This window comes from Ixodes scapularis, unplaced genomic scaffold (assembly GCF_016920785.2).
Source record: "Ixodes scapularis isolate PalLabHiFi unplaced genomic scaffold, ASM1692078v2 PGA_scaffold2__306_contigs__length_199485367, whole genome shotgun sequence".
Lineage (NCBI taxonomy): Eukaryota > Metazoa > Arthropoda > Arachnida > Ixodida > Ixodidae > Ixodes > Ixodes scapularis.
In genome coordinates this window covers 89,828,988-89,901,076 of record NW_024609857.1, presented here as the reverse complement: position 1 = coordinate 89,901,076, position 72,089 = coordinate 89,828,988, and the positions used below count along the sequence as shown (strand labels likewise).

The 72,089-nt window shown below is 45.4% G+C and overlaps 1 protein-coding gene across 1 annotated transcript; it reads right to left on the bottom strand.

The window, feature by feature from the left end:
* Positions 1–11,565: 11,565 nt before the first annotated feature.
* On the bottom strand, positions 11,566–66,045 carry LOC121836547. Its single transcript, XM_042291474.1, has 2 exons — positions 64,027–66,045; positions 11,566–12,144 (listed from the first exon to the last, which is right to left on the bottom strand). The coding sequence occupies exons 1-2, from the start codon at positions 66,043–66,045 to the stop codon at positions 11,566–11,568; spliced, it is 2,598 nt and encodes an 865-aa protein (XP_042147408.1).
* Positions 66,046–72,089: the final 6,044 nt, after the last annotated feature.

Genomic DNA, 72,089 nt, shown 5'->3' with positions numbered 1-72,089 from the left:
TGTGTTCGGACTTGCACTCCGAGAACTCGGAGGGGAGCGCTGCACGGGCATGCGGGTACCCCGCACCTCCACCAAATGTCACGGGTGGTGACCAATAAACTAGAAATGAACAGGAAGAAAAAAACGTTTAATGTGGCGAACTTGTGCCAAAACAAAAAGAGAATAGAAAATAATAACAAAGCGTCGCGAGCGTCGAGGTCGGCGAGACAGCAGAGTCGAGCGCTGGGGCGAAACTGACTCGACAAGGTCGCGGGCGGCCTCTTATCTAGAGTGAGTCACTGTCTCCAAGATTCGGCGGAGAAGGTTCGAGCGTAGCGCGCTCGGGGCGAGAATGAACAAGCACTTTCTAGAACAACAAAAACAAGGATGAACGATAGTTATGGCCGCAGCAAGAATGAACGAGAACTTTCTACAAGTCCGTGACCCTGCGCGCGGCAATATTATGTTATGGACATACTGGGCCCGTATGCAAACATGTCGCCCTATATGTGAACTGGTCGCAAACAGAAGCACCCACCAAATACAGGTAGACCTGTTATGCGGGTCCACCCGTTATGCAGGTTTCCCCTTGATGCAGGTCCACCCGTAAAATTCCTGATCCAAAAAAAGGTGAGCTGGCAACCCCCGGTCTGACCCTTCGTATTTTGAGGCTCGGCATTGAAATAAAATCATGGTACCCTTTCTGAAGAGAGCATGCAAAAGGAACCTTTAGGTTAATATGAATCAAATTTGCAGTAGATACTGACAGTTTCAAGGCAGAATACAGTGCAAAGATTTATCTGTATAGATGAATTGTAAAATAAAGTATAGTCAATTTCAACTGGAACGCGTTGACATGGTTTAGGAAAACTATCTTTAGAAAAATAATGTAATAATCAACATTTTATTTGCTAGTAATGCGGCAAAACACAAGGAGATTGCAACTGTGAAAAAGAAAATTCAGAAAAGTAATTTATTTTATGCTAATATTGCGCTGAAGATCACATACATTTTTTGTCTTTTATGTTGTCAACAATATCTTAATATATTTTGTAATCCCGTTACCAAAAAATTGTTTTCTTAAAGTGAAATTTATGCCAAAAAGTGGCATGGATGAAAATGCGTTCAAGGTGCTGGAACCTCTACCTTTCCTTTAGCATAGGTGAACCAAAAATAATTTATAAAAAAACAAATTATCCAGTGTAAAAAAAAAGCTTTATCTGACTACTCTTTAGATGGTGGTGGATGTAAATATAGTGTTCTTCACAACCGACAATTATGAAGATTTTTTTTTTCGGGGCAGCGTTTCTTTTTAAAAACTTGTTTCTGGACATCAGGTACTATCGCGGCCGGTATGAGCCGAAGCGCCACGTGTGGCCCTTGGCGCTATAAGCGCCGCCTGGGCACATTGCTCCGTAAACACTAACGGAGCACTGACGCAGAGACAGATCTCCAGCTGCGATCGTGACGCTCGTGCCACAGCGCACTTCCGGCTGTCTGGTAGCCAGACGGCGGGTGCGCTGTTGAGCGCGAAGGCGACAAGGTCAGACTTGTCATTCTCCACAAATATGAAACAAGATCTTCCTGTAAGCCACTTATCGCAAACTGAATGTTCCAAAAATCGAGGCTCTCCACAGAAGTACCACAGAGCTCGTTTTGATTAAATTTTACAAACGGTTTTATGCATAACTCTTGCCATTCAAAAGAACCAAAGATCGGGCTGTGGAACTCAGGGCTACTGGTTTCCCTGGATACCCACACCTGTCTGTTGCCATATGGGATGAGCACTATACCGGCAGGCCGTGCGTCACTGCTGTGGAATGCCTGTCAAAACATTCCCAAGCTAAATTTCTCATTTACAATGCAGTGGCAGAAATTCCGGTTTTGGGGGCCTGTTGGTGAACGCTCCAGAAAGGCTTAATCGTGCAGCTGTTTGCGGAAGAAAGTTGAATTCACTCAAGTAAAAAAACAAGTTGGTTAATAACAATTTAGTTTGTCCTTTCATTTGCAAAGAGGCAGAGGCAAATTATTTACAAATGTTGCCTTCACAAGTGTCTATGGTCACTGGGTTGCAAGGCGCACCCGTTGTGATGGGGATTGAAACGGCGTAACGAGAGCAGGAGTAACTCTGTCTCGACCCCAGCTTGCGGAAGTGTTTGCTTAGTGATACGTGAAACAGAATTATAATAGTACCAAGCACAAACTGTCATGCCCTTTCAGCTTATATTCGCTATTTTAGTAGCCGATATTTCTCTGCAATCACGGCCTATTTTGTCTCGGTGGAGAAAATTGTTAAGCGCAGCTCTATACAAAGCTACGTATTTGACGATAGCCAAAGCTATCTTCAGTAAACAGAGGTCAAGAAAGACTAATTAAATTTCTGCATGTTGACAACAAGCATGACGAAGTTGGAAGCAACAGAAAATTATATAACTGAGTTAATAAGGATTGTTGTGAATGTGCAAACATTACCTTATCCCTTAATAATTAGAGCGATTCCTTGTAGGTGCTCTGTGCAGATGTCCGTGATTGGGACATTCTTCCGGTAGGCCCGTCGTTATCATAATGAATGGTGTCTTTCTTTACATCGAAGCAACTTTTTTTGCAGGTACTTCATTTTGTATTTCTTGAATAAAGAGACCAAGCTCTCAAATGGGTCAACATGAAGTCATACTGATGGCTGCAAATAAATGGCAGAATTTGGCGTGATGGGAACAAAGAAAAACAACTTACTGCACACAGCTGCAAGCTGGTCAGGACTCAGTGCCCTCTCCGGAGCTGATACCTTCAGCCGTCTGCAAGGTTGCCCCGTCACGAATCGGTGCTGCAGGTTTACAGCGCCGAAAAGCGCCTTTGTCGCCTCTTTGCTGAAGATTGAGTCCTGAGCCGCATTAAAAAACCAAGATTTTATGCTGCAAATCTGTTTTGCGGCAGTTGGACCATGATATATTAGCAAGCAAAAGTTCCAATACTAAATACCTAGTGACAAAAAAAACGGTATGGATTTTCGCATGGTAACATTCAAACTGGATAATCAAACCAGGAATCTTACCGTAATCTAGGCATACCATGGAGGCTTGTCAAAATTAAAGATCGTTTCGTTATTAGCCTAGTGATTATTTTCTGGATACTTAATTGTAGACTCTGAGTGACATGAAAAAACTGCACTTTCTTAACCAGCTGCAATCATATTGTGTACACGGCCCAAAAATATCAAATGCATTATGGGCAGGCCTTCATTTTCGGATACGCCCGATATTGTCGCGAATGACAAATGATGAGGCGTCAAATAACTGGGAGACTAAACGTTTAATGGGGCGAACTTGTGCCCAAAACAACATAGAAGAAGGTGAGCGTCGGAAGCGTTCATGTGGGCGAAACAGCAGGATCGAACGCTGGGGCGAGACTAACTCGGGCTAAAAATTGGCTTGCTCTGTATGTCACGCCTCGACGGGTGATCGGTACGTCTCTTAGGTGTAGATGAGAAATTTAGCCAGTGCAGTACAACCGCTAACCTGGGATTTTCAACGTGCATCACGCCGTAGTGATTGCACGAACGCGTGCCTGTACGAAACTCATCCTGAAGGAAACGGGCTGGGGCTGTGGTGACCGATCCCAGGAGGTTCCCAGCGCAAGCTTTCGCTCCACGCTCCGAGCTGAGACGGGACACGCAGAGCCCCTGATATAGACGCGTGGGCTTCTGAAACAATCGGTGTGGAAAGTTTGGCGTGTAGAACATTCTAACCTCAAATAATCAACACGGTTCTCGAATTTACCAGAACGCGACATTTCATAAACTGCAAAAAGGTGTATCCGGTATTTTCCCGTGGGAGGCAAGCACGGTAACCGTTAGGCCACGGGAGCAGTGCAAATTAGGCCAGCTGCACGCGCGGCAATATTTCCCAATTTTCCGAACCCGAATGGGTTTTATGGAACCCAGGTTAATCCCAACTTTTTTCTGAAAGCCCGCCTACCTAAGAGGTGAGAACCAGTTAAGCGTATGAAGATTAGGCGACATTACGGATAAATATCTAAAGTACCTCCATGGTCACACGAAAACAAAAACACAAAAAACAAGGAACCTAATTATGGTCATATTTACCGATATTTAGGCATCTGTATTTTTTTTTATTTCTTTTTCCTTTCCCACCTTTTTAGTGGTTCAGGAGACTCCGGAAACAAAGACTATATTTTAATTCGACAAGGCGCAGGATACATGGATATGTACGATGGGACTGCGTGACGGTAAACGCCCGCAGCTGGTAACATTAACTTACCTGGCTTCCCAATTGACCACAGCCATGAAACATTTCCTTCTGAGCGCAAAATAATAAGTATGATTGTGAATTCAAAGTCAAAAGTCTTTATAAAAGTGTTTTATTGAGGTTAGAGAGCGATACAGTAAACAAATAGAGTTCGAAAACTATGCAAAACACGAGAACATCACCTAGTTAAAGCGCTTTCCCGAGGAGTGTCGCGACTGTCCCACCATTTGAGGGGCCGTATTGTGTAAGGAAATATATTTTCTTTTGCTTCGATTTATCATTTTATTTCGCTCATAACTTTAAAAAGTTTTAATAATGTTTAAAGAAAGAAAACAAGGTGTCTTCTTCTTACCATGTTGTCAGAGGTAAGCCTCGGCGCATGTTTGAGACCAGTAAAAAAATATTGGATTTTTGTAAAGGGAGACGAACCGAAATGTTTACTTTCCAAAAAGGCCGTAGGACCGTTCATTAGGAGGCTGCAGACACCAAAACACCACTTTTACAACATTATTCTGAACGGATGGTTGTATCTTTTAGAAAAAGAAATGCAACAGAGCGAAGCAGGCAGGCCGTCTGCCGTCACGTGGCATAGCTACTCCGAAGCTTGACTGCGGGCAGAGGAGAAGGCCGAGAAGCCCGGTAACGGGACGTCTGCTTCGTTTAATCGCGTTTTTCTTTTGTCAAAACTACAGATATTCGTTCGACATATTGTTATAAAAGTGATGTCTTGGGGTTTGTAGCTTCCAGTTGAACCTCCCACTTCCTTTTTAGCCGAAATTCAAATTTCGGTTAAGTACCCCTTTAAGCATACTACATAATGTGCTATTTTGTTACGGGGCACACAGTGCTACCCCTTTTACCAAAATCACTCTCTTGGCGGCTCCAAGAAGGTAAACATGTCAGCCAATAGACAGAGCCTAGAGAGTTCAAAATCAGCTGGAGTCATCAGGATTTTAAAAAGTGCGATTTTTTCAGCAGCGCCTGTTACGAAGACTGAGGTGTACACTCAGCTATTATGACTGAAGATTATGTTTAAACCGTTTGATAACATTTTAATCACTAAAACTAAACTTCCTAGTTGAAGAAAATAAAAACTGCAACCCTACTGAAAAAACAATCGAAATTCAAACGGGTGGCGAACTGGTCAACCCGTGTGAATCAAACGGGTGGCAAGCTTGTCCACTCATTTGGATCAACCGTGATTGTGGGATATGGGTGCCCGTTTGAGACGGTATCCGTTTGAAACGGCACCCGTTTGAAACGGTACCCTTTTGATGCTGTACCTCTTTGATACAGGAGCCCGTTCGACCTGGCGCGTGACCACACATTCGTAGGCGTCCTTCTGATATTCAGGCAAAATATTCGACGCCCCAATTACCGTCTAGAAGGTATGATATTTTAAACGTATTTGAGACGTCCCGAACAAGACAAACCTATTTATAACACGAAGAAAACCCGCATTAAAAAATATACTCGCTCAGGTGTTCGCAAATAGGAAGGAAAACAGACACAAAAATTATTTTAAATTTTTCTAGAAATTTATTTTATACAGCCCATTCCGTCGACAGGTACAAGCATTCTAGCCATCTGTGAAATGTGAAGAGGTACTACTGAGCTTTTGTACAATTGAGAAGATTGCAAAGTAGAATTGCTGGGAAATTATTCTCTCGGATGCCGGGACTATAGACACTGCCGCAATCTATAAATAATCTGGAATAGTACCCGTACAAAAACGGTAAATCCTTACCACAGGTAGGTTGCAATGCACTTAAAAATAGCGAACTTGAAAGATGTAATCCGAGATATATGTCGACACGGGCACTGCAAAACAACCACGCCTAATAAAAACAAAAAAAAAAAAAAAACATTTGGCACCTGTATGAAAGTAAACGGGTTCATGTCGGTAACAGTTTAGCCATACCGGTCTCCAGTTTGTCAAATTGGTTGCCCGTATGGCTCAAAAGGGTACACCGTATGAGCCATAACGGTCACCTATTTGGGCAAACAGGTCACTCCTTTCCAAACGGGTCAATCGTCTGGGCAAATGGGCCACTTGTTTGGGTAAAGTTGTCGCACGATTGCTAAAACCGGTGACCATGTTGCACAGGTGGGTGACCGGTGATCGGAAAACTGCACCGGTTTAATCAAACGGCTCTCCGGAGCCTTTTTGATGCTGAACGGACAGATCGGTGGCATGCACACGCCTATTTCAGACGTGGCAGCCTGCTTCCGGAAAGTCGGGAGCGCCGGTTCATCGATTTACAATCGCATTTATATATTGATTGCGCTGATGTTCGCTTATACTGCAACTGCAATAAGCTTTTTTTTTTCTTTTTTTCCTACGTAAACGTGCACTTGGCGAGCCGATATTTTTGAAAGAGCTTTAAAACTTCGGCGTTCTTTGTTGCCTCAATTTACTTATTCAGCTCGAATCTTTCTCGCAAAAGACGCGGCCGCGTGAAAGAATATATCTAGACTCCGTTTCACCTCAATTCAAGACTCAGCAAAGGTAGCGCGCGAACACGTGGCTGCAAGAACATCGAGCATTGGGAGAGCAGGCCCACCGTTGCAGCCGTCAAATGAGGAGCTTGCGCTGGGTGCCTTTTTCGCTCGGGCACAAGCCAAGCTTCTGGCCGGATCCATTTTCAGCGTTCGAGCGTGGTGAAATGCGCGCGATTTGCCTGCTTTCACCACGATGCAAACGTGTCGTGGTGGAATGCCTTAGGAGAAAGTGAGGGGGTGTCTCGGTGTCATGCACCTGGACCTCGCCCCCTCCCTCATCTCTGGTCAGCTCTGTCATGTTACTCGAGGGAGAGGAGGGCACGCTACACGCCGATAAGCATCCCCTCCGAGATCCGGAAGCGCCCGCGCTAGCAGCCGCTTTTTTCTGTGTCTGCTTGTTGTCCATTGCAGTTCGTGTTTGTTTGTCCTGCCTGCTTCGATCTTTCGCCTTTCCCTTTTGACAACGTATTGGATGTGCACCGACGCTATAAGTGTTCGAAAAGTCCTACGCGTATATCGGCAACAAGTGATTCTTCAAAGAAGTCAGGAATTCTTCCGGTTTGGTTGAGTTCGGCAAATGACAGCTTGTGCGCCGCATCGTGTTGAAACTTCAAGGAGCGTTCTCGTTTTTGTGTTCTTTTGGTTGTCCTGCTTTGACCGTGCCGACATACAGTGGCGTACCAACTTGTTATTGAGTGGGGGGCAAACCAGTCCCTCCCTTCCCTCGCCCCCCTCCCCCCGGACCGGGGTGCTGCACTTGGTTTTTATGAAGTGAAGTCAAACATTTACACTGTACGTACGTTTGCATGGATGCGACTAGCAGCACATCGGATCCAGGTAACGTATCGAAACGTTCTATGCAGACTTGTACCGTACGCATTACAAGTAATCAAATTACCTGTAATCGATCACTTTTTAGAGTAATTTTGCAATCAGTTGATTACTTTTATTAGGCAGTAATCACGAGAGTAATCTGATTACTTTTTGAAGTAATAAAATTACTTGTAACCGTTACAATTTGTCCATAAACCCCCCCCCCCCCCCCCGGCACACGCCTTTTTTTCTAAAATGACAAAAATAAAATTTGCTCTTTTTTTTTTTTCGTACGGAAAAAGGAAAGATTTTTGCGGAGCTGTAGGAAACGAGGTCGATCTCTTTCTATGTAAAGTTTCTGAGGAATATCCGTTTTTTTTTTTTCTTGTTTTTTTTCGAGCTGGGACTGGGAGTGGGAAGCCCAGGGAAGCCACAGTGCGCGACAAAGGCCATTCAGGGCGAAGTTTGAGGAAGCAGAATGTAGCTTTGTGAGTCTTTCGTTCAAACTAGCCCCCTCACGCGCACACACACAGAAATAAAAGAATAAAAATCCTGCTTAGGGTACCTACTCGCAGCCCGTAGGAGAACCACAACCGAAGAACGCCTAAAGCGGATGCAAAATGTAACAAAGGCATGAAATATTTCCCCTACGTGGTCTTTGTGACAAGCAATGTTTCGAGTTGAGAAGTGGTCGGGGCGATCTCTTCCGCTAATGGATACTACACATGATCCGTTTCAAATCCTGGACCTGCTGCTCTTTTGTATAACATGCGAGCTCATCCACATGTGAATAATAAAATGAGCGATGCAAACTTTCAGCGACAACCCTTGCTTATGCTTAACAGGTCTAGAACCCCCTCCGCTCCCCCCCCCCCCCCCCCCCCCACACACACAGACTGGCGAACGCCCAAATCATTAAACGTCTTCAAACGAATTCTATGCTTGTGTCCGCATTGTGAAGGCGCAACGACCACGAAGAGGGAGCCAGTTTTTCTTCTTGAATACTTGTGCAAATGTGAAATATAGGTTGGAAGTAGTTTATTGTTATGAGCGCTAAAGATGTGTCTTCACACAATATTAGTAATCGAAAAAGTAACGATTACTTCTTTGAGTAATGTCCAATTACTTTTGCCGTCGAGTAATCAAGTAGTCTAATCGAATACGTTTTAGCCAAGGCTTTCACTAACAAGGAGATGGAGACATTCCTTGCACTGATAAGTGAAATGAGTGTTAGCTCATTACTGGACTCGCGTCGGCAGCGCAAGGAACCCTGCTTATCACATGGCCATTCTATTTCTCTTAATAATTAGTTCCAACATCCGCGAGTGCTGAGAAAGCGTCACAAGAAATCGTCTTAAAGGAAAAATAATTGTCTTAAACAATAAAAAAAAAACGAGAAAGAAAAAAATAATGTGACAGGCATCTGTGCCTGAAGCTACAGATGAAGTCGCGATTTTAACAAATTGACGAATGCTGCACCGGACGTAACGTAGTGGTAATTCACGATATTTTTTGTGTGTACGTCATGTATCGGCCGTAAAACATAACATTCAATAAACTGGACTAGGGTGGTGATTTGGGCCAGTTGGTAACAGTTAGGCATGATGAAAAATGGCCTCAGAGAAACAGGGACGAAGAACGGGTAAAGACCTCACCCGTTCTTCGTACTTGTTTATCTGAGGCTGTTTTTCATCATGTTTAACATTCATTAAGGTTGCGTAAGCTAAACAGGACGTCACTTTAGCTTTTATTCCCATCGGACGTTACTCTCATTTTCATTTCGAGTTCTCGCCGGATGTAACTTGAAACATTGGGGTGAAGTTACGTCGGATGTTACTTTAATTTCTATTTTCGGGTGGTTTCATTTGAAATCGAACGCGCTTCTCGGGGTGCGTCTTTCGATTTTTTTTGTTTAAATATATGTAATTGCCTCATTTCCGAAAAGAACAAAGTCGCTTTTAAACATTTTTTAAAACATATTTCGCTTCACAAAATATTATTGAGTGGAGCAGGGTGAAAATCTCTTTTTTACTTCGTGATTTTTCTACCCACTTCTGTACGCAGGAACGAATACGGGAAGCATACAAAACTTACAGTAATCTTTGGTGATTTTGTATGTTATTTGGACTCTTTTTTTAGTATAAAGGAAAATACTTTTGTATTTTTGTTTACTGACGTAAAAAATGCCAAACATCGTCTATTTGACAATCCAGTGACATCTTCAGAGCCTTGTAACCCATGAGTTATTATATTTGTCACTTATTAAATACTATGCGGGTGTAGCCCTATACATGAGCTATCAAAGGGCATAAGTGTATTTTATTTTATTTCACTGAATTTTTTATATCAAATTTGAAATATCGTCGAAAATGAACTAACTAAATTTCGAACCCACTTGATCGAAAAAGGTCATTTTTTTATTTCGTTCAATTTTTTTATTATTGCTGTCGATCATATGAAATTTCAATTGGCTTGATGCGACTTCCCCCTTTTTTTGTTGTATCTTCTTTAGAAGTGATCGAAATCGCTGTCACGTGACAATGCGGTGACAACTTCAGAGCCTTGTAACTCATGAGTTATTATATTTGTCGCTTACCAAATACTCTGCGGGCATAAGTTTAGCCTATTTTATTTTCACTGAATTTTTTATATAAAATTTGAAATATCGTCAAAAATGAAATGAATTGATATTTTGAACCCACTTTATCGAAAAAGGCCATTTATTATTTCGTTCAATTTTTTTTTTTTTTATTATTGCTGCCGATCATATGAACTTTCTTGTTGTATCTTCTCAAGAAGTGACCGAATTCGCTTCCAGGTTCTCTGAACGGCCAAACGCAGTTTCCGCAGGTCGGCTGCGCTGCAAAAACTATACTGCTTATTTTTGTGTTCAAATGCAGCGGGTAAATTCATTTCGATTGAGAACACTGGTGCTTGGCTACATTATATTTTATTAATTTTTAAAGATTGCAACTGACATTCCTTAGTCTTATATTTAGCGGTGCAGCGGATGTTCCATTATCCGATGTTTAAAGCCAGGGCACAAAGGGCGGAGAAAACGGAACGAGCTCTTCATGGTAGCCAGACCTGTTTGTGTTATACACAGGTTGTAAGGCTTGAAGCACTTCGCCACAGTACACAATTTTCGTTCGCAGGACGGCTCCTTGAGGCGGACGTCAAAGGACTTCGTTAAAAAAAGTTAAAACAATGACCAGAAGCGTTCAGCTTTTCGACTTACCGGAGAAAGAAATCGATATAGTCAGGAAGCACAAAAAAGAAGAATGGGCCTCAGTAGGTGCTCGCACAGGATTACGCTCCTCACATGTGTGGTGCACAGTTCGCGAGCCGGGCCAGGAAACTAAGGGGACATTAGCACGAGATGCACAGTCTCCGGCATTATGAAAGACCCATTCGCCAATGCTGTTTATGCAGCGGTGCCAAGCCCGCCTTGGCGGACGCGCTTTATTTTGAAGGAGAAAATATAACAAACCTTTATTAATTGCCAAACCAAAGCAATGTGTGCCTAGCCAAAGCGAATCTGCCGTAGCCACCTAAGATAAAATCGTCAAATCGCTTTTCCATATTCCCGAAGGCTTACAATCTTTGCATTAAGCTCGGTGCGACAAAGTGGAGAAACTAAAAGTCTACAGATACATTAAGTGACTGATTTCGCTGCCTTCTGTGCATGTGGGAATCGTTGCTTCTTGGCATCAGAGATATCGATAAGTCTTGAACAAAAAATTACACCATCTTCCCGAGGGGAACCATGGGGTGATGCGGAGCATCGCGGATCGTTATTAACGGTGTTATTAACGGTGTTAGTAACGTTATTAGTAACGTTGTTAATTTGCGTGTTATTACGTTGTTAACTTGCGTTGGTTACCACACATCACGTGAACGTCGTTGGAAACTCCGCGATGCTGCGCATCACCCCATGGTTCCCCTCGGGAAGATGGTGTAATTCTTTTAATTGCGTAGACGAAGGTGCAACGGTTAACGAAGGTCCTTATTGAGCAGCGTCTAATACTTGAGGTGTGCACTTTGCTTTGATGAGGATGGCTTTGTGGTCGCTGAAGTGAACATTGAGGGGATCTTGGTGCAGTGGGTGGATCTTGAAATTGGTGAAGACGTGATCAATGCATGTGCCGTGAATGGTAGTTCGCTGTTGTTTGCGGTCGTCGTATGATACGTGTTGCAGCGAGTGGTGTGATGACATGTACACAACTATGCGATGGCTCTTCATGACGTTGACATTAAAGTCACCAATGTGCATGAAAGGATGTGTGTCTGCGTATTGGTTTTGGTAGTCACCCATGGCCTCGTCGATGTACTGCTCCACGGCTGTGCGTGAGAGGTTGGGTCCGAGGTACATGGTCATGACGTTAACGCCGTAGACGCTAGTGGCACAATGCTCGCCGTTGCTACGTTGGTCAGCAGTGGGGCGCAGTTGTAGGTCCAGCGCGTTGACGGAACGTTTGTCGGAACGCTTGACGCAGATTTCCACACCGCCCGCAGGTCGACCAAACCCCTGCGTACGCGCGACCGTAGCGTAGCCCGCAATGTCAACATCCACGGCGTTCCACGTCTCCATAAAGCACACATTAAACTTTTTTACACCCCTTAGGGGTGTAAAGCACTTTTCCCAGGACGAGCACCCTTTGAGGGTGCAAACGAGCACCCCTGTGCCAAAGCACCCTATAGGGGTGTGGAGTAGCATAGGGTGCACGGTGCAATGCACCCCAATCCAAGGGTGCTGATGCTGATTTTAATGCGTGCTCGAGGATGATCCATTCTAATCGAAATAGGCTCTTGTAAAACAAAACTTGTCTTATTTGCACAGATGATCTCGTTACAGTGAGCACTTAGCCAAGCCGAACTTTGTACAGGCAGGCTGGCACCAAAAGTGGACTATTATCTAAAATTAGCTGATTAACTTTTTCAATTGCTGGTTCGACAGTTGTTGCGAATTGAAGACAATCACCTCCTAAACCAGTCAATTTTTAATAAATCTTGAAATGAGCACACAGACCGAAAAAAAGGAGAAAATATCATTTCACCAAAGGCAGCGGTATTGTAGCGGTCCAGAAAGTATTGTATCCCACAACCCGTTTTGTGTGCACAAATCTTTCTCAATCGTTTTTTCTTAGGTTAGTGCTCATTTCACGAAAAATAAGCTGGTCTAAGAAGGTGACTGCCTCCATTTTCACAATATGTTCGGGTGCCATCAAACCAGTAACTAAAAAACTAATTCATGGCTTTTAAACAATAAGGCCACTTTTAGCTGCCATCTTGCCTGTATAAAGTGTCTGCCAGGACAACTATAACTCAACTGTAAAAAGATAATTTGCATAAAACAAAAGTTTTATTTTACAAGAATCTGTTCCGATGAGAATGAATCACACCGGTATCTCAGCACTTGTCAAAGCGGATTCAGTATACCAGGTATGGCAACCAGAAAACCACGAAGTATGCAGACCAATTAAGTTAAGAAATAAGGAGATGCAAAAGTAAAGTACCAGCATAGGACCTCGTTCCAGAAACTGGATTCATAATTTGATATGTGTGCAATGCATCGGCACACATGCTACTTGAAGCAGCTGTGCACAGATGCATCGTCCGATAATGAAGGCAAGATGTGCATGGCAGAAAAGGTAATATTTCAATGTCAAGCTTAACTTGTGTGCAAACAGATGTTACAGAAAAATCTTGCGTGATTTAAGTTTTACTTCCCACAAAATTTGGAAGGAAAATAAAAAAAAATATCAGAGAATTTGTTCCATGCCTAAAGCTTCTGAATCTATTAATTGCTCGATGGTCTTAATACTCATATACTAGAATAGATCAGTGGGAGACATTCTCAAACATCATTTTAAAGAAGAAGTCTGCCACCACTCTCAATGTGTCATTAAGTGTCCAATTGTCAAACTACCAACACTGAAGTGTGATATGCGTCACATGCATAATGAGCACTTGCTTATGCAAACTATGCAATGTGAGAAAGTGTATGGTACAAACATAAACAACGAGGAGCTTAGCTTGTTCAATCCCGATACTTGGTCCTTGCATCCTGCTCTGGCTCGTCGGTCATTTGCCTTGCATATGAAGTGGTTACGAGCCGTCATACTTGGTATGCCGTAGTGCCTTTACACTTTCGCCCAAGGCATGGCGAGTGGCATCAGCTGCATACACACAGCATGTGACTGAGCTGCAAGTAAATAAAAGTTGTTATAAAATGAGAAAAAAAAACTGAAAGGAAAACTAAATAACTATTTATTGAGCTATTATGTGACCACAAAAAAAATAATGAGGGATGTCCTCCACACACATATCAAAATACAATACTTGTGGCATTCTATCAAATATCACAGCCTATATAGGCCTAGATGCTAGTAAAAATCGACAAAACATTGGGGGGTTTGAGTCAATAAAAGCCAACTAAATGAATAATCATTTATTGAACTATTATGTGAGCACAACAAAATAACCAGGTATGTCCTCCATACAAATAACCAATTATATATTTTTTTTAAATATCACACCGTAGGCTTAAGATGCTAGCAAAAAAAATCAATACAGATTACCTCAGTACATGAGAATGTTTCTTGATAAAATGACTAGAACAAAAGAACAATTTAGATGCCTTCCGGTTCGAGCGTATACTTTTTGTTCCATAGCACATGCGACTTTCATTTAAGACCCTAAAGTTGCATAAAAATCAAGCTACACTTCTTTCAGTTTAGGGCTTGAAACATTAAAACAAGTAATCCCCTTCTCCAGGGATTACATTCGTCATTCTTGTCCAGCTCGCTTGCACCTTTGCATTTTAATTGCATTATAATTAAAAGCTACCATATTTTCCAGACTAGAGTCCACAATCCTGTGTATAATGTGCAAGGGTAAATTTCGGCTAAAAAGAAAAAGCGTTTTCTTAAACAGTCCGCACTCGGTGTATAGTCCTCAGGGAAAACTTCAGGCTGGAGAACTCCACAAAAGGGATATCTGCGGATGAATGTCGGAGGGCTTTCCGTGATCCGCTCGTCAGCCAATCGCAGAGCTCCTCAAGATTAAGCTTGACCCAAGTTGGTTGCGTGCGGGCTTCCAAGCAAACACCATGTCAGATGCGAGGTATCGAAAGCCTAGGAAACAGACTGACGGTAAGAGACTGTCTCGATTACTTTATCTCAGCATAAAATATCCAAAACATGGCAATCTGGCCTAACCAGTTTCGTAATAATGAACAATCTTGAAACAAAAGTTGTAGATTCCACACCTGTAGATAGACCATACGGTGTAAAATATCAACATTTAGACATGTATAGTTTGTGCACTATAGTCTGGTAAGTATGGTACATTTATTTTAGTTTAGAGTTAGAAAGTTAAGGGTGGACACTACCCAAAAAAGTGAATTTTTTAACCACTTCTCTGTATTAAATGACATTTACAGGACTTGTTTCTATTGATGTTGAGAACGTTTGTGCCAAATTTTGTTAACCTCGTTAAAGTACAATAAGAATTGCTAACGTTCAAAGATGGAAGTGGGCGTGTCTGCGTAGGAAAACTATCGTTTTGAAATTACTTATAAATTTGTCGTTTTCATGTGTTATATTGCTTTAGAACAGTTCAAAGCAGATAGCTATGGAGCTATTTTTCTATATTATACCATCTTTCACGACAAAAATGCCACTAAACACAAATGCTGTTTTTTTTTTTAGATCTCCATTTTTTTGTCCAAAATGCTAGTTCTTGAGCATGAAAAATGACAAAAATAAAAAATTCAAGCTCATAGCTATCTTCCCCTTAAAATTTCACCCCAGAAAAACTTATAAAAATGAATCCAAGTTATGTAATAACAAAACGATAGTTTTCCTAAAGGGAAATTTATGCTAAAAAGTGGATTAGAGAAAAATGCGTTCTAAGTGCTCCAACCCGTACCTTTTCTTTAGCATCGGTTGACAGAAAACAATTTCTAAAGAATTAACTATGCAGTGTAAACTAGTGAAAAGTTCTGGGAATACTCTCTAGATGTTGGTGGATTTGAATATGACATTTTTCAATATCAACTTGGTTTTGCAGAAATTGTTTTTTCTGGGTAGTGTCCCCCCTTAAAAGTTGAATGGGTGCTGTACTGAAATTTGGCTTCACAAAACAAGGCATCAGAAGCACACAGTGGGATGCTACAAACCCCAAAACATCACTCATGCAGAAGTATCTCAACTGGATGGCCATATTTTCGAAAAAGAAGGGAAGAGGAGAATAGAGATGTCGCAAGCTTTGTTCAATCATGCTCATCTTTTCCAAAAAGTACTGCCACCCATACAAGATACCGTCCTATGAGTTATGTTTTAAGGTTTGCAGCATCCCACCTAGTGCTCCTGCCTGGTTTCGTGCTATCCAAATCTCGGTTCAGCATCCCTTTGGTACTAGAACGGTTGTTTGTTGGCCTCACTGATTTTACTCTCTTGCGACCTTGTTCAGGAATTTCGTCCCAACTGGCCTCGGAGTAGTGCTGCTGAGGCCGAAAAACAACCGTTCTAGTACAGCAACTGTGTTTGCTGCCTTTTTCGAGCACTTTATATTAAAAAGCCAGTAAGCCACCATGATGGCAGCGATGCCATCCTCTGCATTCTTCACGGACAGGAACCGCTGCCTATCGACAGCGAGGTACAAAAAGTCAGCCCCCTCGGCGTCATTGCCAGAGTACACGACGAACGACATTGCCGGGATGTCTTGCTCCTGTGTTAGCAAACAAAATCAATGCAATGTAATGCAGGAACCATGTGTAATAGTCTTTTCTAAATCCTCACAGTCAACATATTGTCACGGGTGGTGACTAATAAACAAGAAATAAACAGGAATAAATAAACGTTTAATGTGGCGAACTTGTGCCAAAAATAAAAGGGTACAAAAGAAAGATAACAACAGAGCGTCGCGGGCGTCGAAGGCGGCGAAGCAGCACGATCAAACGCTGAGGCGAGACTGACTCGACAATGTAGCGAGCGGCGTCTTATCTAGAGTGAGTCACTATCTCGAAGATTCGGCGGAGAAGGTTCGAGCGTAGCGCGCTCGGGGCGAGAATGAACACACACTTTCTAGAACAACATAAGCAGGGATAAACGACAGAAGTTATGTACGGAGCAAGAATAAACAAGAAAGTTCTAGAAGTCCGTGACCCTGCGCGCGGCATTATCCCCCCCTTTAAAAGCGCATCGTCCCGATGCAGCACAAAACAAAACAAAAAAAAAAAAAAAAAAAAAAAAAAACGACAGCAGAATCGCGAGCCGCAGTTCACAGTTCAGAGTTCAGAGTTCAGAGTTCAGAGTTCACTCGTCGACAAGAGTAAAAAGTTCTATCGTTCGTAATACGGCTTCAGCCGGACGACGTGCACCACCTCGGGTCGCGGCTGACGTCTTGCAGATGGGCGCGTTCCGTCGGGTAGAACTTCGTAGTTCAGATCGCCGAGGCGCCGGATGATCTTGTAGGGTCCGAAATAGCGTTTCAGAAGTTTTTCGCTGAGACCGCGACGACGTATTGGTGTCCAGACCCATACCCGGTCTCCGGGTTGAAAGTGGACGTCCCGGCGACGAAGGTTATACCGGCGTGCGTCGACTCGCTGTTGGTCTTGAATCTTGACTCTTGCCAGTTGACGAGCTTCCTCCGCGCGCTGGGAGATGAGTTGAGCGTCGTCGTTGACATCACCGGTTGGCACGTGAGGCAGCATGGCGTCGAGCGTCGTGGTAACCGTTCGGCCGTGTACCAGTTGGAACGGTGTCATTCCCGTGGTTTCTTGAACCGCTGTGTTGTACGCAAACGTGACGTACGGCAGCACCTCGTCCCATGTCTTGTGCTCTACGTCGACGTACATGGAAATCATGTCGGCGATGGTTTTGTTGAGTCTCTCCGTCAGCCCGTTGGTCTGCGGGTGGTACGCCGTGGTGCGACGATGGCTGGTGTGGCTGAGACGAAGGACTTCTTGCGTCAGCTGGGCCATGAAGGATGACCCGCGATCTGTAATCAGTACTTCAGGTGCGCCGTGTCGAAGGAGAATGGACTCGACGAAAAATTTGGCGACTTCCACGGCTGTTCCCGATGGCAGGGCTTTCGTCTCGGCGTATCGTGTAAGATAATCGGTGGCGACGATTATCCAGCGGTTCCCCATCGTCGACGGTGGAAAAGGACCCAGCAAATCCATTCCAATTTGCTGGAAGGGCTTGGTTGGCGGGGTAATCGGCTGGAGGAGACCTGCTGGCTTTGACGGCGGTTTCTTGCGTCGCTGGCACTCATGGCACGATCGTGTGTAGAGATGGACGGTCTTCGGAAGCTTTGGCCAGTAGTACTTGTCACGAATCCGGGCAAGGGTCCTGCTGTAGCCGAGATGTCCGGCTGTTGGGTCGTCGTGGCACGCTTGAAAAATTTCTTCTCGGAGGTTGGCGGGGACAACCAGTAGCCAAGGAGTTTCGCTGGTTCCGAAATTCTTTCTGAAGAGCACGCCTCCCCGTAGGACAAAGCTCGGTAGGTCCCGAGAAAAGACCCGTGGGACAGAGCTTCCTCGACCTTCGAGGTGGTCGATCACGGAGCTAAGTTCTGCGTCGTCGCGTTGCAGTGCCCTCATGTCGGTAGCGTTAACTGCGCCTAGAAAAAAGGAGTCGTCATCGTCGTCGGCGCCGGAGATTGGAGGTTCGACTGGAGCCCTAGACAAACAGTCAGCGTCATTATGCTTGCGGCCGGACTTATGCACAACGGTTACGTCGAATTCCTGCAGTCGAAGGCTCCAGCGGGCGAGGCGTCCGGACGGATCCTTGAGGTTTGCGAGCCAGCAGAGGGCGTGGTGGTCTGTGACCACGCGAAACGGGATCCCATACAAGTACGGGCGGAACTTGGTTATCGCCCAGACAACAGCAAGACATTCTTTGTCGGTCGTTGAATAATTTTGTTCTGCCTTAGACAGCGCCCGGCTTGCGTAAGCGATTACTCTCTCTGCCCCTTCTTGTCGCTGAACGAGTACCGCACCGAGACCGGTATTGCTGGCGTCCGTGTGGATTTCAGTCTCCGCCGACTGGTCAAAATGTCCGAGGATAGGGGGCGACTGGAGCCTTCGCTTGAGTTCGCCGAACGCTTGCTCTTGCTCCTCTCCCCACTGGAACTGCACGTCGTCTTTCGTCAGATGCGTCAGCGGTGCAGAAATTTGTGCAAAGTCACGAACGAAACGTCTGTAATAGGCGCACAGCCCAAGAAATCTTCGAACGGTCTTCTTGTCTGATGGCTTCGGGAACTCGGCGACAGCGGACGTTTTTGCGGGATCAGGGCTTACACCCTGCGCACTCACGACGTGGCCCAAGAATTTCAGCTCACCATAGGCGAACCGACACTTGGAAGGCTTGAGGGTCAGCCCAGCAGCCTTGAAGGCCTGTAGCACGGCTCGCAGTCGTCTCAGATGCTCGTCAAATTCGCTTGCGAACACCACAACATCGTCGAGGTAGACGAGACAGCTTTGCCATTTCAAGCCGGCAAGGACGGTGTCCATAACGCGCTGGAAGGTTGCCGGCGCTGTGCACAGCCCGAACGGCATTACTTTAAACTCATACAGTCCATCCGGCGTGACGAAGGCTGTCTTCTCACGATCTCGTTCGTCGACCTCAATCTGCCAGTACCCGCTCTTTAAGTCCATCGACGAAAAGTATCGGGCGTGGCGCAGCCGGTCCAGGGTGTCGTCGATCCGTGGCAGCGGGTAGACGTCCTTTTTTGTTACGGCGTTCAGTCGGCGATAGTCCACGCAGAACCGAAGAGTCCCGTCTTTCTTTTTCACCAGGACTACCGGTGAAGCCCACGGACTGCTTGAGGGCTGGACAATGTCGTCGTTGAGCATTTCTTGTACCTGCTGCTGGATGGCTTCCCTTTCTTTCACGGAGACCCTGTACGGCGGCCGATGCACAGGGAGTGCGTCGTCATCAGTAATTATCCGATGTTTCGCAACCGTCGTTTGGCGCACCTTCGACGACGCGGAGAAGCACTCACTGAACTCGGCGAGAAGGTCACGAAGTTGTCGTCGTTGTGGGGCTGGGAGGGACGGGTCGATGTCGAGCTCTGAGGACGTGATTGTCTTGTTCTGCGTCGGAGAGGCGTCTCCTGAGATCACGGCGATCGCGGCTGAGTCTTGAATTTCCTCGACGTAGCCCACGGCTGTACCCTTCGTAAGGTGCTGCGACTCTTGCCGGAAGTTGGTGACAAGGGCTACGGTACGCCCGTCCTGGAGCTCTGTTACGCCTCTTGCAATGCCAATCCCTCGTCCGAGGAGAAGTTGGACGCTTCCTTCCAGCAGTGCTACACCGCAGGTGGCTCCTTCGGTCCCGACGGGCACAAAGACACTCGACAGCGGCGGCAGGTTTACGTGGCTGACGAGGACTCGCGCTGCAGCTAACGTAGGTTTGGGATTTTCCACCGATGGCACAGGCTTCCGAAGCGTCAGCTTGTTCTCCGCAAGGTCGATGATGGCGCCGTATTCACACAGGAAGTCCATTCCGAGAATGACGTCCCTCGAGCAGTCTTGCAGAACGACGAACTTCACAGGGCATGTTTCGCCGTGAATCTCGACGCGAGCGGTGCATCTCCCGACTGGTGTAATCAGGTGTCCTCCGGCGGTTCTTATTTGTGGTCCATCCCACGGCGTCATGACTTTTCGAAGGCGGCGGGAGAGCCTCCCACTCAAGACTGAGTAGTCTGCTCCGGTGTCCACGAGTGCCGATTCGTCGAGGCTGTCGATCACAACGTTCAGGTTGTTGGACACCGATGCAGGAGCGTCGTTGTGATGCGTGGCGTCGGGAGAGTGGGAGCGCTCCGTCGTTCTTGGAGGCTCTTTACATCGGTCGTCTTCGGCAACTCCACCTCCAGGGGTTGCCGCGCCTAGTTTCCCCGGCGAGGAGCGAGGGGTGATAGGCTTTCACGTCGGGGTCGGTGCATCGGCGAAGCCGGACGTCGTGGCGATGGCGACCGGAACTCTCGGCGGGAGGCAGGCTCGGGGGACTGAGGTCGTCGAAGGTACTCGTCGATCTCCCGAGGGCGTTCACCGTAACGGGGGCGTGGGTCATTTGGGTGGAACCCCCGCAGTCCGAGTCGCCGGTATGGGCATTGGCGGTAGGTGTGGTTCGCTTCCCCGCAGTGGAAACACAAAGGACGTCGGTCGGGTGTTCGCCACACGTCGGTCTTCCGAGGTGCGCGGGGCTCTTGGCCGGCGTACTGAGCCTGGTCGTCGCGGCGGCGGTCGTGCTGCAGCGCAGGAGAACGACGTCGGGGCGGCGCAACATAGGCTGGAGGAGGAGGCGGTGGCCGTCGGGCCACTGCGGCGTAGGTCAGGGCGGGCTCTTCGGGTGGTGCTACGCTGGCAGGAGCCTCCGGTTGAATTGCCCGCTGGACTTCTTCGCGCACCACTTCGGCTATCGACAGCTCAGCCGGCTGGTTGGCAGCAGGCAGCAGTTTCCGGAGCTCCTCCCGGACGATGTCGCGGACAATTGCACGAATATTGTCAGCACGGGCGCCGCCTTCGTCGAATCGGGAAGGTGTCAGCGTCGACGCAACAGGCGTGCCGGCGAGTCGGTTGTAGTGGCTGGCTCGGATTGACAGGGCACGCTCGATGTTGGTTGCCTCGGTAACGAATTCCCCGACAGTTGTTGGTGGGTTGCGAACAAGGCCGCCGAAGATGTCACTCCTCACTCCTCTCATCAGCACGCGCAGCTTCTTCTCCTCGGTGGACTGAGGGTCGGCGCGGTTGCTCAGGCGGAGGACGTCTTCAACGAAGCTGGTGACCGTTTCGTTGGGCCCTTGGGTTCGTACTTGCAGAAGGTCTTCCGCTCGCTGTCGTCGTGTCTGGTTCGTAAATGTGTCTTTCAGGCCGGCGATGCAGGTGTCCCACGACGTAAGCGACGCCTCGTGGTTCTCGAGCCACTGCCTCGCGGTACCCTCCAAAGAGAAGTAGAGGTTTTGGAGGCGCTGCTCAGTGGTCCATCCATTATGGCGTGCTACACGTTCGTAGTGCTGCAGCCAGTCTTCTACATCCTCATAAATTTCACCGTGGAACGGCGTCGGCACACGGGGAACCACAGGCAGGAAGACGTAGGACGGTGCTGCTTGGGGGATTTCCGTCGGCTGCGCCGTGGAGTCCATTGTCGGCTTGGGTGGCTTCTTGGCGTTGTCCGGCAGTGGACCAAACTCTGGTGGTTGTCCTCGGAGACGCTGGCTTGCCCGGGGCCCTGTCTCTTCTTCAAAAGGTCGTCTTGGAGTGGGGCTTGCCGAACGGGTCCTCGGAGGGGTACGGCGAAGAGGCATAAGGTGTTACCCCGCACCTCCACCAAAAATGTCACGGGTGGTGACTAATAAACAAGAAATAAACAGGAATAAATAAACGTTTAATGTGGCGAACTTGTGCCAAAAATAAAAGGGTACAAAAGAAAGATAACAACAGAGCGTCGCGGGCGTCGAAGGCGGCGAAGCAGCACGATCAAACGCTGAGGCGAGACTGACTCGACAATGTAGCGAGCGGCGTCTTATCTAGAGTGAGTCACTATCTCGAAGATTCGGCGGAGAAGGTTCGAGCGTAGCGCGCTCGGGGCGAGAATGAACACACACTTTCTAGAACAACATAAGCAGGGATAAACGACAGAAGTTATGTACGGAGCAAGAATAAACAAGAAAGTTCTAGAAGTCCGTGACCCTGCGCGCGGCAATATCACTATCTACCAGCGAGCTGGTCCAGTGTTACTTGCTATAGTTACTTATCTATGTGTAACATGTAATGACCCCATCCCCAGCAGGCCTGATTATACTTGTGCAGAACGCAACTTACACAAGTGGCAGTAAATCATGCTTTCCCAGCACTGAAAAATATGCAAGATCATCAGCGCAACAGGGACACCTGCATTATCTCTGCGATTAGTTAAATTTCGGCAATGCTAGCCAGAAGTCTGGTTCCACATAGAGACGTAAACGTTACTTTGACTTGCTCATTGCAAAAAAGTCAAAATCAGTCAGCAGCAGCCCATATTCTACTTGTGTGATGACTTCACCTCCCATGTACATCTGGACCAAAATATTTTGCTTTAGATGGTTAGAAATCTTCGAGGAAACTACTTTTGGCCATGATATTCCCAACCATCAGTGGGCCAGGAAAGACAGCCACTGGATCTTTTGTACAGTGCTAATCACACTTGTCTATAACGCGCGAGCGAGCGGCTTTCTCCGGGGAGCGCTAGACTGGTGGCATTCGCGGAACTAAGCTAGTCACGTGGCGCAACATGGAACGGCCCGCTCGAGGGGTGTCCTGCCCACCCTATCAGCTTGATAAGCGATAAAAGTAAAGTGCTTTGTGATATATCTTTTTTTTTTTTTTTGATGACGAAATCGTTGATACGCCTTCATGCTTTAGCGTGTTTATTGTTCGAGCAATGAATGATGTTTGTAAAAAGCGTGCGAGTAGCCTTCCGCGTTCGCCGCCAGCTGATAGAGCGGGCAGGACGACACCCCTCGAGCGGGCCGTTCCATGTTGCACCACGTGACTAGCTTAGTTTTCGCGAATGCCACCAGTCTAGCGCTCCCCGGAGAAAGCCGCACGCTCGCGCGTTATAGACAAGTGTGATTAGCACTGTACTTTTCTAGAAAAGTGCGCCATGCAGTGAATAGAAAGCTTGCTTGTTGAAGTTGTAGCCAAACATGTGAAGCAGTGCCATCACCACCGTATTGGCTCCCCTGAGACCCAAGTGACTCCTAAACCTCAGCTCCAACTGCATAACTTTGCTAAACTCTGATCTAGATAAAGGCTAAACTAGGTACAAGCATGGAACATGGCTCTATCTGTTGTGCAAGAAAGGTGCTAGTTTGTAATGTACCGCATGGTTGGCTGCCATTGAAAAAAAGAAAATGAAAAACTTTAATATGATGGATACATTCACAATTGCATATGTGCACCAATGTTACCTAAACATTTACTTAGAAAGATTGTGCGCAAGGGAATTCATAAAAGTGCTAGGTTACATTCTGCAACCTATGCTAGGAAAGATAGTTGAGAGCTTACCTCCTCTCCAGCAAAAGCAGATGTGACAGTGCCATGGTTTCCTTGACATTGTAAACCACGATCATCGTAGCCGCTACTGCCAGGATGTCTGAAAAATAGTAGCATCGTTCCAGCATAAGGTTAGTAGAAATTCTCTGCAGTTTTAATGCCCTTGGCGCCGTGGAGGGCGAGCCCTCCACGGCGCTTGCCCACATGATTTTGCAAGGTCCATCAAAGTTGGAGCTTCGGGTACTAAAAGGAGTGTGGAGCTGGATATAGTGCTGTACAAGCATACTTCTTGTAAGCGTCTAAAGCGCACTGGACGACTCTTGGCTCCAGCCGGTATCAGGGGCAGCAGAAGTCGACCAAGACCACACTAATGTTCCGAGCATGCCTACTTACAGCGCCCGGCGAGACGAAGGCACAGATTGGCGAGCATTTGTTGCAGTCAGTCCCATAACCACCTGTTGCACAAAATTAAGGAGCTGGGTTCTAAGCAATGTTTCCTGCAATCACGCAGGTGTAATTGCAGCCATTGCACAGCTGTGGCAACTGCTCAAGGGTGCTTTTACTGCTGAGAGCTACTGCCACCGGCCGTGCTCTAGTGCTCACCCTGTTCCACCACTTCATGGCGGGTGTGTTAATGATGTGATGTTTTCGTTGCTTAATGATTCCATACTTTATAATTATAACTTCAGATGTTCCTTGCTTATCTACAATATTAAATAAAAAGTACCTTAATAAATAACTGGTGCAGCTCCCTGATTATAATATTAATTTTGCTTTAAAAAAGACATAGCGGGTCTGACCCATCGTAGTTGCTTCATGAGGCATCGCCAGTGCGTCGCAAGTAACGTGCATTCGGCATTATGTGACGCCACTGCAACACAAGCTGTTTCTGCCTTGTTCAATTAAAACATAATGCACTAGTAACTTAATTATCTCCTTATTGCCTAGGTTGCCCAAACCACCAATACAGGAATTCTAAGGATTCCTTTTATGTGAAGAAGCTGAAATGAAAGGTCATAAAATGTAACAAAAAAAAAAAAGCTCCTTTATCGTCTTTTGCCCAGTACAAACTGACATGCCTAGCTAATTGCTTCAGAAGCTCAACGACGTCACAACGCACAAAATGAAGGCAACTGCATGGCAACTCCATGGGTAGTGGATTATTCTGTCCGTCTTGTTTTTCTGTATTATTGTTCTGTCGTGTTGGCATTCAATTTTGTTATCCTCTGCCTGCATTCCTCCAGGGCAATTTCTTGGCCCCTAATACATATTATAGATTTTTGGAACCAATTAATTTGAAGGATATGAACCTCAGCTTTTCCAGTGGCACCGAGGCATTGCCAGAGCCTGTCCCACTCAAAAGATAATGAAAGCCCATCCGCCTCTCCGCTCTCTCCTCTCTCTCCTTCCCCCTAAATCTTCCATTTTGCTGGGGCCTCCTCTCCCCCATCCCCCTCATACAGCATTTTGTCATGGGCACCGCCGAATCAAAATTTTGGCTACGTGCCTGGCTTGCACCCATCTTTTTGTTTGTTCATTACTATAGGATTCAACTGTAAGCACAGGGTTAATGCAGAGTAAGAAATAGCAGCATACTCTTGTTGGCTAGTGCTGATGATTGGACCAGTTGGTAGACAATTATTAAAAAGAAATTGTGAAGAATATGGGAACAGCGCACACGGACACGACATGGCACTGTGTTCCTCTCCTCCTCCTTGTTTGTGCGACTCCTATTCTTTGTTTTTAATAATTCATTTTTAATGATATTCTGTTTAATATCATCTGTATGGGAGTTCACTGTAACAACCCACCTGCCATTGCATTCACTTTGGGGGAAGCTCCCCCTTCCTTATGGTGCCAGCGTTGAAGGAGAGCAGGGTGGGTGTCACTCTGGCTCTTGTGGTGCAGTTCCCCAGGTTCCTATAGGTTGCAAGCTGCCAGCCAAACTGCGTCAAGCCTGCCAGCCCTGCGGGGGATGCCAATTCCACTCTTTTAGACGTAGAAACCCACATTTCGCGTTTACCTAAAAAAAAAAGCTTTAACAGAAAGGAAGCGCAATAATTGGCCCTTTTTGATTGCATCTTTTTCTTTTGCTGGGAACATACGTAAAAGTCACAAGCTATTGTACATTCAATGGTGCGGCTTAATTCATGATGAACATTTTTTATATAACTTCGAGCATTTAGAAAAAATATACAATATAATGGGTCGGACATAAATTGTTCCGGTGAACTATCCTATAAATTTACACATTACCTGATATCATGAAAGCAACACAGCAGGGAAGGCTGTACTGCGTGAATTAGAAATTTATAACCAACTAAAAGTTGGCATTAATCTCATTTATTACTATTGGCTATTATTTTTTGACAGAAAGAATAACTGGGCGAGTCGGTACGTTGGTATACTCTTTTAACACCATCGAATATTCAGGATCTTTTCGCGTTTTTTTATACTTTTGCTTTTTCTAGCTGCTCTGCTTTTTGTAGCGGCTTTCCCTGCCACTTAAAAACGCGACATCTAAACTCACTTTATTTTCTTTCTTTCTTTCTTTCTTTATTTCTTTCTTTCCGGATTGACCGGGAGGTGGACAGAGACTAAAGGCGTAATGCCTGACGAGGTCTCTGTCCCCTTTACAGTTCTAACACAGCAGTGTAGGGTACATAGATTTTTGAACACGAAAATTAGAGAAAAGAACCTATAAAATTCTATACAACTCAGAAACAATAAAAAACAGGATCGATCAAATATCCCACGATAATTTTTTTTCAGCAAAGAAGGATAAAAACAAATTGGTCAGAAACATGTTTTAACAATTCAAAAGTGAAATATGGACATGATTTAATAAGTACACAGTACACATATATCAGAACACAATGTCACTGCCCACCAGAAGTGTCTTTAGTCTTTTTTTGAATTGGAGTATATTGCAGTTAAAATCTATTAGATCTTCCGTATTATTCAAGATTTTGGCGACTTGGAAGCATGTCGTTTGTTTTCCGTAATTGGTACGTATTTTTGGAGGTCGTCTGATTCTATGTCTAAGAGTGTGATACGCTGTGTTTTCTGGCGGAATTGCGAAGAGTTTTTTTGTGTGTATTATCTGTAACAATTTAAAATAATAAATTTGATTCACTTTAAGTAGACCATATTTGCTGAACAGCGGTTCAGTTGGGAGATCTTGAGGCTTACCTTTATAATTTTCAAATAGTCGCAGAATTTTTTTTTGTAAAATGATCAACCTATTATAATTGGTTGCCGACGTCGTGCCCCAGACTAAAATGCAATAACACGGTTTGGAGTAAAATAAAGCGTAATATATATTCTTTTTTAGCCACAAAGGTATGAGATTTCTTATTTTATAAATACATCCGATGGCTCGGGATAGCTCAGAGCTCAGTTTATTTATGTGCGTGTTCCAACTTAACTCCCGATTGAACCACACACCAAGAAATTTTTGTTCTGTAACCTCCTCTATAATTTCCTTTTCAAAATATATTGTCACCTTAGTGTTGTCGCACCTATTAACGGGAGAGAAAATTATATATTTTGTTTTTTTTACGTTTAGTTGTAATTTTTTATTTTGAAGCCACACTGATAGATTGTCTAGATAATTATTTGTCATAGATTCTAAGGCCGCTTTAGAGGTTGAAGCAAAAAATGCGTTAATGTCGTCTGCGTACGTGACCAGCTCAGGGGATCCCAGAATATTTGTGATATCATTCACATAAAGAAGAAATAAGAGCGGGCCTAAAATAGACCCTTGCGGAACACCGTACTTTATTTTGAGTGAACTAGAATAATTGTTGTGAATATAAACATACTGCATGCGATTTTGGAGGTAGTCTTTTATTAAAGTCAAAGCAACCCCACGTATGCCGTACCTTTGAAGCTTAATTAGTAATATGTCATGTTGGATCGTATCGAAGGCCTTTCTAAAATCTAGGAATAAGCCTAAGGTGTACAATATATTTTCAATATTGCTTATAATTTTATCCTTTACTTCTACAAGTGCCTGCTCTGCAGATTTAGATTTTTGAAAGCCGTATTGACATTTGTTTAATACAATGTGCCTGGAAAAAAAATTGTCTAATCTAGAATTTATAACCCCTTCAAATATTTTTGAAAAAATTGGCAAAACCGAGATTGGTCTATAATTCTGTAGAAGGTGTTCCCCGCCACCCTTATAGATTGGAGTAACTCTTGCAATTTTTAGTTCGTTAGGAAATATTCCAGTTTCTAGAGTAAGATTGATTACATGTGACAAGATATAAGATATTTGTTGGGAGACATATTTGACAGGCCTTGGCTTGAAGTCATCTACGCCAGCTGCGGCGTTATTTTTAATTTTACTTATAAGCCCTTCTACTTCATATGGCGTAGTTGGAAATAGCATTATCGTGCTTGATAAGGAAGTCATTGCGTCTGTGATACAGCATTGCGAAGTATCTTCGTGTTCTGGTGGTGAACCAACGTCAACAAAATGCATATTCATTAGATTTGCCATTTGCTGTCCACTCACGTTCCTGCCGTCGATAGTGACACTTTGCGTTCCCTGCACACGTTTTTTCCTATCAGTAATTTCGTTCACAGTTTCCCATATCTTTCTTGGGTCATTGTATACCCTTGAAAATATATTTTGATAATATTCGGATTTGGCCTTTTTAAGGTCGGAGTTCAATTTATTTCTTGTTTTTTTAAATTCGATGATAAGATTTTGGTGCCTATATTTAATAAAATTATGGTACATCCTATCTTTTATCTTAATACGCCTGTATAAGTCATTTGTAATCCAAGGTTTTCGTACATGTTTTTGACGATTATTTACTTGAATAAGCGGAAAAGCGACGTCATAACAAAGCTTAAATTTGTTAGAAAAAAGTGCATACGCAAGGTTGGGGTCACGTTCCAAAAGGACGTTCCCCCAGTTTGTTTGCTCGAGCAGGACAAAAAAAATTTGCAGTGATTCTTCATTTATGCGTCGGTAAGAGTAAGTATCGCGTTTCGGTGTATTTTTGCCACGATAGAAAGATGTCAGACAGAAAACTGGCATGTGCCCAGGTAGCACACCGCGTCGGCCGGTATCGGGACTACGCCGGCCGGTCCCGGTAACAGGATGGCGGCGCCCGGCCATTGGCGCCGGTGAGCTACCGGCCCCGGCCGGCGTCGGGGTTTCGTCTTGCTCACTGGCCAGTTCAGCCGAGCAAGTTACAGTGACTGGCCGGCATCGGGTTTTTGCTGTCTTTGCTGGCCAGCCTTTCCATGGAGGTTCCAGTAACTGGCCGGCATTGGTATTTTGCTGTCTCTGATGGCCAGTATTTACATGGAAGTTCAGTAACTGGCCGGCATCGGCACTTTGCTGTCTCTGATGGCCAGTATTTACACGGAAGTTCAGTGACTGACCGGAATCGGCGCTTTGCTGTTTAGGCTGGCGAGCCCCGCCATGGAAGTTCCGTTTACTAACCGACATCGTTCTATCTTTTTTTTTTTTTGCCGTTTTTACTATGCAGTCAAATCATTTAGATTCTGACGAACTGTGGCAATTCATGAATAGCGAGTGGAAATATTCGCATAGATCAATCCTTCGCAAATAACTGCCGACGCTGGTGTATTTGATCCCAGCATGGCAAGGCTGACGTGTTTTATTGGGAAAACGCGAGAAAAAAACAATGCGGCAAGGAACATTTGCAGTTCAGGATTCCAGAATCTGACCACCAACGCCGTGAAGAATAAATTACACAACGCCGAACGATACCTTTTCAGGAAGCTAGTTTAATTTGATGCACTATACTTAAGGTCGGTGGTATACGCACGTATTTGGCTCTGATAAGAAAATTAAAACAAAAACGGTATAGCGGAGAATCCGAATGAAGAGCAACAACCACAATTAACAAACACGTGGCATGATTGAGCACGCGCTTTGAGTTACAAAAACTATAATTTGCATTGCATTGCAGAATCTGGACAAGAAAGAGATGTGTGTATTGCTTATGACGCTACGAGAGGTACACAACTCTCCTGAGATCGTGTTATTGGTGATTTTAATTGAGTGTGAAAATATGCTATTTCAGTCAAGAATCGGCTGTTTTCTGTGGTAGTTACGATCATCTAACAGAAATATTTCAAATTTTGACATAGCCAGACGATCTGTCCCCCGGTAGCTTATGTTATATACGACATACCGCACCAAAAACAAATATAAAAACATTTTTTTTTTTTTAACACGATAAAGGCGTTGTGGATGTTTACACTGCCGGGTCGTGAATGTGACCCCTTGACGCTGCGAAACATAAATGTTCTAATACCGAACGATGCCGTCTCTGAAAGCTAGTTTAATTATCCGCACTGTTCTTGGATCTCGGGAATAAAAACATGTCTAGGCCTAATAAAAAAGTAAAACTGCGGAGCGCAACCTCGATAAGTACAATCAGGCGGCAGGCGAGGGAAATATCACTGATGTACCAGAAGAAAATTAAGTACTACTTTCCGTAAGTCAGAAAAATAAGAGATGTGCTTAATACGTACCGCGCTGTGAGCTCAGCTAAATAACTGTCTTAAAATAGCGGTATTTCTGTTTGAACAGTGGGTAAAGTTGACCACCTTCAGACAAACTTCGGCTGCATCACTGTGGCAGTTTGACCACTTACTCATTTTCTCATTTTGCTCTCAATATTCCCATTATTATTACCTTCTTTACTTCGATGAAAGGACTTGCGCTGTTTGCCTACTACACTGACCCAGAAATTAGCACGGAGGGAGCGAATTATCCCGGCAAAACAAGAGGGCCACGGCTTGTGCATTGCATCAATTTAAATTTGGGCTCGCACTTCTTATTTCCACATTTTGCGTGATTTTTACCCTAAAGTAAGGGGCCGGCAACTGCAAAAAACAGAAAAAAAAATATTAAAAAGAAAAAAAACGTAGTAAAAAAAACAATAAAAACTTCGCGCTTCCGGGATTCGAACCACCGACCACACGATCACCCGCATCGCGCGTTAACCACCAAAACCAAATCGCCAAATCGAAAACGCGTTGTTTTTAGTAGTTTATATGTCCGGTGAGTTCGTTTGAATACATTGTACGGGTCGTTTCGTATGTAATTTTTTGTTACGTGGACAGGACGTATTTCTAATATTGTGGCAATTTTTGCATACTCAATGATTTATTATTACTGTGTCTTTTAATAGTTTTTAATGCGCTTTGCTGATCGTTTTATTGCAAGCGTGTTGAAGATACGCGCACATAGATTCCGTAAAGTCGTTAGACATCCACAATAGCCAACGAACGCGATCCAATCCAATCCGCAGCCTTGTTTTGCCGGACGTGTTGGCTGTGTGTGTTTCACATCTCTGTCTTGAGGTCAATTTACCGATTAGTCGTGATGCGTGGAGTTTAACTTAGTTTCAAATGTGTCCGAAAAAGAAGGAAGCGACTGTGAGCCGTGGAACTACGTCGAATCTGCTCAACAGCCAAGATCATGGCACGGTCGTTTCAAAGTAAGTTCCTTTCTTTGCCCGTTAGGGCTAGATTATTCTTTTTTCCGTTCAAAATGCTTGTTATTGTCTAGATCGCTTGCTTTTACCAGTATTACTAATTGTGCGCGAATGGTGCTATGCGAGGCTGTTTTGCTTCGTTCACAAATAGGCTGTGTACTCGGTCCAGGTCCATCAATAGCGGCGGAACTTTTTGGGAGATGGGGGGGGGGGAGGGGGGGGGGGGACGGGACGGCGGCGCCGGCGGCGGCGAGCGGCCGGCCGGCCAGCCAGCCGGCCAGCCGGCGGGTGGAGGCGGAAAGGGGAGGGGGAGGGGGGGAAGTTTGATTGCCTCCCTCCACCGTATTGTTCACTGGTAAACTAGGATGTCTGGAAGAGCGCGGTGCCCCCCCCCCCCCCAAAAAAAAAATAAATAAAATAATAATAAATAAAGCACTCAACTTAGCGCGGTGCCCCTCCATCGTCTAAGCTCTAGGTTAGACACTACGGGTGGATTCCGTGTGCGTATTTGCGTCCGGAGAGCTGAGCCAGGCAAAAGGCAGAGGAGGATCGAGCAAGTCCGTAGCTTCCGCCGCGCAGTCGTCTGCAAACGGCTTTATTTTCGTGACTCGTTATCAGAAAAGAATTGTCAAAAATTGGTGCCGCGATGAATTCATCCCATGGTGATTTGCATAGCATACCGCTCCTGATCGCAAAACTTTGTGCCCACGAAATAATTTTTTGATGCCGCTTCTGGGGAAATTTACAAGCATGTCCTGGATTAAGGTAGTGTCTCGCCAGTTTATGAGAGGTATATTTAGTTCAGTGTAAGTATATAGTGTTAGACATGCCTCACCCAATCCCTGTATTTTTTCGTTTGGTACTGCCTTGAGCGAATGGTGTAGGTTGTAATTGTTTTTAGTTGTTGCATGATTGTAGTAAGGTGGTGAGCTTTACTAATTGAACAGCTTGAAAAACAGTTCACCACAAAAGGCAAGGAGACAAGCAGAGTTACGTGTAAACCATAGGCAAGCGCAGACTCTCGACTCGCATCAACAGAGAAGGAAAAAATAAAGAATGCGGAAGGAGCTCAAGCACAGGCCCAAGTGGAATGCGCCGATTCACTCATTAGCAAGAGCAGATTTTAAAACCATAATTTCCTTGTCTGTTAAGGCAACAGATTGATGGCCAATACATAAAGACAGCTCAATCTCTCTCTAAAGTGTATAATGAATTGTCACCTACTTATGCATTATTTACACTGCTCGTGAGCCTCGTCCCACTAGAGCGACAGACAGCAACAAACGACAGCGACACACGACGAGCGACACACGACGCACGCTGTACCACCTGGCGGACACGACGCAGGACACGGGGACGAGGAAACTTCTTTCCTAGTGGGATTGGAGTTGTCAACAAAATACACAGATAAACAATCTGGCGATGCGGTTTTCTTATTTTGCTCTTTGGGCATTAAATGCGCCGACAAACACGGTGAAAGTGGAGACAATTACTTTGTTTCTTGATTAAAGCTTCCGCTTCTCTTCATTTGCCGTTGGCGACTTTCCACAAACAGTCGTGACAATTGACACCAAACGTTTTCTGAACTAGAATACCCGAATCGTTCCTTTTTTTTGGGGGGGTCGTTCGAGGAATTCTAAGTTAGCACCAAGGAATTTCACCCTGATTTTGAGGATGTTTAAAACTTCATATCCGAATGATCGAGGGCAGGCGTTTTATGGGGGACAATACGGCATCCCGATCATCACAGAACGTGATGACAAGTCTCGTCTGCCGGAATAGCTTGCCGCGGAACGTCGTGTCCTACTTCATGGTGAGCGGTCTTTGGTCAGTCCTCGAACATGGGTGTATCCATCCTGATTTAGGGGCGTAGACCTCGGCGTCTTGAAGCACCAAATCGCGCACCAAGTTTTTGCGAGCAAAACCAGCCACAGACAAGCCTTTCGCAACATGACTGCCCAGCGCCAGCAAGCAAGCCGCGCCCGCGACCGCTATGAGCAATCGAGGGACTGGAACTGCGGGAACGGGGAGAGGCCGCCAAGGGCTTCTCTGAAGGTCGAGCGGTGGAGCAAGCCACGGGAGGAAGGGTGGAAGGGTGAAAAGAGAGGCAACAGAGGGCACAAGCGGGCGAGGAGGATAAGTTTGTATCCGACAGATGTTCCTCGGTGGGACTGCTTGCTGCGCTTCAAGTCCAACAACAGACAAGAACTCGTCCGTCGTCGATGGTTTGTCGGCGATTGTCGCGGGTGTTGGCCGTTGCAGTGGGACAGCATCGGCGACACGGAACTTTGAGGTGTCGTCGGACAAAAATCGGTATTTGTCACTCTAGTGGGACGAGGCTTTTAGAGAAAACGTGAATAATTAGCAGATACTGTGAAAAACATACAAGGGAATTATTTTAGGCCTTTATTATTCATAGTAGGGGCCACCAATGTGTTCGCACATCCGTCTGTTACCTGAGCTGCCAAGTACTGTTACTTCGGCCAGGTAGAGACTTGATACATATGAAGGTAAGCAGGCGATTATCAACTGCTCAGTGCTGTCCGTGGTGACGTTCTCTCCTTATCAGATGACTTACCATGCTTGGTTCGCAAGGCATTTTAAAAGGAGAGCAAGTCCGCTGGTGCATGATGCTCCCAGTACTGAGCAGTCGACGTTCGCTTGTCCACACTCGTAGAGATCACGACTGTACTTCAAGCTCGGCAAGTGTGACACTTATGTGATTCAGCCTAGCTGTGGTGTGCTGAGCGGTATATGTAGAGCTAGTTTACTTGTGCACACACAGTGGCTGTGCGGTATAAAACGCGCCCAATTGGCAACTTTAATGCAGTCTCGTGTAGTTCCATTGATGTTTTCTTTTGGCGTGCATGATATGTGTCCACACTTTTTTTTTTCCTCGCTTACCGACAGTCCTAGCTGTCTGCAGAGAGTAAGTGTGAAACATGCCAACAAGCCTCTAAAGCAGTATGCAGTGCAATTTTGGTCTATTGTGCAAGCGAGGAAGAAGACTGCTCGTTTGGCTGTTGAGGCTGCGACATAGACATTAGATAGTTTTATCTGAGCATTGTTACGACCCGCTCCACTCAAAAGGAAAGCACCTGCATGCTCACAACGCTCAGCCAGCAACGACCAGTCGGAGCGCAGATGGCGATGGAGCAGACAACTCCTGCACCCCGATGACCTTTGCTGACTGAGCGTTACGTGCGTGCCTGGTTACTTTCCTGCTCAGTGGCTGAGCGGAGCGGCCCGTAAAAAGCGCTCAGCTAAAACTTTTTCTGATAGGGGGTGGCTGACACATAGATATTTCAGGCAGAAGGATGGCCGACATTGGCTCACATCAATTCTCAGTATGAGCACCTCTCATCGCAATACGGAAATTATGATTCAAACTTCCTCTACCCCTTTCTGAAGGTTTTGAAGGTGCTCCTAGCAGTATTGTCGGGCTAGACATAATCATACCCAGATCCACTCCAATAAATTCTAAGAGGATGAAGTCAGTTGCCACATAGCTTGTGCAAAGCTAAATCTGGAACTCACTCCTCCTTCCTGTTTTTCACTGTATTGAGAACCTTGTCTCAGTATGTGATGGGTCCGTGAAAAAAATTGACCAGATAAGCAATATTACTCAGAAAATAGATGTCCCATACATATTAACCTGCACCTACCAGCCACTGTACACCACCTCACTACTGATTTGTTATATTTCTATTGATTTGCCTGAACTGTTCGCACCTGTAGATATTAATGATGATCACGAGGGAATGTTTCTTGTCATATGATGTCATATGCTTAAAGTAAGTGAGGCTTGCGGGCGTTTTCAAGGGCTATGGGGCATGCCGATGGTAAACACTCAATGTGAGTTTATGGTAGACGCTACTAATATATACTAGTTTCTGGGTAAGTCGCTATTTTTTATTTGGTGAAGTCTGCAGATGAGTTTTAGTCAGGTTGCCATTATGTGGGAACACAGGGGCCATACTCTGCATTATATTATATGTTTACATGTGTCTACCCAATCTCATTAGTATGTGTACAACAATGAGCTGTATTCGCGACTCCAACGATCTATAGGGGGCGCCACCACCAAACAAACATGGCGGCTGGGAACAGGTCGCGTCGGCTCGGCCGGGCCGCCTGAACGGGTAGCGCATTCAATTTAACAGATTTTCTTTTGTTTAATGCCCTATTTTATAGGTATTTCAACTGCGACGGTTAAGTGTAGCCGGTGCAGATAAACTTGCAGAGCATAGTTTTGTTTTCCCGGTGCTTTTTGTTCTTTTCATGTCAAACTTTTGTTTCGGAGATTTCGTTCATTACCGAAACTATGGGCTCCGGAGAGACGGTAATAGACTCTAATCAGTTTTGATCAGGTAAGGAAAGCAGCGATGACTACAGAATTGTTCCACCGACAGTAATTTTCAACTAACTCACATCACTCGACCATACGACTTATCTGTCGGCGAAATCGAGCTTTTGTGCGTATTAAGAAACAGCTCCAGTCGTCTGCTCGATCAGCAACACAGCCTGCAGGAAAATTACGAAAATTAAGCAAGCGCTTCTTGAGCCAAGCTTGAGCTTCTTGAGCCCCACTAAGCAGCTGATACTCATATTTCAACTCAGGTTTTAGTCACAATCGAAGTCATTTTGACGAATGTGCGGGTTATGCATTATATTACGTACCATGTCCCACTAAAGGGATATTAGTATATTATTTGGGCTGAAATATGAGCTTACTTGACAAGCTATTAGGTGAACTGCTGAATCAAAGTATATTTGACAGACGGAGAGATACTACCTAAACTCAGCCATATGGTTCTAGCCGGCAGCACGGAGATGATTGCGGACAAATTTGAAGAGAGTCTTCATCGTAGATTCACGCAGAACCCCTCTGCATTAAACTTGACTTCAAATCCTGAATGGAAAAAGAGAGTATCTTTTGTGGCCGGACAACCTGAGCAATGTAGACGAATATTGCTGCTGGCTTCAACGAGGGTATATTATAAATATTGGAGGCGCAATAGATCATAATGTCGTGACAGCTTCTAACTTTGCGAGACGCGTCCCCCATTTTTTGAAAGCAGACAATATCCCTCATTAATCGTATGCAGCGAGGAGGTTTTCGAGAATCAAGTAGATGCGAAATCAGCCCAACTTTTTCGGTGTGGTCCAGAGGCTTTTTCGGTGAAAAGCTGCCAAGATGAATAGCCAATGCACCGACCAGCGTGGGTGGCTCAATCTTGACGCTAATCAAACACAGCCAAATTAAAAAAATCAGCTATTGAACCTTCCCATTCACTTGACTGCAGCATTGGGGTTCCCTCCAGTGAAACACCTCGTCTGTTTTACATACCACTTATCAGTTACCGAGTAGTCGTCACTTTGAATGTCATTCGAGACAGAGAAGAAATCAAAACGTTTTTCCTTGATTCCTCCCCATCCAAGAAATTGAAAGCACGCGATTGTGTGTTGTGGAGTAAACAGGCTTTAAACACGTGATAGAAAAAAACAATTTACTGAGGCTTCATCACACTGATGAACACTCAGGCAAACTTGAGAAATATTCAGACCTTCATCAAATTACATTGTTTGCCACCGCGTCGACAACACGTGTCCGCGAAAGCCGCCAGAGACGTGGAGAGGCGCAGAGCGACCTGTTCTGGCTGGTTCCCGGTTTTCCCGTTTGGTGCTGTCCGTTTTGCTAGGGTCGCGAATATGTCAAGGATATGATTTGTCATTGTCTCAGTAAGACTAATGAATCGCTATATTTACCTAAAAATGCTGGATCTCTCGCACCTATCGGGACGAACGGCAATGTTAAACTACATGCCAACTGCTCCGGCGAGTTTGCCCGTCTCTCGACATGCCCTTTTGAATTAAAGTAGATGATTTGCACGAGCCTTTCTTTGAAGTGGGCCTTCTTCATGCAAATAGCTAACCTTGATTATGAGATAACTGGGCCATTTTTGCCGCTTGGTTATCCAGTGTGTTGTAACAGGTGTCCCTTAGGGCAATCAAAGTATTTTTGTTTTGATATAGTTTCCAGATTGAAAATGAAATGAAGACAATTAACGCATTGGTTACAAAAAGTTTTTCTTTTACATGGGCTTCTTGTCTCATGCCTCTGGTTTTCTGGCCACTTGATTAGCTTGGTTTATCTTTTTAGAGGTGATACTTACTTAGTTTTTGTGCGTTTGTTTTGGGTGTTTTTCAGGCTGATTTTCTTTTTTTTGTTCTCAATAGTGTGTATACATTGCACCGTTGAGTTCAATGAAAATTTGGTTTCGAGTCAGCGCTCTGTCCGTGTCCTTTACCTTGTCCGTCGTCCTTTGCGCTGTTTTAACCTTTTAAGCGTTTGCCCAGTTTGGAATTTCTGGATTATCATGTGCAGCTGGCATTGATTTACCCTGTCATTTTACTGTGCTGTTGATTCTCTTTGCAGGTGCTCTAATGAAGGACTCCCCTTCCTGGGTGCATGGTCGACTTGCATCACAAGCTGCATGAAAAGTGTGAAGAACATTTCCTAGGCCCGTGACATGCAGCCTCTTTCATCCAGCGCACTCCTCTAGCGACAAGCCCATGATGACCAGCCAAGCTGTAGCTTCACTGGAGCTGACAATAAACAATTACGGTAACAATTTTGTATGTTTTAATTGCTATCATGTGTATGAGCGACAGATGGCTGTGGCAGCCGCTTTACCAATAAGGTGTGTACCTATGCCAGAAATTTACTTTCATGTACAGTGCAACATAATTGTTTACACTCATTTGTTGTTAAAATTCTTCTTCTTATGAACTACATCATTTCTATTCAGGTGTAAATTGCACACAAAACCACATGTTAGGCTGTATGACAAGACCGGGAACTGTACGATTTTAGCCCGCTAGCCTGGGGTCTTGCTGGTATCTTGCGGTACTGCTGGTAGTGCACCGGGGATTTGTGCTGGCAGCAGCCCGGGAACTCGCTGGGACAAAACAAGCCCGGGAACTGTATGGCTTGAGGCCGCTAGCCTGGGGTCTTGCTGGTATCTTACCGCGTTACTGGTACTACGCTGGGGATTTGTGCTGGCAGCAGCCCGGGAACTCGCTGGGACAAAACAAGCCCGGGGACTGTATGGCTTGAGGCCGCTAGCCTGGGGTCTTGCTGGTATCTTACCGCGTTACTGGTACTACGCTGGGGATTTGTGCTGGCAGCATCCCGGGAACTCGCTGGGACGCCCAGTGCCGGGCATCCCAGTCAGTCCCAGTCACTGGCCAGTGACTGGCAATCTCACTGGCCCGTTGTCGCCCCGCGGTGCGTTTCCAGCGTCGCCCCAGTAGGATCTTACCGGCAGACCGGTACCGCCCCAGTCCCAAACCAGCGAGTTGTGCTACTTGGGTGGTCGCTTATATCTTGTGTAAATATGCCAGATGTGGCTTCCCTAGCGTTGAGATTAGTTATACATATATCTATTGAACTAGAAGTTTCTAAAGTCACTCGGGTGGGCAGTGTCACAGCGTTAGTACATCCCCAAGCAGATAAAAGATTATTCATCTCTATTACGTAACTATTACATTTTAGTAGGTCGATGTTTGTATCACACATAATTAAAAATGGTTTGGAGGTCGATCCAAGAAAAGATAGTAAGTCTTCCAAAAAAATTAAAAAATCTTCCTTATTACCAGTGGGGGGTCTATAAATAACAGCAATAATAACAGTTTTGGCATCTAAAACAAGGCACTCAACATCAGCTGTGATCACAGAGAAATTCTCAACAACATACCAAAAATATTTTGTTTTAAATAGATGGCAACACCTCCTCCTCTTTTATTTTCTCTGCCTAAGCTGGCACATTTATAATCATTAAAGTAAGGTGGTTCAGCATTTTCGGGAATCCAGGTCTCAGAAAAAAGTAGTGCGTCAAAGCGCATGCTCAAAGATTCAAAAAAAATTTCCAGGTCGTCACGTTTGTTATTGATACTCCTGGTGTTAACGTGGATTGCAGAAAAACTACTCTCAAAGTTGTGGAACGTGAGATTAAATGATGAGTCGTCAAAATATTTACATTCTATCGGATATGTTTCATACATTAAAAATATAAATTGTAGTTAAAATAAGATCTAGGGAATAACCGAGATTACCCCGTCATTTTTTCTACGTCGTCGGGGTCAGCAATTCTGATAGTAGGTGAGGTTTCATTTTTTCGTGCGTATACCCTTCCTCCCGATGACCAAACAAATTTCCATCCTACGACACGTTTTCGAGCGATCGCTGCTCCCAGAATTTGTTTGCTTTGTCGAGTCAGGTGCTCATTCACATACACGGGGGATGCCGCACCAGCAGCACCAAGATCTGAAGTCGTCATGCGCTTCTTTTTACATTTTTGCAACAAAGTGTTTCTCTTGCTTCGTTGTACAAGGCGTACCATAATGTTTTTTTCTGTGGGTTTTTGTGTGGGCACCCTGTGACAGATGTCAATGTCCACGTCGGTTATAGGCTCGCCTAGAATCTCTGCAATCTGTTTTACAATCATGACAGGATCGCCTACTTCTGGCGCTCCTTTGATTTCAAGGTTATTTGCCCTTTGGTATTGTTCTATTTCTTCCAACCTGCTAGTTAGTTTGCGGTTCTCAGTTTCTAAATTTTTGTGTTTTTTTTGTCAGTGTTTGTACTTCCCTCCGTAATTCCTTAATGTCGTCAGCGACTTTTTTCATGTCATTGCATGAATTGCTGCAGTAATTTACGCTTTCCTTTAGTCCCCTTAGTTCGGTTCTTATTTCTCGTCGTAAGTCTTCAAGAGCTTTGGTGAAATCTTTTGCATCTTTAGTCATCTTGAGATGTGGAAACACAAACCGAACGGTTGAAACAGTCAACACACTTCACAAAATTTGCTGTGTTCGGCAGCAGTGCAATCAGACAAAAAAAGGTTTTGTAGAAAACTTTGTAACAGACTTTCATCGAATTCTCACCTGCAAACGGAGGTAGTTGTTGTTAGACGTGTGTTAGTCCTGCACCGCTGCCGAACTGATGGAAAATCGGCCGGCTCTGTATGTTTTGAGGCTTGTTGGTGTCGTTCGTGGCGCTGCAGTCTCCGATCTTGATGGCAGCACGTGGCAAACTTGATGGCAGCACGTGGCATCACACAATCGTAAACTTCGAAACGTGCCGCTTCGGCATACGCGAAGAGACCGCGCTTCTCTGCGGCACAGGCATAAGCATAGGCAAGAAATCATGCTGCTCGCTCTTGTAACGTTTTTTCTCGCTCCCGCTTTACGAAACGAATCGGTGGCGAGCGGCTGTTGAGACCACACGGCAGAACTAGCATCACCTGTGATTACTTGAACTGCCGTCAGACTGCACTTGAACGCTCCGCAAAAGGGTCGTCGGACGAACGCCGTAGAACGGCGCCCAGAGCAGCCTCTCGGCTCCGCCGCACACGAATCTTTCGTCGCACACGAATCTTTCTCGCTCTGCGGGGCGAACCACAGGTTTTGAAGAACGTACGCTCTTTTCAAATAACAAAATAACACCGGCCAGAAGCATTGTTAGAATCAAGCATAGCTTAGCAAGCACATGGTACCACACGTACACGACCACACGTACACGACACAGTTTGAAACAGCGACGCACTTCGCAGAAACAAAATAGCTCACCGGCGCTTGCAGCAGTGTTGATGGACTGTCCGCAACTTGTGTTGGTAAGAGGCAGCGTCTCCCAGCTCTCAGTTGTCGCTTGCTATTCTTGAACACGGTATTCGTAAGAAACATATCTAAAATATCTCCTAAAGCGGCTAAAACGTAAAAAGGAAGCGATTCTCGAAGCCTGCGTAACGGCCAGTGCCAACGGTAGCTGACTGCAATAGCGACGGTCCTTGCGCAGTCTTCAAAAGGCTCTTCCTTTTTGTTTTTGAAAACAAAACTAAGCAAATTAGCATTATATTACTATTAACAGTGTCACTATAATGTTGTAGAAAGTTGACAAAAATTTAGTCTATCTTAGATGTTATCTAAACTTTAGGTTTTCTTTTTCAATACGAAACCGAAACTATAGCTCAAGCATGTTTCGTTCGTCGTATTCGTTTCCGTGCGTGCGTGGTGGCATGCACCCCGTTCGTATGCGCGTGTGGATACGTCCGCGTGGTTGTTTATGCGTGCATCTGCGTCTGCGTGCGTTTTCGCGTGTGCATGCTTGCGTGCGCGCGTGTATGTGTGCGTCTGCGCGCGCGCAAGCATATGTTTATGCGTTCTATTGAACTACGCCAGCGAGAAAACCAATTGGATGTCCCTGGACACTGTAAAAAACACTAAATGATTTTATTATTATTGTTATTATTGAAATATGCCAACGTTAAGTCCAGTGTTTCTTCCTTAACTCTGCAGTAAACACTAGTTGATTGATTGATTGATTGAGCTTTATTTTGGCTGGTCGTAATTTGAGACAGATGCCAATCGGCCACTTCCGCGAATGGGGCGAACATCCGTGGCCCTTCTAGATATCGCGCTTTGAACGTACAGCTGCAACGGAAAAAGAGTGGCACAAGTCACCGATGACCGGAGGGGCAAAATCGCGACACGCGGCGCTATCGTTCCCGAGCGCGCCGATAGCGAGAGTGCCAGTCACGTTGCATCTCTCAACGCGTAGGGCGGGGGGGGGGGGGGGGGGGGGGGGGGTTGGCCGAAATTTAAAGTATAAGATACCTTTCGAAGTGCGGGCTTTAGGATGGGCTGCTTTCTGCCGGCCACCCCCGCGTTGAGACATGGAACGTGACTGGCACTCTCGCTATCGGCGCGCTCGGGAACGATAGCGCCGCGTGTCGCGATTTTGCCGCTCCGGTCGTCGGTCACTTGTGCTACTCTTTTTCCGTTGCAGCTGTACCTCGAGGAGTCCGACGCCTTGATTGTCGCCATTTCAGCAGTTCTATAAACCACTTCTATAATCCTAAATAATACTAATGGCGCGCCTAAATTATACTTAATTCTGCTTAGAGCGTACTTCGAGAAGGCTAGTAGTTACACGATCTAAACATACTTGGCAAGTATACTTGGATCATGGAACGGCTCCCGCATGCCACATACTACTACTCTACTTTTTGTAATATTCTATGACACTCCCTACCATACAGTACACCACAAGTGTATGTCGAGTATACTTTTATTCCGCTCTTTTTCACTAGGGGGATGACGGTGAGACAGAAAACGACTACGTCACATACGTATATCAGCACAACATCAGACGCTCCAGTTTTTGAATTGTGATGGAAAGGCCGATGGCTATTTCAGAACTTGTCGCATTTTCACGCATTGTTTCAAATGAGTTAGACTTTAAGAATGGCTTCATTTGAAGCTGCAATTGCAATATCGGCCATTAAACTAATAAAAAAATATCAAATTTTGGTTAATTAGTCATAATGAAAAATAAAATAAAATAAAAATAAACTAAATAAAAATATACTGTGGCGTTTATCAATTCATCTGATGTACGCTGACCCCACTTATATACACTGAAGACGACATACAGATATCTATCGTTCCCTTTTTTCCAAATTATTCTGTTAAAAATAAAGATCTTCACCCTTGTCCGAATAATTAAGCACCCTTGCAACACCCTTCCAGCACTCAGCACCCCTCACAATGTATCGGAAGGGTGCTCGCGCCCAAGCACCCTCGCGCTCGTCATGAGGGGTGCTAACCCTACGAAAAAAAGGGTGCTGGACGGCTAAGTGAAGGGTGCAAACCCCTTGCAGCACCCCTAAAGGGTGCTGTACCACCCTTAAAGAGTGTAAAAAAGTTAAGTGTGCAGAGTACGTCCACTTTGCTGAGCACTGGATCTTGCTACCGCTGCTTATATTCACACTTGAAGGAGAGGAGACTAGAGGAGGAGAGCTGCGCATGCGCGCGCGGTGTGAGTAGAAGCGAACGCACGGGATGTGCACGCAGTTGGTAGAGAGAGAGAGCGGAGAGAGTAACGCCCAGCTGTTGGAGAGAGGGAAGGAGGAGAGTTGCGCATGCGTAGTGTGAGTGCGGACTAGGACGCCGACGCCGCGGGACATAGACCCGAGCAAGAGATGCTCCGCATGTAAAACCAACACTTCTATCTTTAACTGCACATACTCGTTCAAACAGAAGGGCCACCGTCTCGGGTTCACCGCCCGCTCGCATTGGCTTCAGTTTTCGTTCTGTCCCTCTCGACTTACCACGCTGTTGAACTTCTCGGCTGCATCTGACCGCTGCGGTACAAAGTTCAGCTCGCCCCCGCGCTTGATCGTCCCCACAGGCAAGCCAATGCGTTGTCAAAAAGTTCCAATATTGCGTTGGTCGTGAACTCTACTATTTAAAGCACAATAACATATTGTTTCACAAGTGCATCCTAAATATATTAGCGTTAATTAATAAAAGTGACTATTTATCGCCAATTGGTGTTTGTGTTCTGTAAAAAATTGTCTTCACTTCATGTAAACTCAGTCCGTTTTCCTCACTTTTTTTCTGCAAACTGCTTCTCCTTCTTAAAGAGGGGCATGTGATATTACATATTGTTGACATACACGCTGACAATAAAGAACAGGCGATTACATGGTTATTTGATCGCACGCGACAAGACACATCATGGATGGGCGCCCATGCCGGATGCTTCCTGGGTGTAACGGAGATGGGCCTATAGAGCGAAGGACCGGGCGTGCTGTATGTGCCTTACAAGCTGTGTATAGCACAAACAGATATATGACCCCGGTCTGACTACATGAAGAGCTCGTTCCGTTTTCTCCGCCCTTTGTGCCCTGGCTTTAAACATCGGATAATGGAACATCCCCTGCACCGCTAAATATCCAAAACACGGCAATCTGGCCTAACCAGTTTTGTAATAATGAACAATCTTGAAACAAAAATAGTAGAGTCCACACCTGTAGATAGACTGTACGGTGTAAAATATCGACTTTTAGACATGTATAGTTTGTGCACTATAGTCTGTAAAGTATAGTACATTTATTTTAGTTTCGAGTTAGAAGGTTAAATGGGTGCTGTACTGAATTTTGACTTCACAAAACAAGGCACCAGAAGCACACAGTGAGATGCTACAGACCCCAAAACATCACTCATGCTGCAGTGTCTCAAGTGGATGGGCATATTTTCGAAAAAGGGAAGAAGAGAATACAAATGTCGCAAGCTTTGTTAATCATGCTCATATTTTCCAAAAAGTACTGCCATCCGTACAAGATACCGTCATATGAGTTATGTTCTAAGGTTTTCAGCATCCCACCAAGTGCTCCTGCCTGGTTTCGTGCCATCCAAATCTCGGTTCAGCATCCCTTTGGTACTAGAACGGTTGTTTGTTGGCCTCGTTGATTCTACGCTCTTGCGACCTTGTTCAGGAATTTCATCAGAACTGGCCTCGGAGTAGTGCTGCTGAGGCCGACTAACAACCATTCTAGTACAGCAACTGTGTTTGCTGCCTTTTTCGAGTATGTATATTAAAAAGCCAGTAAGCCACCATGATGGCAGCGATGTCGTCCTCTGCCTTCTTCACGGACAAAAACCGCTGCCTATCGACAGCGAGGTACAAAAAATCAGCCCCCTCGGCGTCATTGCCAGAGTACACGACGCACGGCATTGCCGGGATGTCTTGCTCCTGTGTTAGCAAACAAAATCAACGCAATGTAAGGCAGGAACCATGCGTGATAGTCTTCTCTAAATCATCACAGTTAGTATATCACTATCTACCAGCGAGCTGGTCCAGTGTTATTTGCTATAGTCACTTGATCTATGTTAAATACGTAATACCCCCACCCTCGGCAGGCCTGATTACACTTGTTCAGAATGCAACTTAGACAAGTGGCAGTAAATCATGCTTTCCCAGCACTGAAAAATATGCAAGATCATCAGTGCGACAGGGACACCTGGATTATCTCTGCGATTAGTAAAATTTCGGCAATGCTAGCCAGAAGTCTGGTTCCACATAGAGACGTAAACGTTGCTTTGGCTTGCTCATTGCAAAAAAGTCAGAATCAGTCAACAGGAGTCCACATTCTCCTTGTGTGATCTCCTGATCTGCAATTACTTCACCTCCCATGTACATTTGGGCCAAAATATTTTGCTTTAGATGGTTAGAAATTTTGTGGAAACATCTTTTGGCCATGATATTTCCAACTATCAGTGTGTCAGGAAATACAGCCACTGGATCCTTCGTACCTTTCTAGAAGAGTGTGCCGTGCAGTGATTAGAAAGCTTGTTTGACGAAGTTGTAGTCAAACATGTGAAGCAGTGCCATCAGCATCGTATTGGCTCCCCTGAGACCATGCGACTCCTAAACATCACCTCCAACTGCATGACTTTGCTAAACTCTGATCTAGATAAAGGCCAAACTATGTAAAAGCATGGAACATGGCTCTATCTGTTGTGCAAGAAAAGTGCTAGTTTGTAATGTACCGCATGCTTGGCTGCCATTAAAAAAAATGGAAAACTTTAATAAGATGAATACATTCACAATTGCATATGTGCCCCAATGTTGCCTAAACATTTGCTTAGAAAGACTGTGCGCAAGGGAGTTCATAAAAGCGCTAGGTTACATTTTGCAACCTATGCTAGAAAAGATAGTTGAGAGCTTACCTCCTCTCCAACAAACAGATATGACAGTGCCATGGTTTCCTTGACATTGTAAACCACGATCATCGTAGCCGCTACTGCCAAGATGTCTGAAAAATAGTAGCACAGTTCCAGTATAAGGTTAGTAGAAATTCTCTACAGTTTTCATGCCCTTGGCGCCGTGGAGGGCTCGCCTTCCACGGCGCTTGCCTACATGATTTGCAAGGTCCATCGAAGTTGGAGCTTCAGGTACTAAAAGGAGTGTGGAGCTGGATGTAGTGCTGTACAAGCATACTTCTTGTAAGCGTCTAAAGCGCACTGGCGAGGCCTCTTGGCTCCAGCCGGTATCAGGGGCAGCAGAAGACGAACAAGACTACGCTAATGTTCCGAGCACGTATACTTACAGCGCCCGGCGAGTCGAAGGCACAGATTGGCGAGCATTTGTTTCAGTTAGTCCCATAACCACCTGCTGCACGAAATTAAGGAGCTTGGTTCTAAGCAGTGTTTCCTGCAATCACCCTATTGAAAAATCCACCAGCCCGGGTCTGGTGTGTCTCTGTCGTTTACATCAGAGCGGAAATTCAGGCACGGGTCTTGGCGTGTTCTGGTGCCCTGGTGTGTTCTAGTGTGCTGACGTGTTCTAGTATCCTGACGTGTTCTAGTGTCTTGACGTGTTCTAGTGTCTTGGCGTGTTCTGATGTGATCCGGCCGACCTAGTGTCTTCAGGGGTGACCTGGTCATGCATGCACGATATAATTTAGATGCAAAAAGGACTGCTGATGACAACAGCTAGCAAATTGTGCAAAAAGAATGCTAATTTTTTGCAGGTTTAGGTGTTCATTCTGCCATGAAACAAAACTACAAAGAGAATGGAACTTACTATTTTATTTCTTTCCCAACATGCACCACTCTCAAACATTCTCATGCAGACTGGGCTGTCCATGGCTCTTTTCTTCCATGCCACTTTTGCCAGCACATCTGGATGGCTAAGATGATGGCTTCGGCAAGTCGGTATTGCGTGATAAAACCTGCAGTGCATAAAAAGAAATACACGAGCAGTTATTCATAAAAAAACCTTAAAATAATAAAATCACAACTACAACAGTGAACAAGAGGTTATGTCGTGTCGAGCCTGATAATCAGTCAATTTATCACTCGGCCCGGCCTCCCACGTTCTATCTGATTTCGCCTACCTGTGGGCAAAATAATACAGTCAAACCTGACTATATCAAACTCTCAAAAAACCGTCTACCACTTTGATATAGCGGGCAATTCTCTATAGAAGTTTTAATGGATTTGACAACGAACAAGCACGCCACATTTTGAAAAGTTGTCCACGCTCGAAGGGGCATCTGTACATCATGAGGGACGCCGACTGCAGTTATATAGTGGCCGCTTCTTCGTTTACCGGCTCACCCTCTCCCCCCACAAGACTTTTTTTTACTCCTGGGCGGCCGACACGGCTGCTCAAATGAAAAAAAGCCAGCTTTCTCTGCAAGCTGGCTCTCCCCCAAAAATTATTCTCAAGCAGGGGGAAAGCCAGCTTGCAGAGCTAAACAGCGCTCTTGGCAGATCGGTCCATGGGGAGACGCTGCAATTTTCGTTCGATGTAATTGCATTTTTCGCTATGCATTTGTATTGCAGCTACCGGTCCATTTACAAATAGTTTAAGGGCACAAGGTAAGTCCTATACTCCCCATGCATTTGAGGCCATGTTGAGGAACAGTTTTCTCGGTGACTATTAGGAGTATTTCTGTCATGCATATATCACTTTGTTCGAAATATTGTGTTTTATCCACTGAACTAGAATTATTTGAACCAATCTAAAATAAGTTTTTTTTAATATTTTTTTTATTCTAGTACTGAAATTTTAGTTTTTTTTCATCTAGTAAAGACTTTATAACTCAAAAACTGCTAGGTGCACATTTTTAATTTTAGTTCAGTATTTTTGAACATCCATGTATGTGGTAGGAATAAAAAATCAACCCTCTATAATGTCAGGTTAGGGAAAAAATGGTACCTATGTACTAAAAAACACTGTTTTGAGATAATTGAGTTAAGTAAAAAAACTGGTGAATAACGAATTTCTATTGGCACCAACAGCCTTACAGTCATTTTTTCAATAGCCGCCAGCTTGAAAGGCATTGCTAAAGTCATATCTTCGCCTTTAGGCTTATCGCATTGCTTGCCGGGCCTCTTTTGTGACCTGCCATGTCGCTTGGTCCGTAAAGAATATTAGAGTGATGTCAACTTCCCTCAGCCACTTGATGGCTTTCCAAACAGGGTTCCATCCACAAAACTTCAAAACATTGGCTTGCGCAATGCTGCCACCATTCAATAAAGGAACAGCATTCAATGGCGCCATTTTGTCGTTATGAAAACACAAACACTTGAATGTACACACGTTACACACCTGGGAAAAACGTGCATAGCGTCTCGTGATTGTCTTGGTTGAAAAAAAGCTATGCAATAGTTTCAAAATAATTTTTTTAGATTATCTGTTACTGGACAAGCTTTTAGGTCTTGTGTTGATTTTGTTTTGTTGGAGAATTCATCGATAAACAGGGAGTGTATCGCAAAAGGAGGCGAAGTCACCTGCTACTTGCTTTCGGAAGTGATTTTCAGCCCGAAATATAGCTTTCCAAAAACACTGGGACAATGGAAAATGTGCAGAAAGAGCTAAACTTTTCAAATTGCGAAAAAACTAAAATCGATTTTTTTTTTTCAATTTTACCTCACCATGTGCCCTTAAATTAACCGGGCTCGATAATATCAGGTTTGACTGCAGATCGAACATCGTGGCCTCGCTCCCAGTGAGCAAAGAAAGAGCTGCACCCCAAGTGGTATTTCTCCTTCTCTGTCCACATTCACCTTGTCTGACCTCTTAGTGCCTCTCACTGTACATGTGTGCTGCACAAGGCAAAATCAACAATAGGTTCATAAAAATCTAAAATCATAGTAAATCATAACTCACACTATACAAACATTATGTCTGCCATTAAAGTTGCGACGAGTCACACGCTGCTCATCTACAGCGGATGACTCGTCGCAACTTTAATGGCAGACCAACTACACGCTGTATAAATATTCCCATAACCAATTTTTTTTTTCGTTCAGAGCTAAGCACAGCAGTTACAACAGGTGCTGTGCCCTTCCAGGTTGATCAGAAATACCCACCTGGTGTGGTAGGGGCTGTTTTCCCACCACACCCTCCTAGAGGAGAAGCCTGCAGGCTTGCCCTGACACACCCTTGTCCAAGAGCTCCGCAGGCTCCCACAGTGATTGGCTGACCATACTGAGAGAGCGGCCAGGAGTGGCAGCCTTTTCCACAGCGTGTGTAAATGCTGCCTCTCGCATTTTGATGCCAGGTCCAAGATGAATCTGCAGTGAATAACACTGTCAAGAAAATGCACAAAAAGTGGAGAAATACAGGCAACACAAATGGACTCTCTACTTTCGTCTGCAATCATGTTCCTGCTCTGTTTCACTGAAATGCTGAACTGTAGATATATATAAAAAAATGAAATAAATTAAAGGGGCACTCTCCAGTATTCCAGGATGGCCTATTTATGTTCCTAACTCAACCTATGTGCTCTAACATCCCACAAGTCCAAAACTTACAATCATGTGTGGCCTATTTCACTATTAAAAAATGTGATCAAAGATAGCGAATGCGGTTGAACCGAATCAAGGTGAATAGGGTGGAACGGCGAAAGACACTTGTCAGTCGATTGCAAGCGAGGGCCTCTTGTGCAGACGAGCAGGGCTGGTTGGCTGCTTGTCCGGACGTGAAGCTATCGCTTGTGATTGTCTGATGAGCCCCGTTCGTTCCTCACCTACATTCGGCCGAGTTCAGTGCCGCCATTTGTATGTCTGAGATTCGTTATCTTTTATCACATTTTTATTAGTGAACTAAGCTGCACATGATTTAAACTTAAATATTTGGGATGCTTAGAGCACATAGAATGTGTTACAGCCATAAATAGGCCGTCTTAGAAAGCTCCCGAGCACCCCTTTAAGAGAAGTAATTTCAGCTTTGGAATATGCATTAAGAAAGGAGGTCCATTATTGCAGTACACATCAAATACTAATAATGATATAAAAAAATTGTTTCATGAAAGCTTGACCTTAATGAACCATTTGACAATTTTTAAATTCGACATCGCCAAGTATGAAGGAAGTATACTGCTGTGTACTCCCATGTTTTGTACAAATATTTGCAACCTCGGGCATCCGAGCAATGTGAAAAAAAAACAAAAAAACCTTTGGCTCCACTTTATGACAAGACATGAAAAAGAAAACACGAATGAGTGTGCTATTACCAAAGCTCACTACCTTCCCTTTCTGTGTTCCGAAATAGGCATCAATATGTCTCACCAGTCAGCTGCTTATCAGCTGACAAAGAGGACGTGTTTTCCAGAGCTCCTGCGAAGCTAAGCAATATTTGGTGTATTTAGTTTAGTTGCGAGTGTGTTTATGGGTACTAGAAAGCACTTTTTAAAGTCGCGGTAGGATAGGCTTGCTTGTTGGATCTGCTTCATTGGTGGTGTTGCGTGGGCACACCCCATTGGGGTTGATCCTCCAGGTTTACCACCCTGCTGTAAAGCATTTTTGCTCTAACTCTGGTGGTTTTATGAGGTAGCAGAAAAAGTTTTTAAAGTAGCGATAGGATAGTTGGGTTACAGCAGGCTTTTTAGGTAGGGTCACAAGACCAAACCACCTGTACGTTTGAAACTTTTGGCGGGCTAGTTGGTTTTGTGGACAGAGACGTTACCCAGGCTTTTTTTGGTTTTGGTGCGATATTTTTCGTGGGGTCGCGCTGTGTGTCCGTAGGCAACGGTGAATATGCGAAGGAAGAAAAATGCGCAGGCTAATGTAAAAGGGGGACCCGATGTAGAATCTGAAGAGTGTGGCCGTTGCTGCTGCATGATGGAGTTGGAGCTCAAAACTGTAACAGAAGCCGAAAAGAGCAACTTTACCTGTCGGAGTTGCGAGAAGGTAGAACTTGGTTTTGGGAGAATAGGAAGGGAATGGGCGGATACGGTTCAGGAGTCGAAGTGGGAGATACGGGTAGAGCGGGAGAAGCGGGTTCAGCTCGAGGCGCAGGTCGGAGATGTGAATAAGAGGGCCGAAGCGGATATGGTGGAGATGACCAGGGAATGGGAAAGTAAGGTAGGGAGCGTGGCGGGAGAGCTGAGACGATAACAGGAACAGAGAGCCGAGGTTGAGCGACAGGTAAGGGAGCTTAGGGGAAGAGTGGAAGGCGCAGTTGGAAGAGCATAAGAAGAAGTATGAGGAGATGGTGCAGCGACTGACAGGAGTAGTTAATAAGAAAAAGGGTGAGGTGGCAGAGAAGACGGCGAGGGGGGGGGGCAGACAAAGGGGGCCAGTTAAATAGTGACGAGGTGATTGACTCTGTAGGAAAGGAGCCTGCACAGCTGTATAGTACTGCAGTACAGCAGGGCTTGAGAAAGGCAGCAGAACTCGAGGCACAAAAAGCACAGAGAGCTGGGGGGGGGGGGGGAAGACAGGCAGTCGGAGGTTAAGAGGGTGCTGGTGGTAAAAGACTCAAACATAACAAGGGTTAAGGAGGGGCTGCTGGACAGGGTGAAAGGGGATGGGAGGGTAACCGTATGGCTCAGTCAGGAAAGTGCATGGTAGATGCTATGGCCAAAGCGAAGGTGGAGGTGTGGAAAAACAGGGAAGGAGAGAACCTAGTGTTTGTACACGCAGGACTAAATGATGTGTTAAAGGGACGGAGCCAGAACCTCGCCAGGCAGACAGAGCTGGGGTTACGTAAGCTGAGGGACGTCTCTGAGACTGTGCTGCAAACATGCACCGTCCCAGAGGTCTGGGGACAGTCTTTGCAAATAGAGAAGCGGGTGGTGGAAGCTAACCGGGTGATAAGGGGGTTGAGCCGACGATTTGAGTATGGAGTAATGAAAGTAAACAGGGCGGTGCACGAAGCTCGCTCCGACCCTTTTACAATGGGCATCCACTACAGTGGAACCACTGGGAGCACGGTAGGCGATAGGATTGGATGCCACATCATACATTTTTTGCGGAGCCCCGGAGCCCTGAGGGCGCCGGTGTAAATGAGGGCCAAAATGTAGATACAAGGGGGACGGTTTGGGAGGGTGAGAGGAAGCCTTGCAGGACAAGGAAAGAGAAACAGCGTTCATAAACACGCAGGAGGGCAGGAACAGAATAAAGTGGGAGGAGATTGAGGAGCGATTAGAAAGCGACAACTTTGCAGTGTATGGATTAGCAGGAACATATCTGAAGGATATGGAAGAACTACCATACATACCGGGATATCATTGGATGGGATGCAACCGGGCCAATGGGGAACACAAGGGAGGGGGATTAGGGGTGTTAGTTAAGGTTCAGGATTGGGAAAGGGAACGAGAGGGCTGCAGGGAACACATGTGGGTAAGGCAATATTGGGCGTTTGGACACAACCCTGGGTTTTGTTTATCTAAAAACAGGCGGTGATGCAGGGGAGGAAAATGCAGAACACTTGACATGTATATCAGGAGACGTTAGGGAAATTGGTACTAGCAAGGAAATATTTATCTTGGGGGACGTGAAGGCATATTTGGAAGACTTTGATGGACATACAGATACAACAGGGAGGATGTTAGAGGCGTTCTGCAAAGGTTAATGGGTTAATGTTAATGGGTTAACGCTCAGGTGAAATGTGATGGAAAAATAGCACGGGAAAGAAAGAACTCGCACTCGACTATTGACTACTGTTTAATGTCGCGTAAAATATACAACAGATTAGGAGGTATGTAGGTCTAAGGTCTGGGGAGCGATCATAAGAGAATCAAAATCAGATTTGGCACAATAAAACCAGAAATGCAAAATCAAAAACAAGAGGGTAGGCATAACTTAAATGTTAAACAGTTACAAGAGGCGTCCAAGGAGATCGAGAACATTGTATCCAAGGAACGGGAAAGAGAATGGACATATGAAGACTAAGTGTTTTCAAAAGAGAGTTAGAGAAATATTGAATCAAACAAGGATGAAGAAAACTAAAACGCAAGCCCAAAAGGTTTTGGGATAAAGAGGTTAAGGCAGCAATATTGAGACGCCAAGCGGCATCTAAAGAACACAGATGGGCAAAGAAAAAGGGGGCCACACTAGCCGAAGTAGCGACAAAATGGGAGGAATTTCAGGAAAGAAAGCAGGAGACATTAGCATTAATACAGGCCAAAATTGGGAGAGCAGGGGTCCAGTGGATGATAGAGATAAGCCAAAAGGATAGGAATGCGGCAAAAAGATTCTGGGGACACATCAGTGCACAGGGGAAAATGACCGAGGCGTACCAGCAGGCACTAACAACACAGGAAGGGACAAAGGTAGAAGGGGATGAGGCAGGAGAATACATTAGACATAAAATCGAAGCAGAATTTTCGGAGTTAGAATCAAATCAGGTCGTAGGGAATGGTAGCGTCTACACAACACACGCGGAGGATCATAGTGAGGAAGAGGAAAGGACCACAGAGGAATGGGAAAAAAGTAGAAGGAAAGGTTCCGGCTGGCACTGAAACAGGTCCAGACGGCATACCAATGAGATTGATAAAAGTTCTAGGCAAAACAAGCCAATTGAAACTAAGGTAGGTGATTGACCAGATACTTATGGGAGGGAGGTACCCAGTGGACTGGAAATTGAGCAGGATGAGATTATTATATAAGGGCAAGGGAGAAAAAGACAGTGTCAAATCATACCGACCAATCACAGTAACTTCAGAAATATACAGATTAGCTATGCAAATTGTAAAAAGAAGAATGGAAGAATGGGCAAAGAGAAAACAGATTCTGGGGGAGCTTAAATAATTTCAGGAAAGGTAGACGACTGGATGAAAATGTATTCATAATCACTCAGTGCATAGAGATAGCAATGACAAGTCAAAGGCCATTATGGGTAGCATTTTTAAACATCAAAGGGGCATATGACAATGTGAATCAGGAAAAACTCTGGAACCAATTGAAGGGATATGGGCGAGAGGGAACCACGGTTAAGTTTCTAGAATGGGTTTATACGGAGAATAGGGGTGATTATAACATGGGAAGCCGAAACTACAAGACCAGCAGCAATAAAAAGATATCTCAGACAGGTTTGGCCATTGTCTCCCCTGCTCTTTATGATATACCTCAGTGAGATGGGAAAAAGTCAGAACAGTGCAACCTAGGTTTTGATCTCACTAACATGAAGGAAGGACATAAAGTAAATCAAATATTGCCACGGTTGATGTATCAGCTAACCTCTGGATAGGTATTATTGGCACTGCTAAACTGTAATTTGTGGGACACAACTATCAGATAGCACTGATGTCACCGTCATCCGCATGTACACTTTTTCAAAGATAGTTCACCTGCTCGTCCTATGGCAAGACTTAAGTATGTTCTTTTATTTTTATTTTTAGAAGGAAAATAGGAATGGAACGTGCATAATTTTTTGGATATTCAGGATGCTTAGAGCCTGTCGAATGAGTTATCACGAAGAACAGACAATCTGAGAAACATCTTTAGTGCACCTTTAAGTCAGTACCTGTGTTTGCCTTTTTGTGTGCCTGCCTGTTTGTGTCCTTGTTTTTTCTGTCATTAGTCTGTTGTCCTGAACAAGTCAATGAAGTGAAAACAATAGACAAAATGTCTTGTAGGCCCAGATACGTACCTCACCATCTTGGACAGCAAAGAGAGGTGGCCAAGAGGAGGCCACGGCCTCACCAAGTTGAGCAGCCACTGCAGCACCTAGGATAGCAAATTAAAGGTTAGAGCGACGAGTTAACATCAAAATCTTGATTTGTTTATACGCTAGGACATACTGTAGCTGTAATAAAGAAAAAGATAGCCGCACAACATATTCAAAATGACGTGCAATGCAGTATAAATAAAGCACGATACTCCTTCACAACGTCAATCTAGCCCTATGCTCAGGAGCTATGTTAGTCAAAACATTGAATCCCATTTCTTTGTTGTAGTAATAGCAGAAAGCATGCATATTCCCAAACAAAATGTATGCTACAGTTGCTAATAAGGTGAGATTTCAGCAATGCATGCCCTCAAAATGTTTCATAATTTCACTTCACCAGTAAATCACTTTCACTTGTTTTAGGATTTTCAGACCATTAGCAAATCGCTTTAACTTGATTTATGACGATGCAAACCTGTAGAGGTAACGTCAGCTCTTTCTTGCGGTACTTTTAGTAAGGTGACACAAGGGCTGTGGTCACTACCATTAAGGTGGTATTGTTGCTTATGATGTTGCCACAGCCAGGCTGCTTTATGCACTAAATAAATGAACACTACCTTTTGAAATCACGCCTTTAAGATAGTATTTATTCATGTAAGATACTGGCAAGCTTACCAACTCTCGTTATTACAACTACTCGCCTGTCAGGTAAGTAATGACTGTATCGTGCTACGCTGCATAAAGAAGTCATGAAATGATGTCTTCCTGTTCTGTCATCAACCTTTGTTGAGTTAAAAGTCTGGCTATAGTAGTATGACAGTGTTGTCCTGCCCCTAAAAAAGCGACTTTTGATCCCTCTGCTCCTGTGTGCAAAGAGGGTGAAACACTATTTTCTTAACGGTAGAAGGGCCTGAAGCATGTGAATAACAGTACTGGGCAGAGCCTCTCCTGAACAATCAATTGACTTGCTCCACTAAATTGAGATTGTCACTACCTGCAACTACATTATCAGCAGTTCAGATTGCAAATACATAATTAGATTTGGGCCCACCAGCACTGTCATCCTGTCAGTAAATTAATATCTGCTTTTATACAGATGAAAAACAAATTAAGATTTGCAACGTACAGTCGGAGGCGTCTTGGGCAACGACTCAGCAGAATCTCGATAATACAAATCTCTCCCCCCCATTCCACTCCACCCACTCCCCTCACTTCAAGTGACCCAAATATTAACCGGCAATGCAATTTGTCACTACGTATTGCGCCATCTAGCGGCTGCAAAATAAAAGACTGGGTAGGCCAGGACAGCCCGGATCGCAAGGACTGCAGGCGGGTGCATTTAGAAACCAAGTGTGAATGTGGCATTTTGGATCGGCGTCAGCCTTTTTGGGAACCGTTCTTAAAAGTAAGTCCCCGCTTCACGTCTCCATGAACCCAGCGGGTTTCTGTAGCACCTTGCCTACTCCTATAGGAGTAGGTGAGATGCCACAGGAACCCGCTGGGGTTCGATAGGGTTCCCCCAAAAAATAAATGTCGCTACTGCTGCGTGAAAGACTGTCACAGTCACGAAGGCGACTCAAGCGTCAAACTATACCGCTTCCCCTCGAGAACTTCGGAAGTGACACGGCAACAGAAGTGGATCACTGCAGTGTGATGCATCAGGTAAGTAAATTCTACAGTAATTGTTGCTGTTGAAGTGAACGAAAATAGATGTGCAGGCTTGGAAAGTGGCCTGACGAACTTGTTTTGCAGACTACTCAGCAAACAAAATAACAATTTTATACAAGTTGTTCTACGAGGCACTATAGTCCGTTGCAACCTAAGAACGAAGGGCAAGGGTAAGACGGGTTGGGGAAGAGGAAGCAGACGGAACGCTGGAGAAGAGAGGGGAAAACCTTCTTCTCTCTTTAGCGTTCCGCCTGCTTCCTCCTCCCCGGCCCGTCTTACCCTCGCCCTTCGTTCTTAGGTTGCAACAGACTATAGACACCACATAGGGAAATACAAAAGGAACAATTGGGCCGATTGTTGCTTCGCTGTGACGTCCAGAATCAGGCGATCAGGCCTTCAAGAAGCGAAAGGCCCGTCCCGGCAGTCGTAGTTGTATGTGCGCATAGCCGTTCGGCACACGCGCGGTCGTAACCAAAACCTTCCAAACCTGCGAGTTCTCAAATAGTAAATTTTCGCAGCACATAAAGCTTTGTTTGTTTCGGCAACAAAATTTAACGCTGAATCTGGTAACAAATGTGACGGCATGCAGAAAACAGGATGCGTAAGTTTTTCTTTAGAAAAAGCTCAAGTGAAGCGTAAATATCCTTCTCAAATGCGCACCTTGTTGCCTGTCACCTTTTCACACCAGGCTTGCATATCACGGTACAGCCATTGTAACGTGCATACTGTTCTCTAGCACGCAGAGTATGTTTCTAATTACTCACATTTTCTAGCCGGGGGCGAGCGCGAGGAAACAGGAAGAGCGTGCCGCACCAGGCTGGGGCCGCGCAGGAACGATGGAGCCGTTCTGGCTGGTCTGGCTCATGGCGACTCCTGGAGCGTTCCGCCAGCGAGGTTCAGATCAGGACCGGCGGAAACGGCGAGCCCTGGCCACACCGACCTAGGCCATGACGATCCCGGAGTGGTTCCGCAGCGAGACTCTGGCTCTGATAGCCCGGAACAGCTTGCCTACGCAGCGCTGGCGTGGGGAGGACAATCCGCAGGCCTGGACACGGACAGCGACTGCGAGCTCTGAATGACGGGCGACAACCCGGCTCGGCGGGCCGCAGTGCCGTCTCTCGAAGACGGACAACTGGGAAGTATAGTAAACCGATTCGCAATCTTCTCGTTGTATTGTGTCACTCCCTGGGAGACGAGCGAAGCACATGCCGATCGCGCGGCGATTATTACAGAGAGACCCCACAAGTGGTGAAGCCAACTCAAACTGGTGTCCAAATGACAACTCTAGAATATGCTTGCCGGCTAGCAATGCTGGGTAGCAAAGACTTTAGAACTGATGGCCGCCCGGAAATTTTTCTTCTGTAAAGCTATACATTCAGGCTCGAATCGTTCACTGAAAATAAAGCTACAAGTGTCTCAGCAGACCTAATAATGCGAAATCCCCACATGGTAATGCAGCAAGCACAAAAAGAAACAAAGAAATATCCTTAATACTTACCTTTTCTGCCTTTTCTCCCACGACCGTTTTTTCCTTCGCGCTCAGCAGCTCGCTGGCGGGGCAAATTGCCCAGTGTGCACAGACGCCGCCGACGATTCCTAGCACTTCTAGCAACACTAAAGTTTTCCTTTCGTTTTTATTTTTATTAACCCTTTTAGGTACTTTAAAAAATGTTTGTGTATTTTTAGGACACATTCAATATAAAAATAGTATTTTTGGGACCCAAAGCAATACCCATGCAAAATGTTTAACGTATCTTAGGAAATACATTTTCTGGTTTCGGTTTCGCGGTCTCGACTTTTCGCCGCGAGGGGTTTCCAGATACTCCGTCGCTCCGTCGGCTGCGATGTGCATGGCGGCGCCCAAGATGCGTATCGTCCACGCCGTGCTACGCACTTCGACCTGCTGTTACAAAGGTAAGCAGTACTTTGCTCTGAAATATGCTAATTTTGAATTTTTACAAGTTCTGGATTCCATAGCGCTGACGTATTTTACCCTGAAACGTATGAAGGTCGGGGAAAAAAAAGTACATAGTAGATATGCGAAGGCTCTTTCACATGCTCTGATTCTCGCCCGAAATCGGTGCGATTTCTAGTATATGTGCGATTAAAATCGCAGTCGCACTGTCGCAGCGGCTCTGCAACTGGTTTCCACCAAGTTGGTATTTTGCCGCAGAGCCGGTGCGATCGCTTTCTCGTCAATCAGCCGTTCATTAGCCAGCTTTCATCCGCGAAAATAAATGTAGGCACATAAAAGCTTCTGATTTAATGCTTCGTTATTATAAATTTCTGGTTACATATTGCATTCCTAAAACATGTATGCTGATTAAGACGTTTTTGTTGTATTTTAGACAAAGTGAAACGCGTCGCGTCCGTGTCCGAAGCGCCAGCCGCTCCGACAGAAATCGCGCGGTTGTTGGAGCATGTGAAACCAAACATTGCGATCGCACTCGCTGTCGCACCGATTTTTTTTTTTTCGCACAGTCGCTGCATGTGAAACTCTCTTAAGAGAGGAGTCGCATAGTAGCTCTGTGATTTCTGTGGTGTTCCGTTCCGTGCTTAGATTTGGCAGTGTTTCAGTAGTTTCCTTTAGGGGCGGGCGTTCACTCTGAATTTTACATACCTGTGCACGAGGAATCGGCTTTAATTGTCGGGAGAAAGCTTCCTGTTTTGCGTGGTTTAGTACATCCCTGTTTTCTGGTAGAATTTGACGTGGTGCTCTTTTCTTTTAGGCTTCGTATTCTACTGCTGCCCGAAGGAAATTCCATCGGGATCTTTATACCAGACACGGTGTCGCGATCGTCCCTGTGTGGTTTTGATTCCATAAAGTGGAACAGTGTCTGATGCGGGACCTAGTGATAGTGAAGTGAGTGACAGTGACGAGGAGAACTTGCCAACGAAGGGCCTAACAAGAGAACTTCCAAGCGATAACGAAACTGAAGACAGAACGCCCGCCTGTCCACTTCTGTCAACGTCACGAAAGAAGCAAAAGTCACCGACGCAAGTTTTTGACTGGGGAAAAGAAGACCGGTGTTTTCTGGAGCCTGCGGAACCCATGTTTGCGCCTCTGATGATGTCAAATGCCGACTGAAATATTTTCAAGTTTTCATTGATGAAAAGCTGCTGACGATTGTTGACGAGGCAAACCTGTATTCTTTCCATCAGGCTATTGCATATAGGTAAACGTTTGTTACACTGTGCCAACATGCTTATGCAAAGTACATATTATTTGAAGTGAATCGTTGCATCGCCCCTTCAATTAAGCACCTTATAAAATCAAATGTGGTGTTTGAGCTCTGTACGTCTTATATAATTTTACAAGAAAACATGTTTTCGTTCAACACCATACATATATCCGTAATGTGTGCTCAGCAGAGGCACCCTGGTGTGCATGTCAGGCCAGTTTAGTGTGCCTTGGTGTGGACATTAGACCCGTCTGGTGTGGCGTAGTGTGCACATCAAGCCATTCTGTTGTGCTGTGTTGTGCACATCAGACCAGCCTGGTGTGTTTTGATGCGCACATCAGACCACACTAGGATGATGCGATGGGCACACCAAACCAGCCTAACGTGTTCTGGTGGGGACAACAGAACACGTTAGGCTGGTCTGTTGTGCGCACCAGAACACACCAGGCCGGTCTGATGTTTACGTCAGAAAACACTAGGACACACCAAACCGGTCTGGTGGATTTTTCAATAGGGCACACAGGTGTAATTGCAGCCACTGCACAGCTGTGACAACTGCTAAGTGTGCCTTTACTGCTGAGAGCTACTGTGGTGCGCCCCCTGTTCCACCGCTTCATGGCGAGTGTGTTGATGATTTGATGTTTTCGTTGCTTAATGATTCCATGCTTTATAACTTCAGCTGTTCCTTGTTTATCTGCAATATTAAATAAAAAGTACCTTAAAATAACTGGTGCAGCTCCCTGATTATAATATTCATTTTGCTTTAAAAAAGGCAAAGCGGCGGGTCTGACCCATCATAGTTGCTTCATGAGGCATCGCCAATGCGTCGCAAGTCACGTGCATTCGACATTATGTGACGCCACTGCAGCACAAGCTGGTTCTGCCTTGTTCACCCTATTGAAAAATCCACCAGCCCGGGTCTGGTGTGTTTCTGACGTTTACATCAGAGCGGAAATTCAGACACGGGTCTTGGCGTGTTCTGGTGTCCTGGTGTGTTCTAGTGTCCTGACGTGTTCTAGTATCCTGACGTGTTCTAGTGTCTTGACGTGTTCTGATGTGATTCGGCCGACCTAGTGTCTTCTGGGGTGACCTGGTCATGCATGCACAATTTAGATGCAGAAAGGACTGCTGATGACAACAGCTAGCAAATTATGCAAAAAGACTGCTAATTTTTTGATGGTTTAGGTGTTCATTCTGCCATGAAACACAACTACAAAGACAAAGAGAATGGAACTTACTATTTTATTTTTTTCCCAACATGCACCACTCCTAAACATTCTCATGCAGACTGGGCTGTCCATGGCTCTTTTCTTCCATGCCACTTTTGCCAGCACATCTGGATGGCTAAGATGATGGCTTCGGCAAGTTGGTATTGCGTGATAAAACCTGCAGTGCATAAAAAAAAATACACGAGCAGTTATTCATAAAAAAACCTTAAAATAATAAAATCACAACTACAACAGTAAACAAGAGGTTATGTCGTGTCAAGCCTGATAATCAGTCAATTTATCACTCGGCCCGCCCTCCCACGTTTTATCTGATTTCGCCTACCTCTGGGCAACATAATACAGTCAGACCTGACTATATCAAACTCTCAAAAAACCGTCTACCACTTTGATAAAGCGGGCAATTCTCTTTAGAAGTTTTAATGAATTTGACAACGAACAAGCACGCCACATTTAGAAAAGTTGTTCACGCTCGAAGGGGCATCTGTACATCATGAGGGACGCCGACTGCAGTTATATAGTGGCCGCTTCTTCGTTTACCGGCTCACCCTCTCCCCCCACAAGACTTTTTTTTTCACTCCTGGGCGGCCGACGCGGCTGCTCGAAAGAAAAAAAGCCAGCTTTCTCTGCAAGCTGGCTCTCCCCCAAGGAAGATTCTCCTGCTGGGGGAAAGCCAGCTTGCAGAGCTAAACAGTGCTCTTGGCAGATCGGTCCATGGGGAGACGCTGCAATTTTCGTTCGATGTAATTGCATTTTTCGCTATGCATTTTTATTGCAGCTACCCGTCCATTTACAAATAGTTTAAGGGCACAAGGTAAGTCCTATACTCCCCATGCATTTGAGGCCATGTTGAGGAACAGTTTTCTCTGTGACTATTAAGAGTATTTCTGTCATGCATATATCATTTTGTTCAAAATATTGTGTTTTATCCACTGAACTAGAGTTATTTGAACCAATCTAAAATAAGCTTTTTTAATATTTTTTTTATTCTAGTACTGAAATTTTAGTTTTTTTCATCTATTAAAACTTTGTAACTCAAAAACTGCTAGGTGCACATTTTTAATTTTAGTTCAGTATTTTTGAACACCCATGTATGTGGTAGGAATAGAAAATCAACCCTCTATAATGTCAGGTTAAGGAAAAATGGTACCTATGTGCTAAAAAAACACTGTTTTGAGATAATTGAGTTTGAAGTAAAAAAAACTGGTGAATAACGAATTTCTATTGGCACCAACAGCCTTACAGTCATTTTTTCAATAGCCGCCAGCTTGAAAGGCATTGCTAAAGTCATATTGTCATGTCTGTTGTGATTGAGGGCTGTTAAGTAATCACACGGAGACAATTTGGATGCGTTAAATAAGCTTTCACTGGGCAACAAAAGGAGATTGAATAAAAAGAATATGTACAATGTTAAATGCGTTAGAGTTATTAGAGCACAAAAGTTTTACTTGAACGCGCACGTCGTTGATTTGTTGAGGGAGCAGGCAGTCTGGCAGTCAGCTATAGGTGGTCGAGTGGTCAGAGGGTCGGAGGGCAGTCGGTCAGTCGTTCGGGTCGAGCAGTCAGTCACATGGGTAGCCGGGTGGTCAGCGAGTCGGACGGAGTCCGGGGCTTGAAGATTCAGATTGTTGTCGCCGGTTGCTTTCCGCGCTGCTGAGTCGACCCCGTACGGGCCGGCGCCTCGAGCGCTTGGAAGCAGCCCAATCGTATCTCTCGGTGTCTGGGCACCCCGACGGAGGTCGTTGCTGTGTGCTCGAGTCTCAGCCGATGTTTCGCCTCTCGGAGCCTGGGAACCCCGACGGAGGTCGATGGTGCTCGTCCCGGACGGTCTGCGATTCGGCTTCGACTGTCCCGAGCCCCTGCGTGCCGCTCTCTCTCACGAGTCCCTCGTCCTCTTTTTTCTTCCCTTCCGTCCTCTTTTTTCTCTTCACTCTTTGTCCAGCAATGACCATGACACAGGCCCCCTCTTCAAGCTTTTTTTTTTCTTTTTGGAGAAAAAAAAGCTAAGCTACATGCGTCGATTACGGACAGAAAAATGCACAGTGTACAGCAGCTCAGCACAAACGTTTCAGTTCGGTGTCAAACAACTAGACACAACTGAGGCCCGGTGTGCACACTCAATTCAAAATCCATAATTCGCGCGAACAAATAAAATCAAAATTTCCTCAAATCAGGTTGTTTACAAGGTCACCTTAAACGCTATATTTAACTTTGAAATATTGTACGACACTAAAATTTCAACTGAAGTCATCAACGATACCGAAAAGGTAAGGCCGTACCAACTCCACAAAATTACAAAAAACATAAGAAATGAAATACGGATACGACTGGCCAGTTGCTTCACTTCTGTATCACTGGTACAGAAACCATACACATCGCCCTATCTTGACTTAACGTCCTAGATAATGCCATTCACCACCACTATTCTAAGAATATTACACACGGCTCAGGTAGTCACCGCCCACGTTGTCAACTCCCTTAATATACTCAACTGAAAACTCGTACTCCTGCAAAAGTAAACTCCACCTCAGCAGCCGGCTATTTGAAGCTTTCATTTTGTTTATATACTGCAAAGGCTGGTGGTCACTTTGAACTACGAATTTCTTGCCATACAGATAAAGATGGAACTTTTGAATGGCCCAGACCAAAGCGAGAGCTTCCTTTTCAACGGTGGCATAGTTCTTCTCCCTGGGTAGCAATTTTCTGCTAGCGCACGCGACGGGATGCAAAAACGACTCGTGCTTCTGCATTAACATAGCTCCGAGACAACGACCTGAAGCGTCAGTTCGAAGTACAAACTTCCTGGTGGGATCCGGCGCTTTGAGGATCGGTCCCTCTGATAGTGCCTTTTTCAACTCGTGTAAGGCCTTTTCTTGCCTGTCGGTCCAACGGACACTATTGGGCTCCTTCTTTGTTTTCAGCTCAACCAGAGGCAAACTTTGTTCTGCATAATTCGCAATGAACTGCCGGTAATAACCGGTGAGTCCCAAAAATGACCTCACTTGTTTTTTCGTTGTGGGTCGCTGAGATCCTACCACCTTGTCCAACGTCTCCGGAACAGGGGCGAGCTCACCGTTCCCTAGTCGATGTCCAAGAAAAGTGACCTGCCTCCTTCCAACCTCACATTTGCTGGGCTTTACGGTTAAACCCGCGTCCTCAATCCTTTGAAGAACTCGCTCGAGTACAGAGACATGCTCTTCCCAGGAATCGGTCGCAATCAAGACATCATCGATGTAATGTCGGACCCCTTCGATTCCTGAAAGCACCTCTCGCATGAGTCGCGTAAAGACTGCGGATGCTGTTTTAATGCCAAACGGCATGTACCTAAATTGATACAATCCCGACGACGTGGAAAACGCAGTCTTCTTCTTTGAGTCACTCGAAAGGGGGATTTGCCAATACCCCTTGGAGAGGTCTAACTTAGAAAAATAAACTCGATTGCCTACCTCGGCGAATACGGCATCTACTCGGGGAATGGGTTCGGCCTCGGAGACTAGAATGCCGTTGAGCCGGCGGAAGTCAATGCAAACACGGTAGGTCTTGTCTGGCATTTTTACGAGAACCAAGGGCGAACAGTACGCAGAAGTAGACTTCTCAATTACCTTTAGTTTAAGCATTTCGTCTACCTCTTTTTCAATCACGCGCTCCATGGAAAACGGAATCGGGTACTGAGGCGTACGAATGGGTTTATCTGTGGTCAGCTGCAGCTTGCATTCCAGGAGATTTGTACGTCCCGGTACATCCGAAAATATTTTAGCGTGTTTCTCCAGAACGTCTGTGATGTCTTCCCGCTGTTTTCGACTGATATCGTCAGCTAGTGCCACTTGCTTTACTCCCTCTGCACTTTTCAGGTCAAGGCATGGAAGTGGTTGATCACTTGTGTCCTCAATGGCTATCACTGACGACACTTGCTCGGCTGCGCCCGCTGCCTCGCGTTCTTCATACCGCTTGAGCATGTTGATGTGAAAGCTCTTGGTGGCGTGTCCTAGATCAACCTCATAATCGGCCTCGTTCCTTTTTCTCACCACTCGGTAGGGACCCTTCCATTGCAATTGCAGCTTGTTCTTCTTCGAAGGTATTAAAAGCAGGGCGCGGTCGCCTACTTTCAAGTCCCTCTTCCCACTTTTCTTGTCATACATCTTCTTTTGGTATCTTTTTGCTGATGCTAAGCTTTTGTGAGCCAGTTCCATAGTTTTCTCGAGACGGCTGCGCAGGTCAAGAACGAATCCATACGTCGTCTTGAGGCTGGTTCCTAGTTCATCTCGAGTCCACACCTCCTTTAGGATCGTCAGCGGTCCTCGAATATGGCGGCCGTAAATGAGCTCAAACGGGGAAAAGCCTAGACTAGCTTGAGGCACCTCGCGGTACGCGAATAGCAAAGGCGCTAGGAACCGATCCCAAGAGCGCGGCTTCTCCTGGCTCATCTTGGTCAACATCTGTCTCAAAGTGCCATTGTACCTTTCAACCAATCCATTACAGATCGGGTGATAGGGTGTGGTTTGTAATTTCTGAATCGATAGGAGTTCTGTCAATTCGTGCATCAATCCGGATGTGAAGCTTGTGCCTTGATCTGTTAAGATCTGCCGGGGAAAACCCACTCGGGAGAAAATCTCTAGTAATCCCTCCGCGACGGCGCGCGTATCGCACGATGGTAAAGCAACGGCATCGGGATATCTTGTTGCAAAATCCACCATCGTAAGGATGTACCGATTTCCGCTATCTGAGGTAACTGGGAGTGGACCTATTAGGTCCATGGCCACCCTCTCAAACGGAGTATCAATCACTGGCATTTGCCCAAGTGGTGCTCTTTTTAGTTTCCCCTTCGGAATGGCCCTCTGGCACGTATCGCATGATCTGACATACCTCTTAATGTCAGCTTGGACTCCTGGCCAATAGAAAGCCTCTAATACTCTGTCAGTGGTTCGTTTGATCCCCTGGTGGCCCGCCATCACACTATCATGCGCCACCTCTAGAACATAACGTCTCAGTGGGGTTGGAACGACCACCTGCTTGAACGACTTTCCACCCTGTTGTTCGAATCGTCGGCAGAGTACCCCTTTCGATATGTAAAAGTTGTACCTCGATCCATCCTTCGTGTTGTACACTTGACCTATTTTGTTTCTACAAACCTGCAACGTGTCATCAGATTTCTGCCTCTCTTTTAGTAGCTCAGAGGTAACTTCTTCCCTTTTTACTTCGCTAGATGCATTCGTCTTATCCGAAGGGATCAATCTATGTGCGGCTGATACATTGCTCATATCGATCGAGTCCTTTTGGGTATCAGTCATCTCTCCTTCTGAGATTGGTTGCATCTTTTGTCCATTCCAATTAAGATCGGGTTCATCGGCTCTTCGGGCTCCCTCAACGTTTCCTACAATTACGTCGTAGAGCGGTGCGTCCATGCACTTCACGAGTAAATCTCCAGTAAAATACGGGGAGCAGAGTTTCACTCTCGCCTCTGGCAATTGCAATGGCGCTCCATTTACGAGAATCACAACCCCCGTTTTACCCGTGAGATTGGCATCTTCCACTAGGCTACTTCGAACGATTACTGTGTTACTGCCTGTATCGTGCAGCACACTGACCGGTCTTTGGTTTAGCAAACCACGTACGACAGGCATATTGTTAGCTTCGATCGATCTCGTCTGTTCCTGGACTGCACTAATTAGCCCAGTCTCGCCATCTTGGATAGGAGGAGGGTTTAGTTGCTCTGTGGTGTGCACTGATGAGGTCACTGTGCTCTTATCCGATACCGGACCAACAAAACACGATATTTGTGGCCTATCTTGACGTTTCTTGGGACAATCTTTCGTGTCATGTCCTTCCCTTCGGCAGATCGGGCAAGAAGGAATCTTTTGTTTGTACCCGCTTCGGCACTGAGGCGCTTTGTGGCCTAGCCTTCCACATAAGAAACACTTCGGCTTAGAAAACGTTGACTGGTCTGAGCTTACTCTGTTCGGCGACGCGACTTTCGGATCATCTCTGAAGGAGGATCGATTCTTCTGTTGTTGTGCCTCCAGAAATCGATCGGCGGCCTCAACCATTGACTTAAGCGTCTTACAATCTCTCTCTTTTAAGAAAACCATGAGCCTCGCGTGGCATTGTGACATAAATTGTTCTGTCAAGATCTTATCTCGAAGCGCTTCATACGTTGAAGGCGTCTCTCCTACCTCCATCCACCTGTCAAAGTAACCTTGCAGTCGGGCGGCGTACTGACTAGCCATTTCCCCTTCTTCGGGTTTCGAACTCCTGAATTTCTCCCTATATCCCTCTGTAGTGAATCGAAACCTATCAAGAAGAGCTTTCTTAGTTGCCTCATAACTTAACGGATCCTGTGGGGATAGTCTACCATACAGCTTCAGCGCCTCTCCTGTAAGACACATGCTCAGAGCTGTCGCCCATTTTGCTTCTGGCCACTCCTCTCCCCCAGCTATGCATTCGAAACGCTTCAAGTATGCGTCGAGATCATCCCTCCTTTCGTCAAAACGAGGCATGAGCTTCCGGGGACAGAGATGAGCGGAGTTCATTCTCCCGTTGCCATGTCCCTCTGAGGCTTCAGGAGTGGTTGCCGCAGCCGCCGTTTCAGCTAGCCTTATACGCAACTGCAATACCCTCTCTTCTCTCTCTGCCTTATCTCTAGTCGCGATTCTCTCAGCGGCTTTTTCCTCCTGTTCATGCGCATATTTCTCTTCCGCCCACATTTTTAGTTCATCGGCCTGGAGGCCCAATGCCTTGCCAACTTCTACAATATCTTTTAAATCCATTGCTTTGTAAATACCTCCTAACGATCCAAAGTGTCTCCGTCCTGTCGCGGACGCCAAATTGTCATGTCTGTTGTGATTGAGGGGTGTTAAGTAATCACACGGAGACAATTTGGATGCGCTAAATAAGCTTTCACTGGGCAACAAAAGGAGATTGAATAAAAAGAATATGTACAATGTTAAATGCGTTAGAGTTATTAGAGCACAAAAGTTTTACTTGAACGCGCACGTCGTTGATTTGTTGAGGGAGCAGGCAGTCGGGCAGTCAGCTATAGGTGGTCGAGTGGTCAGAGGGTCGGAGGGCAGTCGGTCAGTCGTTCGGGTCGAGCAGTCAGTCACTTGGGTAGCCGGGTGGTCAGCGAGTCGGACGGAGTCCGGGGCTTGAAGATTCAGATTGTTGTCGCCGGTTGCTTTCCGCGCTGCTGAGTCGACCCCGTACGGGCCGGCGCCTCGAGCGCTTGGAAGCAGCCCAATCGTATCTCTCGGGGTCTGGGCACCCCAACGGAGGTCGTTGCTGTGTGCTCGAGTCTCAGCCGATGTTTCGCCTCTCGGAGCCTGGGAACCCCGACGGAGGTCGAGGGTGCTCGTCCCGGACGGTCTGCGATTCGGCTTCGACTGTCCCGAGCCCCTGCGTGCCGCTCTCTCTCACGAGCCCCTCGTCCTCTTTTTTCTTCCCTTCCGTCCTCTTTTTTCTCTTCACTCTTTGTCCGGCAATGACCATGACAATATCTTCGCCTTTAAGCTTATCGCCTTGCTTGCCAGGCCTCTTTTGTGACCCGCCATATCGCTTGGTCCGTAAAGTATATTAGACTGATGTCAACTTCCCTCAGCCACTTGATGGCTTTCCAAACAGGGTTCCATCCACAAAACTTCAAAACATTGGCTTGTGCAACGCTGCCACCATTGAATAAAGGAACAGCATACAATGGTGCCATTTTGTCGTTATGAAAACACAAACACTTGAATGTACACACGTTACACACCTGGGAAAAACGTGCACAGCGTCTCGTGATTGTCTTGGTTGAAAAAAAGCTATGCAATAGTTGCGAAATAATTTTTTTAGATTATCAGTTACTGGACAAGCTTTTAGGTCTCGTGTTGATTTTGTTTTGTTGGAGAATTCATCGATAAACAGGGAGTGTATCCCAAAAGGAGGCGTAGTCACCTGCTACTTGCTTTCGGAAGAAGTGATTTTCAGCCCGAAATATAGCTTTCCAAAAACACTGGGACAATGGAAAATGTGCAGAAAGAACTAAACTTTTCAAATTGCGAAAAAAACTAAAATCATTTTTTTTTCAATTTTACCTTACCATGTGCCCTTAAATTAACCAGGTTCGATAATATCAGGTTTGACTGTAGATAGAACATCATAGACTCGCTCCCAGTGTGCAAAGAAAGCGTTGCACCCCAAGTGGCATTTCTCCTGCTCTGTCCACATTCACCTTGTCTGACCTCTTAGTGCCTCTCACTGTACATGTGTGCTGCACAAGGCAAAATCAACAATAGGTTCATAAAAATCTCAAATCATAGTAACTCATAACTCACACTATACAAACAAAATGTCTGCCATTAAAGTTGCGACGAGCCACACGCTGCTCATCTATAGTGTGTGACTCGTCGCAACTTCAATGGCAGACCAACCGCACGCTGTATAAATATCCCCATAACCAAATTTTTTTTTTTGTTCAGAGCTAAGCACAGCAGCCACAACAGATGCTGTGCCCTTCCAGGTTGATCAGAAATACCCACCTGGTGTGGTAGGGGCTGTTTTCCCACCACACCCTCCTAAAGGAGACGCCTGCAGGCTTGCCCTGACACACCCTTGTTGAAGAGCTCCGCAGGTTCCCACAGTGATCGGCTGACCATTCTGAGAGACCGGCCAGGAGTGGCAGGGTTTTCCACGGCGAGTGTAAATGCTGCCTCTCGCATTTTGATGCCAGGTCCAAGATGAATCTGCAGTGAGTAACACTGTCAAGAAAATGCACAAAAAGTGGAGAAATACAGGCAACACAAATGGACTCTCCACTTTCGTCTGCAATTATGTTCCTGCTTTGTTTCACTGAAATGCTGCACTGTAGATATATATAAAAAATGAAATAAATTAAAGGGGCACTCTCCAGTATTCCAGGATGGCCTATTTATGTTCCTAACTCAACCTATGTGCTCTAACATCCCACAAGTCCGAAACTTACAATCATGTGTGGCCTATTTCACTATTAAAAAATGTGATCAAAGATAGCGAATGCGGTTGAACCGAACCAAGGCGAATAGGGTGGAACGGCGAAAGACACTTCTCAGTCAATTGCAAGCGAGGGCCTCTTGTGTAGACGAGCAGGGCTGGTTGGCTGCTTGTCCGGACGTGAAGCTATCGCTTGTGATTGTCTGATAAGCCCCATTCGTTGCTCACCTACATTCGGCCGGGTTCAGTGCCGCCATTTCTATGCCTGAGATTCACTATCTTTTATCACATTTTTATTAGTGAACTAAGCTGCACATGATTTAAACTTAAATATTTGGGACGCTTAGAGCACATAGAATGTGTTACGGCCATAAATAGGCCGTCTTAGAAAGCTCCCAAGCGCCCCTTTAAGAGAAGTAATTTCAGCTTTGGAATATGCATTAAGAAAGGAGGTCCATTATTGCTGTACACATCAAATACTAATAATGATATAAAAAAATTGTTTCATGAAAGCTTGACTTTAATGAACCATTTGACAATTTTTAAATTCGACATCGCCAAGTATGAAGGAAGTATACTGCTGTGCACTCCCATGTTTTGTACAAATATTTGCAACCTCAGGCAGCCGAGCAATGTAAAAAAAAAAAATCTTTGGTTCTATTTTATGACAAGACATGAAAAATAAAACACGAATGAGTGTGCTGTTACCAAAGCTCACTACCTTCCCTTTCTGGGTTCCGAAATAGGCATCAATATGTCTCACCAAGTCAGCTGCTTATCAGTAGGGTGTGTATTTTCCGGTTTTAACCGAAAAACACCGATAAACATCCGTCGGTGACGAAAATATAAAATCGGTTAAAACCGAAAAACACCGGTGGTTGGATATTTTCGCCCTGGTTAAAACGGAAAAACACCGGTCGTTGCACGTTTCCGACCTAGCGAAACCCTTTCCCCGTAGAGGTTCGTCAAACGTGTTATCTCGTGGATCCTGCATTATTCCAGTGTTTATATACATGGCTTGCAGGTGGCGTCAGTCCGCACTCCTTTCTGGGGGTCAAAAGCGTCTAGTGAACGCAGTGGAAGCTAAGCTCTTATACGCCTTTCCCCTATTGTGTCTCCCATGGCCCCCTTTTGTGGAAAAATTAACACAGTGGAGGGTAGGCTCTCACGTGCCTTTTCCACATTGTGTCTGGCCAAGTGATGTCGGTGCAAGCCATGTATTCAGAGGTTGCTGTGGTTCCTGGAAGACACTGCCAACGTCCGTGTCGTACAGGAGCGTGCGTTTTCATAATTGCGGGTTGCGAACTGCAAGGTACGTGCTGCCATGACGGCAGCATGTTCCTTGCGTGTAGATGCAAGCATGAAAGTATGCTTACATCTACTATAATAACCAAGTGTTAGAAATAGTTGCTTCCTAGGGAAGAAGTGTATGAACTATGTGAATAAAATTGGAACTCTCTGTCTGTGATCAATCACTTTTTTTTCACCGATATTCACCGATTTTAGCCTGGTCGTGAGACGTTCCACCGAAATACACCGGTGTTTTGAAAATAAATAAACACCGAAAAACACCCGCCGATTTTTCTCAAAAATAAACACCGGAAAGTACACACCCTACTTATCAGCTGACAAAGAGGACGTGTTTTCCAGAGCTCCTGCGAAGCTAAGCAATATTTGGTGTATTTAGTTTAGCTGCGAGTGTGTTTGTGGGTACTAGAAATCACTTTATAAAGTAGCGATAGGATAGGCTTGCTTGTCGGATCTGCTTCATTGGTGGTGTTGCGCTGGCACACCCCATTGGGGTTGATCCTCCAGGTTTAGCGCCCTGCTGTAAAGCATTTTTGCTCTAACTCTGGTGGTTTTATGAGGTAGCAGAAAGCAGTTTTTAAAGTAGCGATAGGATAGTTGGGTTACAGCAGGCTTTTTAGGTAGGGTCACAAGACCAAGCCACCTGCACGTTTGAAACTTTTGGCGGGCTAGTTGGTTTTGTGGACAGAGACGTTGCCCAGGCTTTTTTGGTTTTGGTGCGATATTTTTCGTGGGGTCGCGCTGTGTGTCCGTACGCAATCGTGAATATGCGAAGGAAGACGAAAGCGCAGGCTAATGTAAAAGGGGGACCCGATGTAGAATCTGAGGAGTGTGGCCGTTGGTGCTGCATGATGGAGTTGGAGCTCAAAACTGCAGCAGAAGCCGAAGAGAGCAACTTTACCTGTCGGAGTTGCAAGAAGGTAGAACTTGGTTTTGGGAGAATAGGAAGGGAATGGGCGGATACGGTTCAGGAGTCGAAGTGGGAGATACGGGTAGAGCGGGAGAAGCGGGTTCAGCTCGAGGCGCAGGTCGGAGATGTGAATAAGTGGGCCGAAGCGGATGTGGTGGAGATGACCAGGGAATGGGAAAGTAAGGTAGGGAGCGTGGCGGGAGAGCCGAGACAATAACAGGAACAGAGAGCCGAGGTTGACCGACAGGTAGAGGAGCTTAGGGGAAGAGTGGAAGGCGAAGTTGGAAAAGCATAAGAAGAAGTATGAGGAGATGGTGCAGCAACTGACAGGAGTAGTTAATAAGAAAAAGGGTGAGGTGGCAGAGAAGACGGCGAGCGGGGGGGGGCAGACAAAGGGGGCCAGTTAAATAGTGACGAGGTGATTGACTGTGTAGGAAAGGAGCCTGCACAGCTGTATAGTACTGCAGTACAACAGGGCTTGAGAAATGCAGCAGAAGTTGAGGCAGA

Bases quoted from the DNA above. Each gene is read 5' to 3' on its own strand.
- LOC121836547 (XM_042291474.1), bottom strand. From the start codon at position 66,045: ATGCCTGTCGTACGTGGTTTGCTAAACCAAAGACCGGTCAGTGTGCTG. The intron at 12,145-64,026 runs GTAATTGAGAAG...TGCTTTATGGAG, and splicing joins ACGAAATGCTTAAACTAAAG to ACGTGGAACGCCGTGGATGT.